General features: G+C 39.2%; 2 protein-coding genes and 1 long non-coding RNA gene across 4 annotated transcripts; all 3 read right to left on the bottom strand.

Moving 5' to 3' along the window:
• Positions 1 to 36,944: 36,944 nt before the first annotated feature.
• LOC111909262 (uncharacterized) lies at positions 36,945 to 38,270 on the bottom strand. Of its 2 annotated transcripts, none has more exons than XR_006188004.2 (2): positions 38,080 to 38,270; positions 36,945 to 37,947 (listed from the first exon to the last, which is right to left on the bottom strand). It is a non-coding gene; the product is annotated as an uncharacterized LOC111909262 (long non-coding RNA). The 2 variants fall into 2 exon arrangements; XR_006188005.1 differs by having other exon boundaries at positions 36,945 to 37,737.
• A 23-nt stretch (positions 38,271 to 38,293) lies between these two features.
• LOC111909261 (uncharacterized) lies at positions 38,294 to 39,323 on the bottom strand. Its single transcript, XM_023905053.3, has 3 exons — positions 38,807 to 39,323; positions 38,492 to 38,531; positions 38,294 to 38,400 (listed from the first exon to the last, which is right to left on the bottom strand). The coding sequence occupies exons 1-3, from the start codon at positions 39,063 to 39,065 to the stop codon at positions 38,397 to 38,399; spliced, it is 303 nt and encodes a 100-aa protein (XP_023760821.1). The 5' UTR covers positions 39,066 to 39,323; the 3' UTR covers positions 38,294 to 38,396.
• Positions 39,324 to 39,983: 660 nt separating this feature from the next.
• Positions 39,984 to 45,419, bottom strand: LOC111909263 (GTPase LSG1-1). The gene is made up of 7 exons (XM_023905054.2): positions 44,994 to 45,419; positions 44,461 to 44,565; positions 44,252 to 44,338; positions 44,041 to 44,134; positions 43,864 to 43,920; positions 41,523 to 41,602; positions 39,984 to 41,289 (listed from the first exon to the last, which is right to left on the bottom strand). Exons 1-7 carry the CDS (start codon positions 45,218 to 45,220, stop codon positions 40,224 to 40,226), a joined length of 1,716 nt encoding a protein of 571 aa, XP_023760822.1. The 5' UTR covers positions 45,221 to 45,419; the 3' UTR covers positions 39,984 to 40,223.
• Between the last annotated feature and the right edge of the window lie 26,670 nt (positions 45,420 to 72,089).

The following is a 72,089-nucleotide window of genomic DNA, read 5'->3' as shown; positions in this document are numbered from 1 at the left end:
TCAGCGATTTTACGTGGCCGTTCCACCAAGTGAGGGCCCTGCTGGAGAGAGTGTAAGCTGCGAATTTGACTTTATCTGTTTCGGGGCATGCACAGATCTCGAAGACGGATTCAGTCTTCTCGAACCACTACATCAAAGCGATGACGCCGCCGCTTCCATTGAAAGAATCGGGTTTGCCATTCGTGAAGTCTTTATAGGAACGTTCTCTCAAACGCCCTTGGCTATCCCCTTGAGTAGAGATGTTAATACTGCTCCCTGTCCTCCTGGCACCGACAGTGCTGATTTGGGACATGGCAGCTGCCACTGCGGCTGTAACCGCAGCCTGAAACATAACAGGATCATACTGGGGAAGCGGCGGGGGTGAATTTGTTTGCGTTCTCTCAGTGCGTCTAGCAGATCTACGAGGTGGCATTTTTCTGTCATAGAATTTTCAAAGATTAATTGGGTATAAGTCTTTTAGTAATGGATATAATTCGAGTGTCGTGAAATTAGTTCATTAGTTTTTTTTTTCTAGTATAGTATTTTCCAACTTCCATATGTTTGCAACAAATTCATAGTAAAAATCTATATGAATAAACTTATGAATTCAGTAGTGAGGTCTAGTGCCAAACATCCAATGAAATAAAATGCATGCCAAGTTCATTGATAAACTTTTAGTACATATTGTTTTGGGGAAAATTTGACCTCATAGGGGTCCATATTACATCAATGTAAAGGATAATTTTTTGGCAGCACAAAAGCCCTTTGACTAATGTAATCACTTAGTCACGGGGCAACCTATCCGCAAGAAAGAGCAGCACCAACGCATACTCGAAATCCTTGTTTTATAACAAAACATGAGCAGTGCAGACATTACTCGCGGCAGGTGGCATCAGATCCATGGTGGCCCTGAGATGAGGTCGAGGCTCCCTGAAGCTTCGTAATCCGGCGTTCGGCCGCGATCATTCTCTCCTCGAGAGTTGTGTGCCTCACCTGGTACTCCCTTACCTCTGCTCGAGCAGCAGCAAGGTCCTCGATAAGTTGGTCCACTAGATAGAAGTCCCTTTCCAACTCCCTGGTGCGTGCATCGGTGGCTTCCATAATAGCTTGAGATTTCGAACTTGATCTTCCATTTCTCTACTCTGGTTCCCCAAATTTGTGATATGCTGGACCATGACGGGGAGGGCTCTGTCAGCCGGTCCCCCGTGGCTGAGGTCGTAGTAACCACGTTGGTCTCCATATGGTGATCGTTGGCGTTGTTGTCGGCTCCACCTCTCGATCATTGTTGCCCAACGGGGCTCAGGCCCGTTGTGGCCGAAACGGTTCGCAGGCACCCTGGCGATGTAAGGAGGGTTGAAGACATCCTCCTCTAGTTCCTTTTCTTCTTCTTCCTCTTCCGATTCTTCTTCTTCATCCTCCATTTCATCTTCCTCCTTAGGTTCTTCGTCTTCGTCAATCTCCTCAGGGTCCTCCTCAGGATCCTCATCGATCATCTCCTCGGGTTCTGCCTCGAGCCATCCGACGTTTCCCTCATTAGGGAAGTAAGTGTCTCCAGGTAGATGAAATCCGACCATGTCGTCTTCGCGAAAATTGGGGTGTAAGAAGCATGTAACGGATAATAATAATAATAATATTGTGCTATAGCAACATACAATACTCCTATAGTACTTTAAATGTTTAGATTTGGTTTTTAGAGTATTCTTTGTAGAGTGAAGTTAGGTCGTTAGATTTGTTGCCCATTACGACTATCCCCCAGTATGTGCAAGTCACTTCTCGGACGGATATAGTTGATCAGGCTATATCCTTCCCAGAACTGATTACACATACCAAGGCATACTCGTAGTGTTCAACTCCTCTTCTTTTACTTTATGTTCTCCCTAGTTACAACACTATGTGAGCATGTATTTACACTTTAAACAAGAAAACTATTTATTTTCTAAAAGTATAACCAATTGAAAAATGTTCAAATCAGAGACTTTTAGTCCCAAATGTGTTTATAGTTTGTATATCTTATGTGGTTTGATATACTTAATTCACTATAAACCGTGCTCTGATACCAATCTGTCACACCACCAAACCAAGGATGGCGGAAACGTTCGGGGGTGGAGGACTTCATGTATAGTATCATAACAACAATTACAATAGTGATTAAAGTAAACACAACCAACATAAATATAATTGAAAAAGTTACACCATAGTATGAGTTTACATCTTTCCAAATCAATTACATTATGTTGACAAAAATGAAATGTGTGACGCCTTACGTCCCATCCTCAAAAGCACTTGGTTACCTATTTATGGATTTCCTGAGAATACAAGTAGTTCTTGTAACGACCCAATTTTTTTTACCAAGATTTTTTTTTCATTTTTAATTAACCGAACAAATCTCATAATCCATAGATTTCCAAACCATTTGTTTTCCAATTCATAATTATTACAATTTCATCATACTTTTGAAAACATCAGAGAGTCCCAACACACAAAAAGAGAGGTAGAGTGCACGCCACGTCATCACGCCTTGCATTTGCCCTTAGGCTCTGAAGTACCTGAAACAATCAACAACCTGTAAGCGAAATGCTTAGTGAGTTTCCCAGAACATACCACACACACAAACCACATATCATATATCCTATTAGCTATAAAAGCTACACATATATCATGTAAGCCATGCATACATGAAACCTGTGAGACTGTCATGGGCTACCCCACATGGTCTTTACCTAGGACTGCCATGGGCTCCCCCACATGGCCTTGCATCCAATGTCATGGGCTACCCCACATGGTCTTCACCTAGGACTGCCATGGGCTACCCCACATGGTCTTACATCCAATGCCACGAGCTTCTCCCAGGGTCTTCATACAAAACATGCAATCGCATAACAAAACACAGAATGTCTAACACATATATCATAATCACATAATGGGCCGACCTTGGTGCCTTAGACCCATAGGTATGGTGAGAAGACTCACCTGTCACGAATGTTGAACTGACACTTTGCGACCAAATATACCCCACGGGCTGCTCCACGCAACTGCCTAAAAAGTGTCATACAATATCCAGTCATTTCCCCAAAGTCCATCCTGGTCAACTACAACCAAGATCAAGTCAACAGTCCATGTTGACCCTAACTCGCCGAGTACAACTAGTGACTCGCCGAGTTTCCCGGGATAACATCTACTCGCCGAGTCATCGAGGTGACTCGTCGAGTTCATACGGTCTTGATTGATAATCTAAGGTCATTCGTCAAGTTTCCTTGCTTGCCACTCGACACGTCTATGAACATCCAACAATTGGGGGAATCTTACTTGACTCGCTGAGTTATTCCTTCAACTCATCGAGTTCTAGGTAATCTTCATCCGGCTTGCCGAGTTGTCCATCCATCTCGTCGAGTTCATATCAATATTCATCGGGCTCGCCGAGTTGTTCATCCAACTCGTCGAGTCCATGCCTGCCTTCAAATGACTCGCCGAGTCACCTCCTACGACTCGCCGAGTCCTATCAGATCTTAAGCCATACAGACTCTTTTGAGCCATGCAATGCTTCCAAATTACAGATCTAAGCTTCTGAGGCATGTTTTCCACATAAAGTTGCAAATTTTACGTGCATGCAAGGCTCTAAGGCCCTAAAATAGAAAATCTAAGCTTGGAAAGGAGTCATACATTAGAGGGGAGGCACAAGCTAGGCACAACTGATAACTTTATGCATAAAGGCCAAAAGGAGTCCAGATCTGAAGTTACAACTTCAGATGTTGGCTTAAACACAAAAGCCCTTTCTTATAATCCATGCACAAGAGGGTTTTGGGTGGAAATGAGCCAAGGAACAGCTTAATACCTTTAGAAAGTGCTCCACAGAAGTAGATCTTGAATCCCCACGAATCCTTTGCTTCCTCTAGCTTGCTTCCTCAAGTGTTTCCTTCACCAAATCCTTCCTTCAAGCATAAAATCACCAAGAAACACACTCACACTCGAATAAGGGTTTTTGGGAGGTAAAGAGAGCTGTAAAGGGGAGGCTAGGGGAGGCTAATGACCCTTTAAATAGGGTGCAAGGCCCCGAAATCTAGGGTTTCATCAGCCAGCATCTACTCGTTGAGTCCCATATTGAACTCAGCGAGTAGGTCATTAAACTTCGCGGACAAACCCGCTACTACTCGACGAGTAGGGAAGCGAACTCGTCAAGTAGGTTCTTAAAAATCCAAACCAAAATATCATTAATAATACCTGAGGATCAGGGTGTTACAACTCTCCCCCACTAGAATTAGGCTTCGTCCTCGAAGCCTGCTGGCCCAAACAACTCCGGATAGAAACCTCACATTTCATCTTCTGATTCCCAGGTCCATTCGGAACCCTTCCGGTGCTGCCATTGCACCTTTACCAACTTCACTTCTTGATTATGGAGCTTCTTCGTCTTCCTGTCTAGGATCGCAACTGGTCTCTCGACATAATTCAGGCTCCCATCCAACTGAATGTCGTCCATGGATATGAATGAAGACTCGTCGGCAACACACTTTCGGAGCTGAGACACATGGAAGATGTTGTGAATCCGACTAAGCTCCTCTAGGAGCTCTAAACGATATGCCAACTTGCCCACCCGGGCTATGATCCTGAACGGACCTATGAACCGAGGCCCCAATTTGCCCCTCTTGCGGAACTGGATAATCCCTTTCCAGGGTGACACCTTCAGTAAGACAAAGTCTCCTTCCTGAAATTCGAGGTCTGATCGTCGTCGGTCCGCATAACTCTTCTGATGACTATGTGTGACTCGCAATTGGTCGCGCACCTGCTGAATCAGTCCGGTGGTCTCGAGTACCACCTCCGTGCTCCCCAAAACTCGATGCCCAACCTCATCCCAACACACTGGGGTCCTGCACCTTCGTCCATATAACATCTCAAATGGTGCTCGGTCAATACTGGCATGATAACTGTTATTGTATGGAAACTCTGCTAGTGGGAGGTATGTATCCCAACTCCCTCCGAAATCTAGCACACATGCGCGCAGCATATCCTCTAGTGTCTGGATTGTCCTCTCACTTTTTCCGTCGGTCTGGGGGTGATATGTCGTACTAAAATGCAGTTGGGTACCCAGTTCCTCGTGGAACTTCTTCCAAAACCTGGATGTAAACCAAACATCCCTATCTGAAACCATTGATACCGGCACTCCGTGCCTAGCCACCACCTCTCGAACATAAATGTCTGCCAACTTCTCTGCATATATACTCTCGGAGATTGGAATGAAGTGAGCACTCTTCGTCAGTCTATCCACGATCACCCATATGGCATCTACTCCCATCGCTGTCCGTGGTAGCTTCGTGACAAAGTCCATAGTGATCTCTTACCACTTCCACATGGGAATGGGTAATGGCTGAACGTTACCATGAGGTCGCTGGTGCTCGGCCTTGACCTTCCTGCAGGTCAGGCATCACTCCACATACCCGGCAATCCCCCGCTTCATGCAGGACCACCAATAGCTCTGCCTCAAATCCCTATACATTTTTGTTGAACCTGGGTGTATAGAGAATTTGGACTTATGCGCCTCCTCTAACAAACTCTGCCTCATTCCTCCTGACATCGGCACCCATACTCGGCCACACTGCGTCAACAAGCCACGGCCATCCTTAACAAACAAAGGATACTGCCCCCGAATTCTTTCTAATTTCCAGTTCTCTTTCTTCACCCCCTCGACCTGAGCCTCTCGAATCATGTCTATCAAGGGTGGACTTACCGTCACCCTCATACAAATACCCCTGATTGGCGACCCAGTCGCCTTGCGACTCAATGCGTCGGCCACCACATTGGCCTTCCCTGGATGGTATAGGATCTCGCAGTCATAGTCCTTTAACACGTCCAACCATCTCCTCTATCGCATATTCAGATTCTGCTGGTCCATCAAATACATCAGACTCTTGTGATCGGTATACACAATAAATTTCACCCCATACAAATAGTGCCTCCAAATCTTGAGAGCGAACACCACTGCCCCCAACTCTAGGTCATGCGTGAGGTAATTTTCCTCTTGAGGCTTCAACTGCCTCGAGGCATATGCGATCATGTGCCCCCTCTGCATCAGTACCGCACCCAACCCTGAGATCGATGCATCACAATATACCACGAAATCGTCCAATCCCTCGGGAAGTACTAGGATTGGAGCCTCACATAACCTCTGCCTCAGGGTCTCAAAAGCCCTCTGCTGATCCTCACCCCATTGAAAAGCCACATTCTTCTTGGTCAAACGGGTCAATGGCACAACAGTCTTGGATGAATCTCCGATAATAACCCGCTAAGCCCAAGAAGCTACGAATCTCCGAGGCAATCCTCGGTGCTTCCCATCGCATCACAGCCTCCACCTTCACCGGGTCAACCGAAATACCCTCTTGATTGATGACATGACCCAAAAACTGCACTTCCCACAACCAAAAGTCACACTTGGAGAACTTCGCATACAGCTTCTCCGTCCTCAAGGTCTCCAACACCTCTCTCAAATGATGCTCATGTTGTTCCCTGGTCTTGGAGTAGACCAGGATATCATCAATAAAAACGATCACCGACTGATCTAACATCGGCCTGCACACCCGGTTCATGAGATCCATGAACACGGCCGGAGCATTGGTGAGCCCGAATGGCATCACCACGAACTCGTAATGCCCATAACGAGTCCTGAAAGTTGTCTTCGGTATATCCTCTTCCCGAATCCTCATATGATGATACCCTGACCGGAGATTAATCTTAGAGAACCACGATGCTCCCTAAAGTTGATCAAACAGGTCGTCAATCCTAGGCAAAGGATAATGGTTCTTCACCGTCAGCTTATTCAGCCCTCTGTAATCGATGCACATCATGTGCGACCCGTCCTTCTTTTTCACGAAAAGGATCAGAGCTCCCCACGGAGAACTACTCGGACGGATGAACCCTCGGTTTAGTAGCTCTTGAAGCTCTGCAGATAATTCCTGCATCTCGGGTGGCGCCAATCGATATGGTGCCTTTGCTATCGGGGCGGCACCTGGTACCAGGTCAATACGAAACTCCACCTGCCTCTCCGGAGGCACTTCGGGTAATTCTTCGGGAAAAACGTCCCGAAAATCCTGCACCACCGGTACATTATCGATATTCGTCACTGCCTCCACTCACGTATCTGAAACATAGGCCAAAAATCCCATGCAGCCCTGTTGCAGAAACCTCCTCGCCCTCGCAGCTGAACAGAGGGTCGGGCCCTACGTGGTTCTCTCTCCGTGGATAACTAGTTCTCCCCCCCCCCCTTGGGGTTCAAACTCGGACTAACTGCCGCTCACAATCGATCATGGCCCCATTGGCCCCCAGCCAGTCCATCCCAATAATCACCTTCAATCCTCGCAATGGTATGGGAACCAAATCAATGTAAAACCTTTCGTCGTGCACATTCAGGACGCAGTCCTGACACACCCTCGCAGCACTCACAGTGCGATCATCTGCAATCTCCACCTCGAGCGGGGTATCCAGAGTCCCCGGTGCGTCTCAAAATTTCTTGCTAAGCGCAAGAGACACAAAAGATCGGGTAGCCCCCGAATCGAATAAGACATGGGCCGTCATACCATTGACCAGAAAGGTCCCTATACAAATCATAATAAGCATACATAAAAGCATTTAACATAAAAGAGACAGAGGATAACGAACACATACCAGCCATGACGTCTGGCGCGGCCCGAGCCTCCTCGGTAGTCAGCTGGAATGCGCGGCTCTTCACCGCTGGAGCTTCCGCCTTAGGGCGGCCATCAGTAATCCTCATAGTGTCGGGTGCGGGCGCTGCCACAGATCCTCCTCCTCCTCCTCCTTGCAACCTCGGACAATCGGCCTTTTTATGGCCTGTCTGGTTGTAGTGAAAGCATATCAAACCCTTCTTCGGGCAATCCTTACTCAAGTGGCCCTGCTGGCCACATGAGTAGCACCCTGACATCCCGGCTATCCGACAAGCCTCACCATGAAATCTCCCACACTTGGCACACCGACCCCGACCCTGTTGGCCCTTACTCGAAGAATCGGAGGTCTTAGGCTTCTTAGCCTGAGCCCCCGCTGCCTGAACCTGCTTAGTCTTCCGCTTTGTGCGGGACTCCAACTCCATCTCCCTCTCATGGGCCTTATCAACCATCTCATTCAGGGTTTTGCACCCTATAAAGCTCACAAATTCCCGAATGTCCTCTCTCAGCATAGAGTGATATCGGGTCCTCCTCATGTCCTCATATGACGCATACTGAGGGATCAACAAAGCTCTCTCTCGAAACTTGGTGGTGATCTCCGCCACAGTCTTAGTAGTCTGCTGTAAATCATGAAACTCCCTCACCATCTATTGCACCTCAATAGGTGGCGCAAACTCCTGATCGAATCGTCGTACAAACTCGGCCCACGACATGTCAGCCACACCGGCTGCTCCCACCTGACTAATAATCTCGCCCCACTAATCTCGGGCCCTGTCCCTCAGCATACAAAAAGCAAATCCAACCTTTGCCTCCTCCGGGCAAGAACTCGTGCGCTGGGCATTCTCAATGTCCGCCACCCAGCGTCTGCTCACAATGGGATCCCTGACCCCAGAAAACTCCGGAGCTCCGCATGCCTTGAACTCCCTAAACGAGGGGGTTCGAGCTCCACCCTGGCCCGCAGAAATATCGGCCCTGAATGCTCTAAGTCTCTCCTCCATGATCTCCATCATACCCTCCTTAACCGTCCCAAAGATGACTGGGGTAGCGTCAAGGATGCCCCTCGTAACCTCAGTCGTAATCAGCTCACGCAGCCTCTCTTTAATACCATCAGTAGGGCCGCCTGACCGAGCCCCGGATCCCGATCCCGATCCCGATCCTGATCCCGGTCCTGATCCCAATCGCGTAACCACCATGCTGGACTACCATTTCACAAAACATAATGATCAGGATACCCATAACGAGGTTACTTCCATACCGTTTTCCTTTGGAATTCCCAGGTAGAACATGGGTTTGGGTACGAGTCCTGTGCTTCCAGTAGTACGGGCCCAATACTACCTTCTGCACCTACTCGCACCTTACCCCGCTGCTTTACCTAGTACCTCCAAATCTATCCACATAAACCATGACTCACAACTCTCGCATGAGTCAAACCCGGACACCCTATGGTTGTCCTACTCATAACAGTCAAACCAATCACTATAGGTTGCTTTTAGGCATGCAAATTATACACAGAAAGGATCAAATAGTCTAAATCAATCATTCTGAGGCTATCAGCTCCTAACCGTATATAATTTTAAAACATACACTTATCAATTCCATATAATCGACAAAGCTCACTATCATGGCTATTCAACTTGGGAAACTACTTACTTGGCTCGGCTGATCACGCGCGTTGCACTCTCCTCTTTTTGGCTTAAAAATCCTTTTTAAGTTTCTTTTAAAAACATTTTACCACTTCCTTAGTTTGATTCCCGACACACCCGAGAATGTGTCCGAATCCCTCAAACCAAGGCTCTGATACCAACTTGTAACGACCCAATTTTTTTTACCAGGAATTTTTTTTTCATTTTTAATTAACCGAACAAATCTCATAATCCATATATTTCTAAACTATTTGTTTTCCAGTTCACAATTATTACAATTTCATTGTACTTTTGAAAACATCAGAGAGTCCCAACACACAAAAAGAGAGGTAGAGTGCACGCCACGTCATCACGCCTTGCCTTTGCCCTTAGGCTCTGAAGTACCTGAAACAATCAAAAACCTGTAAGCGAAATGCTCAGAGCATACCACACACACACAAACCACATATCATATATCATGTTAGCTATAAAAGCTACACACATATCACGTAAGCCATGCATACATGAAACATGTGAGACTGCCATGGGATACCCCACATGGTCTTTACCTAGGACTACCATGGGCTCCCCCACATGGCCTTACATCCAATGCCATGGGCTACCCCACATGGTCTTCACCTAGGACTGCCATGGGCTACCCCACATGGTCTTACATCCAATGCCACGGGCTTCTCCCAGGGTCTTCATACAAAACATGCAATCGCATAACAAAACACCAAATGTCTAACACATATATCATAATCACATAATGGGTCGGCCTTGTTGCCTTAGACCCATAGGTATGGTGAGAAGACTCACCTGTCACGAATGTTGAATTGACACTTTGCGACCAAATATACCCCACGGGCTGCTCCACGCAACTGCCTAAGAAGAGTCATACAATATCCAGTCATTTCCCCAAAGTCCATCCTGGTCAACTACAGCCAAGATCAAGTCAACCGTCCATGTTGACCCTAACTCGCCGAGTACAACTAGTGACTCGCTGAGTTTCCTGGGATAACATCTACTCGCCGAGTCATCAAGGTGACTCGTCGAGTTCATACGGTCTTGATTGATAATCTAAGGTCATTCGTCGAGTTTCCTTGCTTGCCACTCGACACGTCTACGAATATCCGAAAATTAGGAGAATCTTACTTGACTCGCCGAGTTGTTCCTTCAACTCGTCAAGTTCTAGGTAATATTCATCCGGCTCGCTGAGTTGTTCATCCAACTCGTCAAGTTCATAGCAATATTCATCGGGCTCGCCGAGTTTTTCATCCAACTCATCGAGTCCATGCCTGCCTTCAAATGATTCGCCGAGTCACCTCCTGCGACTCACTGAGTCCTATCAGATCTTAAGCCATACATACTATTTTGAGCCATGCAATGCTTCCAAATTACAGATCTAAGCTTCTGAGGCATGCTTTCCATGTAAATTTGCAAACTTTACGTGCATGCAAGGCTCTAAGGCCCTAAAATAGCAAATCTAAGCTTGGAATGGAGTCATATAATAGAGGGGAGGCACAAGCTAGGCACAACTAATAACTTTATGCATATAAAGGCCAAAATGAGTCCAGATCTGAAGTCACAACTTCAAATCTTGGCTTAAACACAAAAGCCCTTTCTTAGAATCCATGCACAAGAGGGTTTTGGGTGGAAATGAGCCAAGGAATAGCTTAATACCTTCAGAAACTGCTCCACAGAAGTAGATCTTGAATCCCCACGAGTCCTTTGCTTCCTCTAGCTTGCTTCCTCAAGTGTTTCCTTCACCAAATCCTTCCTTCAAGCTTAAAATACCAAGAAACACACTCACACTCGAATTAGGGTTTTTGGGAGGTAAAAAGAGTTGTAAAGGGGAGGCTAGGGGAGGCTAATGACCCTTTAAATAGGGTGCAAGGACCCGAAATCTAGGGTTTCATCTGCCAGCATCTACTCGTCGAGTCCAATATCATTAATCTTCGCAGACAAACCCGGTACTACTCGATGAGTAGGGAGGCCAACTCGTCGAGTAGGTTCTTAAAAATCCAAACCAAAATATCAATAATAATACCTAAGGATCAGGGTGTTACAGTTTTGAAAAAGTTTCAACACAAGGTTGGTGAGTTCATAAGCTTTTGAAGGTGATGCTAAAATCCTTTCCTTGTAAAAGTAATGTTTGTTCAAGAAAAATCCCATATTTTCTTATTTAATGCATTGTAATCTTAAAAGTCAAGACAGAAATGTACAAGTATTTTACCATACTTAGGAAATTTGTGCAACTTTAAATCGACATAAACTCGTTAAATTTAGAAGTAAAACCCATAAATATTATGTTTGTTAATACCACATGTGAGTTATTATAGCCATACTATGACTCAGACGGCCTCATAATACGACGTTCTTCAGGCGTCACAAGTTAAATGACACTTGTCACCTCAGACCTTCCGGTCTAGCTGTTGCATGCAGCTCAGATGTGGGTTTGTCGGACCCAATATAGATCTATACACAACTACCACATTCTCCCTACAGGTGACTCTGGTTACAATTTACAGGACTTTTGATTTTGTTACATGGATGTAACACGAAGCGAGTGTCTCACAAATTTATTCATTAACAGATTTACGTGAACTGAGAACCTTTGGTAAAGAGTTTGATATGTAATGAAACATAAACTATACCTATTATATTTTATCATAATCGTTTATAATGTAAAAGCAACATAAACTATCCTTCCATAGTTTATCAAATATTTGCATGCCATGGTTGTAAACTTTGTTTATAACATTAAACTAATTTACCATTCTTGAGAAGGTAAAAATCTATTTGTCTACTGATACATGTCTAATTACCAAGACAAAATGGCATATAATGTAATAATATATGATCACATAATGATATACACCTTGCTCAACAAGTTACAAGGTGGAATGAAATTGATAGCATTTTTCTGTTGTTAACATTTTCTATTGTTGTTCTTAGAAAATTTATAGAAAAATTATCAAAGGTCCAAATAAAAATCCGTAAATTCTTGGAGTTTTGAAAATGAGTCTAGTTTGTTCATAAATTTTATTATGATTTTTAGTGACCTTCAACTTGTGTGAAAAAATCTATAATCACAGACTCGTCCAGATTCGTTCTTGAAATGATAGGCAGTTTTGTAAAAATCACCATAAATTGTAGAAAAATCGTATGGAGATGTGAAAGAAGTCATTTTAAAGATAAGAACTTGAACTATTTGCACCTAGTATAGTTTTGAAAACTAAAATGTTTAAGTTGCTCAAAACAGTCTGTGAATGGAGTCCAACGTTTCTGATGAAAGCTGTTGGAAGAGTTTAGTTGTGTTCTTGTTGTTTTAACTTGTATCCCCCCCCCCTTAAAACTTAAGAAAACATGAAAAGATAGGGGTTTTAACTCACCTTATATGATTTCAGTGGATGGATGGTGAAGAAGAGAAGTGTTCAACTTAAGAACACTTAGAAGATGCCTTGAAGAATCGAAAACCTAACATGAAGGTGACGATGTTTGTGTAAGATTCTTATGATTTTGAGTAGAAGGATGTGTAATAATCATAAGAAGAATGAATTATACTTACCAAGAGTGGAAGAAAGCTTGATGATCAGCCTTGGAAGTCATAAAATTGAGAGAGAATTGTAAGAGAATTCGGAGTGTGATCCTTAGAGGAAAAATGAGAGAATGAAGGAAGTGTGAAGAGAGAGGGGGTTGTCCAGCTCTTAGGACGTGAGTATAAGTGGGAAAAGTACTCTTGAATGACCAGGTATGGTGGGGAGGGGTGTGGGTTAGTCATGGAATGGGTATGGGGTGGTTGCTTGTGTCTAACACTATGACAAAGTCAACACTCCACCACAAGATCTTACTTAATTGATTTTATTCATAAATAAGGATTTCCTTAAAAATATGTTGAATTTATGAATATATGGGACCTTATATGTCAAAATATGAGTTTGGGTGAAAATCCCCCGTTAAAATAATTAAAAACAGGCTTAAAACGGAGTCGTGGTTGAAAACCGGGTAAAAAAGGTGGAAAATCCGAAGTCAGGGCGAGGGTCCGGTCTCAGCAGCCTTAGTACCGGAGTCGCTGAATTAGGTCCAAGGGGGAGGGGGCTACGGTTCGAGCAGATATTGCAGGCGGCTCGTCAGGAGGGACCGAGGCGAAGTTCGGATGTGGCATACTCATCAGGAGTGTGTAAGATCCTTAAACAATGTTGCATACTCATCAGGGTAATTGATATGTGTATTTTTATATGTATTTTTATGCATTATATCTTAATATTTTGGCCTTTATTATTCTCTTTTAGGACTAAAAAGTACTCACAATGCTTTAAATTATGTTTTGCAGCTATTCGTTGACAATAAAGCACAAAAGAAAAGACTGAAGCGGAAATCGGGCTTAGAAGCTAAAGGAAAGGAAAATGTTGGAGGACCATTTACGCCCCGCGTAATTCACTTGTACGCCAAGCGTAATGGCTAAGACAAATTACGACCCGCGTAATTCTTGTGTACGCCCCGCGTAACGACTGGAATCAGATAACTCCAATCGCGTATAAATCTTTAGTACGCCCAGCGTAATCCGACTTACGCCCAGCGTACGTAAGTCGGTTACAAAGGTTATAAAAGTCGATTATCAGCTAACCAGAAGGGGGGATTCGACTTCCAACCTAATTTAGTCAATATTAAACTTCTGTAAAGCCGTTGTGAGGGTCTAGAAGGCGGCCGGAAGGCCGTTAAGCTAACGGGAGCGGAGATCGGAAGGGTTGGAGAGCGGATACATGTCGGTAATCATATGGGTTGTTAACGTGATCATGTTTAGCATTCCATTGTGTTACTATTCTGTATTTAGTTTCTGATTTAGGTGTAAAAACCTTTTACTTTGCGTTTATGATTGAATAAAGCTTTGATTATTAGACTAATTGCTATATTGAATTGTTTGTTTATGTTTAATTTATCTTGCCAAGCTTGTTAAAAGATACTTACGTGTTAATGATAATTATTTGTTGTTAATTATTAAGTAAATTAAGTTGTATGAACATCTGTTTGATTGCTTGTTGCTTATGATTTTAATGACCATCGAGATTATAAGTCTAGGAATAATGAATGTGAAACTACGATTAACTTTGGAATAAGTAAGTTAATGTGTGAGCTTTGTTTGATGACCATCAACAAGAGGTTAATTTGAATTAGTAATTTGATTAACTATATTTACAAGTCTTGCTTGATACGAACTGAACACTAGGAAGCATGTTAGTTTAGTCAACTGATCACTGTTTGAATTGACTTGTTTGCTAAAGGATTAGTTATAGTGAACGCGAATCTAATCATTTTAGGAATCGGTGAACATAAATAAATGAATTTGTGTATGCAATTGTCTATGTTTTTAAGGCGTAATTTATCTAAACCAAAGTACCTGAAGATATTTGTTTTCCTGTTAGTTTATCGAAAGTTGTTAATTGGTTGTTAGTTTGAGATTTATTAAACTATTTCTTTATTCTTTTCGTGTGACCTGTAACCTATAATCAAATATTTTAAATTAATTCACCACCGTTCCCTGTGATCGACACCCGACTTACCTAAGCTATACTGTAATCTGACTAGGTACACTGCCTATAAGTGCATAGTTAGTCTAAGTTTGTTAGGTTATAAATATTAAAATTAGTGGGTACTTTCGTGCACATCAAGTTTTTGGCGCCGTTCCCGGGGAACGGCTTGTCATTAATTTAGTTTATTTGATTATTAGTTATTTGTTTTTAGTTAGTTTTTATTTTTAGAGTTTATTTTCGATGATATCATATCACTTGTCGGGAAGGTTCTTGTTGTTATTTGCAGGAATTTGGGATTGTACACATTGCTTGACTTTACTTTTTGCATGGGTTTCGAGAATGCAAGCGATTAGGGAATTCTTGACCTGGTTAGCCTACTACTTTGTTGATTTGTCCAACTCAATCCATGAGGCGTAGTATAGCAAGTCGTATTGTGGTGGTTAAGTGGAAGACCGAGCTCTTGCTGTTCTTGACTAGTTAGGTCACTTTTTTCCGCTTTTAGTTAAAGGTGCAAAGAAAACAAAGGAAATATTCTAACCGGTCCCGAAAGTGGTTGTTTTCGCAAACCAATTCTTGCGTGCAAAGGTTTTTGATAATCATTGTTGTTTGATCTTGACAAAGATAAGTGATATGACGTCTCATTTTTTTATATCACTCATCAGAAAGTCATCAGTTGCTGAAGAAATTAAAAAGAAAAATAATTAAGTTTTAAGTCCCTTAATTAAATAGTTAAAAGAAAAGAAATTTCAATTAAAGAAAAGGAATACTTCATTACGCCCAGCGTAATACGCCAAGCGTAATAAACCCCGGATCGCAGATGGACTTTTCATGGAGTTGGGGTTACGCCCAGTGTAAATCGGCGACCAGGTTATATCTTTTGACCCTTGACTTTTTTGTTACTTTTTCAAAATCCTTTCCTTCGCACACACGAACTGTGACGGCAAGCTCTCCCAAGGATTTTCAATTTTGCTTCTTTTCTTGTAAAATTCGGCACACAGGTAAGTTTTTCGGTTACTCAGTGTTTTGGATTTGTATTCAAATCGATGGAATAAGCTGCAAAATGCCTTTGTTCGAAGTCTAGGGCTTATAGGGTTCTTGAATTAGGGCCGATTTCACAATTGTATGTTTTGATTAGGACTTAAAAAGACCGATTTCCATCAATGGACTAAACCCTAGTACCTAATTTGGTCTTAATCCTATGATAGACCCATCATTTTGAGCTCGGGGACGGACGCTAAGCATAACCCTGTTGACTTCGATTCTTGACTGTCCCAATGAAGCTTTTCTTTTGTAGTGTTTGCTAATCTTGATAAGATAAGGAACGAACAGGAGAATGGTTCATATTTTTTTAAGGGTGATTCCGTTTTTCTATTGTCTCGGACCACGAAGCTCGATATGCCCCATGTGTTTGCCCTGCTGTGTTTATTGCTTGCAGTTGGTTAATTTGAAAAATTTTGATATGGGTTATGACTTTAGCACAAGCAAAGGAAGCAGAACACAGAATCGTGGAACCTGGATGTACGCCCAGCGTACACTGGATGTACGCCCAGCGTACTGTCCATATCCAACACCATTTTTTGGTTTAAAAACATTGTTAATGCTGTTATATTTTGTTTGGTTTTGTGTTTATTTGTGCAGATTATGGCCCGAAGAACTCAAAGGACCAACCCACCCGAGGATGTGACCGATCACCGTTTCTTACAATTTCTGCAAACTTTGAACGATGCAACCCGGGCACGATATGTCAACAGTTTGAGTTTGCTGCTCACCAAGGAGATCGACATAGCACCATCATTCGACTGGGAATTGGCGACCCGAACTGGACTTGCTGCACTGATCCAGGATTGTTTGCAATACACGCACTCGGACGCGAGTGGAGTGGATTTGTTCGTATGTCAGGGATGGGCACGATTGTTCAGGATCCAGGAGCCTGTTTATCGGGAATTTTTGCTGGAGTTTTACGCTACAGTTTCCTATGACCCTAGGAAGGCACCCGATGACAGGACAACTTTTGCCTTTAGACTGGGGGGTGTGATCCGGGAGTGCAGTGTCATAGGGCTTGCGACTCGAGTGGTTATATACACAGTAGATGAGACGAGGAGTGTCCACTTCCCGGCATTCCTTGCTGATTGTCTCACGGAGCGGCCAGATGACTATAATGAGAACACTTTTTGGGCCGAGATTACAGGGGGAGTTTATACACCATCTACTACACGGGGTAGGATGATTCGGTCTACTACATATAGACTGCTGCACCAGTTGATTTCCATGACTCTCACGCATCATAAGAACAGTGAGAGAGTGCCTTCGACAGACTTGTATTTCCTATGGGCACTTGTTACTCTAGGGAGGCACCTGAACCTTCCAGTTGCTTTAGCTGCATATTTGGGACGGAGGGCCAGGGGACTTCGGGAGGATAGCCCGATTTGCGGAGGGCATTTTATCACGCGATTAGCCCAATCATATCAGTTGTTGACACGAGAGATCACGAGATCGACGGTATTCCATGATATGAGGTCGATGAGCCTTCAGCTGTTGGAGTCGATGTGTGTACTCGAGCGGGGCGGAGATTGTGTCTTGCGAGTACGAGCAGATGATGTGGCGGACGAGGAGGGTGCTGCCGAGCCATAGCCGAGATGGGTCCAGCGGCGTAGACCTGCTCCTCAGGGAGTGCAGCAGGGACCTGAGCCGGAGATTGATATGCGCTACCTAGCTCAGGGCATTGACCGTCTTGACATGAGGGTTCAGAACCTTAGTGAGTATGTTGCACATGTGGACAGGCAACAGTAGTGGTATGGGGATGCGTTGACCGCATTCTTTGCCCACCAGGGGTTTCAGTACTCGGTTCCCTACCCTTCGCCATTCCAGCCACGACATGATGGGGTCGGTACTTCTGGGACACAGCAGCATGATGATGGAGATGATGAGTGATTTAGTTATCCTTTTTATTTTTATGTTATTTTTAGTTTATTTTTGTGTTGCTAGTTTTAGTTTTTATTTGGTATGTAATTAAACTTTAATTTAGGATGTTTTATTTTTGTTTTCCATGTTAATGCTCTTTGGTTGTTTAGATTTCTGCAGAATTTTCGGCCTTAGAAAGCTGGCAGTAAGTTCAGCAGCTAGGTCTGACTGTTGCTAGAGAGAGTCGTGTGAGCGTTTGAAGTTTATAGTCAAGACCCACAATTTGTCATAAGTGTGGGGTGCATATTGATTTCTTGAGCGATTGTTTCGAAGATTGGCATTTTTACGATATATTGATTTCTATGGTATGGATGAGTTGTTCCCACACCATAGAGTTCTATTTCGACGCGAGGAAGAAGTATCATCCTGGCTGCCATGACATGGTTGACACTTTCCTATGTTGTGGGGGATTTTTCATCGCGAGAAGAGGATGTCATTTTTGAAGACATGATGTGGTCGACACTTTCCCACGTCATAGTTACTATACATTGCATTTATTTTCAATATTGTGCACCACATTTTTTGAAGTCGGCAGTCTTGATTTTATTTTTCAGCAAATTCAGAAGCAGCAGTTCCAGTTTTCAGTCTTTCAGCGATTTTCGGAGCAACTTGTAGCAGCCCCATTCGATCTCGCCACAACTACCCAGGGGAGTCTGTTCCTTTTTCTCCCTTTTTATGTTCTTAATTCGTTTTAGCATACAATGAGGGCATTGTATGAAATAAGTGTGGGGTAGGGGGTCGGTAATAGTAAATTATAAAAATAAAATAATAGTTAGGAAATTGCTAGATTTAGGAAATTTAAAAATTTTAAAATTTGAAATAATAGCTTAATTTAGAAAAATCTAGTGATAATTTAAATTTTCCTAATATTGTATGAGATAATCCGATGAGAACTCAAATGTTTAGTTGAGCCAATATACGTTATAGTGCAGTTGTGGCCTCCCTTATTTTAGTGAAATCATGGAACAAAAACATAACCCCGCTTGGTTTGAGGGATGCAGTATGTTTAGCAGCCTAAACCTAAAATGTATCCAGGAAAATTATTATCATTAACCAATAAAGGTTGAGGTTGAGCGCCTCTGCTTAAGCATGTAGGTTTTGAGTGAAAAAAGTGAGGTATATATAAAAAAAAAAAGAATTGCAAGAAAAGTTGAAGAATTTTGGAGCAAATAAAGTGAAGATCAAAAGATCAAAATTCAAAAAGAATTCAAAAAAGTTGAAGATACCCGAAATCAATTCAAATAAGGTGGTGAATTCAAGAAATCAAAGATCAAATTATCAAGGAAGTGAAGGATTCCAAAAGAGCTCCATAATGGTATCATAAATTGTAATTCTAGATTATGTATGCTTAGGTTGCTCAACTAAGAATACCTTGAGGATAAGGAGGTTTTCTGCGGATGAATTCGGAGGGTTGCATAAAATGAGCATTGTTCGGAAAAAGTGGGCAAGTGTTTATGAAGATTGTGAGTATTTAAAATATGGGGGAGTACTTTAGGAAAATTTAGACACAAATGCAAGCGTTGAGGTCTTGGCATAATGGCTGAGCTTTAAATGGATTGTTTAATGTGATATTGGTAAAATAAAATTAAAATTTGCTTGGGGGCAAGCAAAGGCTAAGTGTGGGGTATTTTGATATGTGTATCTTTATATGTATTTTTATGCATTATATCTTAATATTTTGGCCTTTATTATTCTCTTTTAGGACTAAAAAGTACTCACAATGCTTTAAATTATGTTTTGTAGCTATTCGTTGACGATAAAGCACAAAAGAAAAGACTGAAGCGGAAATCGGGCTTAGAAGCTAAAGGAAAGGAAAATGTTGGAGGACCATTTACGCCCCGCGTAATTCACTTGTACGCCAAGCGTAATGGCTAAGACAAATTACGACCCGCGTAATTCTTGTGTACGCCCCGCGTAACGACTAGAATCAGATAACTCCAATCGCGTATAAATCTTTAGTACGCCCAGCGTAATCCGACTTACGCCCAGCGTACGTAAGTTGGTTACAAAGGTTATAAAAGTCGATTATCAGCTAACCAGAAGGGGGGATTCGACTTCCAACCTAATTTAGTCAATATTAAACTTCTGTAAAGTCGTTGTGAGGGTCTAGAAGGTGGCCGGAAGGCAGTTAAGCTAACGGGAGCGGAGATCGGAAGGGTTGGAGAGCGGATACATGTCGGTAATCATATGGGTTGTTAACGTGACCATGTTTAGCATTCCATTGTGTTACTATTCTGTATTTAGTTTCTGATTTAGGTGTAAAAACCTTTTACTTTGCGTTTATGATTGAATGAAGCTTTGATTATTAGACTAATTGCTATATTGAATTGTTTGTTTATGTTTAATTTATCTTGCCAAGCTTGTTAAAAGATCCTTACGTGTTAATGATAATTATTTGCTGTTAATTAATAAGTAAATTAAGTTGTATGAACATCTTCTTGATTGCCTGTTGCTTATGATTTTGATGACCATCGAGATTATAAGTCTAGGAATAACGAATGTGAAACTAGGATTAACTTGGGAATAAGTAAGTTAATGTGTGAGCCTTGTTTGATGACCATCAACAAGAGGTTAATTTGAATTAGTAATTTGATTAACTATATTTACAAGTCTTGCTTGATACGAACTGAACACTAGGAAGCATGTTAGTTTAATCAACTGATCACTGTTTGAATTGACTTGTTTGCTAAAGGATTAGTTATAGTGAACGCGAATCTAATCATTTTAGGAATCGGTGAACATAAATAAATGAATTTGTGTATGCAATTGTCTATGTTTTTAAGGCGTAATTTATCTAAACCAAAGTACCTGAAGAGATTTGTTTTCCTGTTAGTTTATCGAAAGTTGTTAATTGGTTGTTAGTTTGAGATTTATTAAACTATTTCTTTATTCTTTTCGTGTGACCTGTAAACTATAATCAAATATTTTAAATTAATTCACCACCGTTCCATGTGATCGACACTCGACTTACCTCAGCTATACTGTAATCTGACTAGGTACACTGCCTATAAGTGCATAGTTAGTCTAAGTTTGTTAGGTTATAAATATTAAAATTAGTGGGTACTTTCGTGCACATCGGTAATGATGCCCCCGCTTCCGTTGAAGGATTTGGGTTTGCCATTTGTAAAATCTTTGTAGGAACACTCTTTTGAGCGTCCCTGGCTGTCTCCCTGGTTAGAGTTGGTAGCACCATTTCCCGATCCACCAGCACCATTTGTACCAATTTTGACATTACGGCTACCACGACTGCTGTTACAGCAGCTTGGAACATGGCGGGGTCAAATTGCGGTGGTGGCGGAGATGGTGGCGGAGGTGGTGGTGACGCGTTGTTGGAAGGTCTGGGATTTTTCCGCGGTGGCATATTTCTGCCATAAGTTTTTAAAGACGAAAAGATGGTAAGCCTTTAATAGTAGTGACAAGTCGGTTGTTATTGAATGATATTTACTGTATTATGCCTCGACTTTAAAGCTTTTGCAAGCAATTCGTAATGAAAGTCCATACGATTGAACTTATGAATTTTTATAGTAGTGTCTTAATGAAATCTTGTGACTTGATCCATACTAGGTGTTCTCCACTATCGCTTATTGTATGCTAGTTGTTTATAACTAAGATTGAGTAGATCATTGAATCTAATGGGTCTGCCTTAAGCCCACAACCAAACAAGGAACAGAACTTAAAGCGGAACCACCATTTCTAAATCAATGGAATCTTAATTACATACAATGTTACTGCATACACTAAGTAATCGTAGATTCACCATAAGTAACAATATACTCTGTTATGAATTTTAGTGGTAATACTCCCAATGAAATATAATATACATGCCAATTTCATTGATATGATTTAGTACATAGAGTTTGGAAAATTTGACCTTGAAGTAGGTCTACATCACATCAATATACGAAAAAAATTTGATAGCAAAACAATCCTTTGACTAGTGTAATCACTTAATCGCAGGACTGAACCTACACATAGAGAAGATTAGCACCAACGCATACTCGTAAACCTAATCTATAAAGGTTTGTGAGTAGTATGAATCCTACTCAGGACGATCAGTCCCCTGCGGTCCTTGAGACGAAGTCGAGGCGCCCTGTAGTTCTGCTAACCGATGCTCGACTGCGATCATTCTCTCCTCGAGAGTCGTGTGCCTTTCCTGATACTCCCTTACCTCTGCCCAAGTGGCGGTAAGGTCCTCAATGAGTTGGTCCATGGGATAGCAGTCTCTTTCCAAGTCTCGAGTACGTGCGTCGGTTGCTTCCGCAACAACGTTGAGCTCCCAAACTCGATTCGCCATTTCCCTATTCTAATCCCCAAGGTTCGTGATTTGCTGGATCATGACTGGGAGGGTTTTGTCAGCCGGTCCTCCATGGTTGAGGTCATAGTAACCTCGTTGATTGCCAAATGGTGATCGTTGTCGCTAATGATGACTCCACCTCTCGATTTATGATGCCCAACGGGGCACATGTCCGTTGTAGCCAAAACAATTCGCGGGAACCCTGGCTATATAAGGAGGGTTGATGACCTCCGGCTCCTCTTCCGACTCCTTTTCATCTTCATATTCCTCCAGTTCCTCTTCAATTTCATCTTCTTCAGGTTCTTCCTCTTCGACTTCTTCGGGATCCTCATTGGGATCTTCTTCTGGTTCCTCTTCTATCCATCCCCCGTTTCCTTGGTTCAGAAAGTAGGGGTCTCCCGATAAGTGGAATCCTGCCATGACGTTTGTGCGAGAATTAGGGGGGTGTAAGAGGCATATAATGAATCTAAAAATATTGTGCTAAAGCAACATAAAATACTCCTATAGTATTTTAAAGGTTATGTTCGTTCTTAGTGCGTTTCTTGTAAGGTGATGTTAGGTTGTTAGACTTGTTGTCCACTACGACTATCCCCCAGTATATGCGAGTCACTTCTCAGACAAATATAGTTGATCATTCTATATTCACCCCAGACTTGATTACATATCCCAAGGAACACTCGCGGCGTACAACTCATCCTCTTTTACTTTGTATTCTTCCTAGTTACGACACTATACTAGTATGTATGCATGTACTTATACTTTTAATAAAACAAAATATTTTATTTCTAAAAGTATAGTTGTATGAAAAATGTTTAATCAGAGAGTTTTAGTCCCAAAGCGTTTATAGTTCGTATATCTTATGTGGCTCTATATACTTAGTTCACTATAGACAATGCTCCGATACCAATCTGTCACACCCCCAAACCCAGGATGACGGAAACGTCCGGTGCTTGAGGACTTCATGTATAGTATCATAACAAGTATAATAGTGATCAAAGTAAATACAACCATCATAAATATAATCAAAAAAGTTACATGGTTTCATAAGTTACATGTTTCAAAATTGATTAAAATATAATGATAAAATGGTTTGTCTAACGTTGTAGCATTCCATCCTCAAAGCGGGTAGTTATCTGATTTCATTGATTACCTGAGAATACAAGTAATTTTGAAAAAGTGCGAGATTGTCACCCCAGACCTACCGGTCTAGCTGTTGCATGCAGCTAAGGTGCGAGATTGTCAGTCCCAATATAGATCTATATAAAAGTATCACGCTCTCCATACAGGAGACTATGGTTATAATACAAGACTTTAACAAGTATTCTAAAGAATACAATGAAGTAACGTCTCACAAATTTGATTCAACGAGTTTACATGTAGTATAAATGAAAATCCTTTTTGTAGTGTAAGTGGAGCCTTCTTTAGTATGTTTGTAGTGTTAATGTACCATAAACAATACCTATTATAGTTTATCCTAAAGTGTTTGTAGTGAGTGTAAACCCATGTTTGTAGTGTAACGAACCATAAACTATACTTATTATAGTTTATCATATATGCTTGTAATAAATGAAAATCCTTATGATGAATGACTAATTCTGTTTCATGAAGGTAAACTAACATGAAAGTACATTCAAGATATAGAAAAACATTGTTATACACTTTGCTCAACATGTTACAAAGTGTTAATAAATTTATAAACTATTTTACTAGTTTTAAACTTTTCTGTCCATGTTTTTAGAAAGTTCATAGAAAAATCATTGTAATTCGAAAACTGAATCTGTAAACTCTGATAGTTTAGAAAATGTGTCTAGTTTGTTCACAATTTTTGTTATGATTTTTAGAGGTGTCTAACCAGTATGAAAATTTCCATATTCACTGAATGGTCCGAAATCATTTCTGAAATGATAGACAGTTTTGTAAAAATCTCCATAAATTGTAGAAAAATCGTATGAACGTGTGCAAGTAGTCATTAGAAAGGTATAAACCTGAAATAAATGCATATTGAACAGTTTTGAAAAATATTAATTTTAAGATGGTCAAAACAGTTCGAGAATGGAGCATAACTTTTTTGTTGAAAACTGTTGGTTGTGTTAAAATATGTTTTTGGTGTTGTACTTGTATTCTCCCCCTAAAAAATTGAAGAAAATGTGAAACGATAGGGGTATGAACTCACCTTTTGTGATTTCTTTAAGAATAGAAGGTTGAAGATGAAGAGCTTCAAGTCAAGAACACTTGAAAGATGCTTGGTGATTTGAAGATCCTAAGAATAAATATGTGGATATTTGTGTAAATGATCATGATTTGAGTGAAGGAATGTAGAATATTTAAGAGTGAAATGAAGAACTTACCAAGAGTGGCAGAAAGAGCTCGAGACTTCCTGGGGAAAGTTTGAGTTCCAAATAGTGAGAGAGCGAGAGAGAAAGAGAGAAAGAGAGAAACGTTTGATTTTGGAGGAAGTAAATGAGGTTTTATAGGGGAAGAGTAGAGATTCTAGTGATTGGATTTGGTCAAGGGTAAATCTAATAGAATATTGAAGAAAAATATTGATTTGATTAGGTAGGATGTGAATAGTGACATAAAGTTGATCTGGGGATGGCTTGGTGTTATAACTTTATGGGAAAAGTAAACAATCCTTTGTGTGTGATCTTGAACAAAATATATTATTTATAGAAAATAAATCTTCAATATGGGAATAAAATATGAGTTTGGAGGGTTCAAAATGATGAAAAATACAAATTTAGTGAAATTCCCACCTTAAAATCATCAAAAACGGGCTTAAAATGCAAAACTGGTAAAAAACCGGGCTTGAGAAGCGAATCTACGAGGGTGAGAAGGTTGGACGCGAAGGGAAGGTTTGTAGTAGAGGTGTTCGTTTGGATGTATCGGTTTGATCCGATCCAATCAAGTGAATCCAATTTGATTTCAGTTTTCAAAACATGGATCCGAATAGTCCAATCTAAATTCAAATCCGATATAATTACAATTCGGTTGGATCGGTTTTTTATAATTCGGTTTTCAAAAAACAAAACATTTTAAAATAATATATAATTATAATATTACCCAACTTTACACAAGAACCAAAAATAAATTATTTAGTTGTGTTTTGAAATTTTTAAACAACTACTAAGAAGATATATTATAGTTAAATATTTTATAAATAGAAAACTTTTGAGAGAAATACATATTAATGTTTTTTATCGGGTAAAACGTTTTGAACCTATTTGAAAAAATAAATTACCAAATTAATAAATAACTATGGATATATATTATAAATAGATAAATAATAAATGTTTATTCAGTTTTTTTGGATTATTCGGTTCTTATTTTATAAACCAAAACCAATCCGAAATCCAAAATAGTAATTCGGTTTTGTTAAAAACCAATCCAAAAATCCGAATATCCGAACCAAATAGTCCAATCCAAATTGTCGAATTGGATAATTCGGTTTTATCCGAATAGTGAACAGTCCTAGTTTGCAGTGTGAGCTGCTGATGCAAGAGTGGGTTCGTGCGAGAGGTTGGCTTCAAGGCGACGACGAGGCTCGTTTCGTAAGTAGCGAGGTCCGGAGCGAACCTGGGCGGTTATAAGCGAGCATTGTCGACCAGAAGCGAACCTTCTCTGTTCTGCTATGCGAGTGTGCCCGACGCAAGAGTAGGCTTCGGTCTGAAGACTAAGGGGCGAACCTTCCCGAATAGACACAAACTCCTCACTCAAATGCAAACCTAACATAGGAAGGGACGTGAAGGCAAGCGAGGGTTTGCTGGTGAACAGTACCCTGCGAACCTTCAGCCCTCTTTTTGACTTCTTTCTTCCATTTTAAGATGTTTTCAACCAAGGGAAGGTCCGGGATGGCATGGATGTTCATATAAACGTTGGAAAATGGGATTTTCACTACCAAGAGTTTTGAGAGAGATTTTGGGAGAGATAGCGATAGAGTGGGAGAGATTTAAAGAGATTTGGCCGGTGGCCCTTATTAGTGTTTGGCCCCATAATGCAAGGTTCGTAAACCCCATTATGACTTGTTATGAGTTTCTTACACCCCCGAAGGGTACATAATAATGCTTTATAGAGTCATTACATCACTCTCCCTGCTTAAGGTTTAGAATTTTCTGAACATATGAAATTTTCGAGTGATACTTTGTATTATGATATAAAGTTTTACATTAGCAAACTCAACTATGGCCCTTCCGACAACATTTGTGGCCCTTCCGACCCCTAGGTCTGACATCAACGGCCTTGAACCGCTTCGGTGCAGGCTGTGACTGCACCGGGGCTACTCCCTCGTCTGGAGCTCCATCTCAATCCCAGGCCGCCTGGAGGCTTCCTGCAAATCCAACAATGAACCATAACGTTGAGTGGAAACAAACTTCTTGATGTCCATCTTGAGCATGCTCAAGTAACGGGTCATCTGAGCTTGCTCAGAAGCAGCAAACTCAGCACAAGACATGGCTCTCTCCTTGAACATCTTGGTGATCTCCATCACCGACTCCGTCCCCTGTCTCAAGCCAAGTACTCCTGAGCCAACCTCTCACGTTCCACCAGTGGAACATATCTAGAACAAAACATCTCTGAGAACTACTCCCATGTCATTGCGGTCCTCTATTCAGGAGAATACGAGCTGGTAACAAGTCTCCACCAATCCTTCTCTCAGGACCTCAGAAGGTTCAGAGCGCACCTGACCTTCTGGTCAACTCGGCGAGAGCAAGTGAAGAAGCACCCCTCAATTCCAGACAACCACCTCATGGAGATAATTGGATCCCAAACTCTGTTGAAAGTCGGGGGCTTCATATTGTCAAAGTCCCGATACTGGAAGACCCTCCCAGTGCCAACCCCAGCAGCGGCAACGAATGCGGTGGCTACAACAGCAACAACCTCAGAGAGGGCAGTGTATCGCTCATTAAAGTACTCCACATGGTGGTCTTAATAGACCCAAACATCTCTGGAAACTATGCTCAAAAGTGCGCAACAACCTCCTCCTGAAGGATCTCTCTAATCCTATCCTCGGACACAACCGGCCCATTCCGGCCACCTGTCCCTGATCCCGATCCGGATCCTGCCTCAAACTGATGCGTCATCACCATACTGAATATAGACTAGGGAGATATCAGATAAAATGAAAATCATACCAAGGGAACCAACTCCCAACAAAGCCCTAGGTGTTGTGACTTCCCTATTACCCATACGGGTCATGTGCTTCCAGTAGTACGGGACCATACTATCTTCCACATCTACCCGTATTTGTCTCAAGGATCATCACAAAAACCCTAATATTACACACTAGAAAACGTATCCACTCAAACCTCACTCCCTAGAGGAAGGCTAAACATCACGAAATTGGTCGGATGACCCCCACACAACTCATCCATGAAACTTCCACCAACCCTGCAACACTCATGTATGCTAATCATACATAACACGGGACCTTATAAACAGTTGAATTTCTGATCCTACCCTAAGCCCTTCATCAAACAAGAACAGAAAATAAGGCCAAAGCAAACATTATCAGGCTATAGAATATTAGTTATGTATAACTATGATACATACACTAAGCAACTACAGTAATGATGTCAATTTCATATAATGAAGAACCCTAGTCTATCAGACATCATAGAACCAAGCAATTCTATTATGCAATTTCTGAAGATCCCTAGCCTATCACTACCATGCTTTTCTAACATATCACAAGATCAAATAACATTATGGTAATTTGGTGTCTACTTACTGGCTCCGACTGATCGTACACATCGCATCCTTTTCAATTATTTTGAAAACAATTAGAAAATCACTTTTAAAATCTTTTTCCATAGTTTAAGACTGGATTCGCACGAGTGTTCCTCCAATTCACTCAAACCAAGGCTCTGATACCAACTTGTAACATCTATAAAAATCATGATAAATTTAAACTTTTTAAATACAACCCAAAACCATAGAGTATTTATAAAATAGTTTTCAAAACATTTCCAACATCAGAGTTTCCCAAAATCATAGATCATAACAAGATGATGTGTACGGTCACGCATTCGCCTTCCCATGGTCATCCGAAGTTCCTGAAACATAACCTACAACTGTAAGCCAACGCTAAGTGAACTGCTAGCTACAGTTAGGCCGGCAGGCCTGGGGTGACAAATGTCATAACATTCCGACGCCTAAAGAACGTCGTAGAGGTCACTAGTCATTGTAGCATGGTTGTATGAAACTCACAATATTAACAACTAAAACCTTGTTTATGGGATTAACACTACTTCAAGGGTTTTATTTTAATTAATAAAACTACAATACATTATTTTACACTACAGCTGGTGGATTCCAGGCATTCATACAAACACTAATACGACACACTACTTTTCTAGTACAGAGTACACTAGTACAACATACAATTTCAAGAAACATTCATGATATATTTTTATTTACTAATAAGACTACATTTCATTTACTAAAGAAAATATTGGATTTTTTGGAAGAACACTATAACATTTTTCAAAGAACCAATACAAAGCTTTCCATCTCAAAAACATACTTATGAACTCACCAACTTAAATGTTGATACACTTTCAAAATCACTTGTATTCTCAGGGAACCGGTAGACAGGTACACTCACTGGTTTTGAGAAGACGGAGCTTTATAGAGTCTCGTCTTTTATACTTCTGCTATATACTTTTGATGTCACACAAATCATGTACTAAACAGATGTAAACACTATATTTTATCAATGTAATGGTTATGTTTGCTTTGATTACTATTATACAATTGTTGTGATACTGTACATGACGTCCCCTGCCCCCGAATGTTTCCGTCGTTCCGGTTTGGGGGTGTGACAGATTGGTATCAAAGCATTGTTTATAGTGAACTAAGTATATCAAACCTTACAAGATATACAACTATAAACACAATGGGGCCGAAGTGCTCTGACTAAAAGTATACTTTTAAAATCTAAGTATTTTATAAGAAGTATACAAACGATACATACATACCAGAAAACAGTATCACAGTAAGAACTACACAAAAGTATTTAGATGTTGGACACTATAGTTAAACCTAGATAGTTATGTAATCATATCTGAGATAAATATAGCCTAATCAACTATATTTACTTGAGATACGACCAACATGTGTTTAGGAGTGATCGTGGTGTTGTGAAAAGTCTAAAACTTACCTACACTATATACAAGAGAAACACTAGAACCAAACATAAAGAATGAAATACTATAGGAGTATTTTATGATCCTACAACACTAGAACAAGAAACATCTAGGCCTTGATAGTTATACATAATTCGTATACACCAGGTGTTTATAGAGGGACCCAATGTGAGTCACACCATACAAATTCTTTACAAGTGTTGCTATAAATGAAGTTGGAGATTGCATACTTATATTAGTAGACTTCCACTTTAAATCGCTTAATAGAACATTGTAACTGTTGGAATAGTGTCTAAGGCTGCAACTATATTAGGCAAGTATTTGACCCGATTGTGCATGGTCCTTTTGGGTTGCCTTCACCATAGCAACTTGACAGGATGATTTATAATGAGAGAAGAAATATTATTAATATATTATGAGTATAATATAAGGAATAATAATATTGTTATTTGATTAATATAAGTCATAAATTAATTAGAAATTAATTTGGTGACTTAAAGAGATTAATTGAATAAAAGGGCATAAACTGTCAATTGTATGATAGTTGTACTTTGGGCTATAATCCCTTATGGATAAGGGGTGGACGGTTTTGGGGGCTTGGAAGGACCTAGAATTTTTCCAAGGCTTATCATTAGGGAGATTGGATTGCTTAGGGCCTAAGATATCCAATTAGGGTTTAAGGGTGAAACCCTAAGAGCCTCACTAGTATAAATAGACCCTAGGGGTCAAGGGAAATCGGTACTCTTGCTTTTGAAGAAACCCTGGTCGACTTCCTCCCCTCTCCCCTCTCTCTCTAATCATCCTCTTGCTAGTTGGTGTTTGTAAGCCATTAGAGGAGTGACAATTGTGACTCTAAGCTCCAAGGACAAGAAGATTCAAGCTAGCAACTCAAGGTAATCTTCTAGATCTGTTTTCTTATGTTATTATACTAGATCTATTGATCAAAGTCTTGGATACAATGCATGTTCAATTAGAGAAGCCTAGATCCAAGCATTAGGGTTTGTATGTGCACATAGGAATGTTCTTATGGCTCAAACCCATCAGTAACCGTCAGGATAAGATATATCTTGTTCATTAGCACCTGACGCACGACCACTATAGAGGACTTATCATCATTTTATCTTTAATTTTTTTAGAGAAAGATGCATCCAAAGAAGTCCAACAGGAAGAAAAACAAACCGCCAACAAATCCACCACCCCCACCACCTCCTCAGTATGACCCTAGTGTATTCAAAGCACCAGTTACAGCCGCCATGACGCAGATCAATGCAAGCGGCACTAGCTGGGCTGGTAGTGGTGCCAACCCATCTAACCACGGGGATAGTCATGGAACCCAAGAGAGTGTTCATACAAGGACTTCTCAAATTCTAAACCCAAGTCATTCGATGGCACCGTAGGTGTCATTGCTTTAACACGCTGGTTCGAGAAGACCGAATCCATATTTGAAATTTGCCCGTGTCCTAAAGCTAGCAAAGTGAAATTTGCAACATGCACTTTCACAGACAGATCCCTCACTTGGTGGAACAGCCAAGTCAAGTCATTGACTCTCCCAATAGCCAATGCCATGAGTTGGGATGACCTAAAGGAACTTATGCTAGCAGAATACTGCCTGATGTGTGAGATGCAAAAGTTAGTGCAGGAGATCTGGAGTCTGAAGATGAAGGACTCTGATATCGCTGCTTATACTGCTAGATTTAGTGATCTAGCTCTTTTGTGTCCCGGGATGGTCACCCCGGAGAGTAAGAAGGTGGAAAGGTATATATGGGGATTAAATCCCCCGACTCAAGGAAATGTTATAGCTGCCAATCCACTTACTTTCGATAGTGCCAAGCGTTTGGCACAGACATTAGTAGATCATGGAGATCGCCAAGGCTCCGTAACATTTGTTCCTGAACAGCCCAAGGAGAGTGACAGTAAAAAGAAATTCTGGAACAAGCGAAAGGGCCAATCTTCGCAGGAGCCCTCAAAGAAACAGCAAACAGTGGCAGTCTATGCTGCTACCATTCCTGTTGTTGTTCCTACTGCTCCAGCACCTCCCAGTCGATACGTTGGTAACCTACCGAAATGCAACAAATGTAACTTCCACACACGGACCTTGTCGGGAATTTCAATGCACTAACTGCAACAGGAAGGGGCACACCGCCCGTTTCTGTAAGACACTGACACAGCCTAATGCCCAGACCCCCGAAACTAGAGTAAGCCAAACCTGCTATGGGTGTGGTGAAGTAGGGCACTACAATAGGGATTGCCTGAAGGCAAGAAATGCTGGCAACATAGGAAGAGTTCTAGCGATGGGTCAGGAGGAGGCAGTTGCGGACCCCACGGTAGTCATGGGTACGTTCCTTCTCGATAACTCTTTTGCATTCATACTCTTTGATAGTGGTACAGAGAGGAGTTTCGTCAGCCATAAATTTAAACACTTACTCAAACACAAACCACAATCACTAAATGAAACATTCACTGTCGAGATGCTAATGGGAGGAAAGAGAGCACTAATGACATATTCATAGGTTGTACTCTCACTCTAAACAACCATTCTTTCCCAATCGACCTTATGCCAGTCTCCATAAAAAGCTTCGATGTCATTATCAGAATAGATTGGTTAAGTCCTCATCGTGCTGACATTCTATGCTTCGAAAAAGCCATTCGCCTCAATCTACCAAATGACGAAACCCTCGTTATCTACGGTGACAAACCCAGTACAATCCTTCGCATCATCTCTTGCATCAAAGCCTAAAAATACCTACGAAAAGAGTGTCATGCATTCTTAGCTCATGTAGTCAATGAAAAACAAGATGTAAAAGACCTCGAGAGCATTCCCAAATTCTGTAATTTTTCTGACATCTTTCCTGAAGATCTTCCAGGAGTTCCTCCTAAATGCCAAGTCGAGTTCTGAATCGACTTGATTCATGGAGCTACCCCCGTAGCCAAATCCCCGTATCGCCTAGCACCTGCAGAGATTTCGGAATTATCTAGCCAATTAAATGAACTACTCGGTAAGGGATTCATCAGACTGAGCTCTTCACCCTGGGGAGCACCGGTCCTGTTTGTGAAAAAGAAGGATGGATCTTTCCAGATGTACATAGATTATCACGAACTAAACAAGCTTACCATTAAGAACCAATACCCTCTTCCGCGAATAGACGACCTCTTCGATCAACTCCAAGGAGCCAGCTACTTTTCAAAGATTGACCTAAGATCAGGGTATCACCAATTACGAGTCCATGAGAATGATGTTCCCAAGACAGCATTCCGAACTCATTATGGTCACTACGAGTTTGTAGTAATGCCCTTTTGTCTAACAAATGCACCCGCGATATTCATGGATCTAATGAAACGGGTATGTCATCCCGTCTTAGACAAATTCGTGATAGTATTCGTAGATGATATACTCATCTACTCACGAAGTGAGGGAGAACATAGCCAGCACTTGAGACAAGTCTTAGAAACATTAAGGGCGGAAAAGTTTTATGCTAAATTCTCAAAGTGCGATTTTTGGATTAGGAAGGTAAATTTCCTTGGTTATGTGGTTAGCGAAGAAGGAATACACATGGACCCCTCCAAAATAAAGGCAATCGAGAACTGGTCAACACCCAGAACACCAACAGAGATCTGCCAATTTTTAGGACTTGCTGGCTATTATCGCAAATTCATACAAAACTTCTCCAGAATCGCTAAACCTCTTACTGACCTGACTCAGAAGGGTGTAACTTTTAGCTGGGGAGAGAAAAAAGACATTGCGTTCCAAATACCGAAGCAAGCCCTGTGCAGCGCACCTATCTTGTCTCTTCCAGAAGGGACAGAAGACTTCGTAGTATACTGTGATGCATCTAATCAGGGGCTAGGTTGTGTGCTTATGCAGTGAGGAAAGGTTATTGTCTATGCATCGAGACAACTAAAGGCACACGAAGCCAACTACACCGCTCATGATCTTTAGTTGGGAGTTATAGTTTTTGCACTAAAAATATGGAGGCATTACCTTTACAGTACCAAGTGCACCAGCTTCACCGACCACAAAAGTTTTCAACACATCTTTAATCAGAAAGAACTTAAAATGAGACAACGGCGATGGGTAGAACTACTTGATGATTACGAATGCGAAATTCGCTATCATCCCGACAAAGCCAATGTAGTAGCGGATGCTCTTAGTCGAAAGGAGTACTCAGGTTGTAGAGTGAAGGCACTAACCATGAAAATCCATTCACATCTATCCACACAGATCAAGAAGGATCAATTAGAAGCCTTGCAACCGGATAATGTAGCAGATGAAGCCTTAAGAGGAATGGAGAACAACTTAGAAATCAAGGGTGACGGAGTTCGTTACTTCATGAATCGGATCTGGATACCGAAGTTTGGTGGCTACAAAGATGTTTTCATAAATGAAGCCCACAAGACTCGATATTCCGTTCATCCATGTTCAGATAAGATGTATCTGGATCTCAAGAAACTTTATTGGTGGCCAAACATGAAAGCAGAGATTGCTACCTATGTAGGCAAGTGTCTAACTTGCGCCAAAGTCAAGGTAGAATATCAAAAGCCCTCAGGTTTACTTCAACAGCCAGAGATACCTGAGTGGAAGTGGGAGCGGATTACAATGGATTTCATAACCAAGCTGCCTAAGACCCTGGGTGGTCATGACACCATTTGGGTAATCGTCGACGGATTAACCAAATCTACTCACTTCCTACCAATAAAGGAAACAGACAAGATGGAGAAATTGACCAGAACATACATCAGAGAGATAGTATGACTGCATGGTGTGCCCATGTCTATTATATCAGATAGAGACAGTAGATTCACCTCGCGGTTTTAGCAGTCATTACAGAAATCTCTGGGAACTAGTTTGGACATGAGTACAACCTATCTCCCACAAACTGACGAGCGGAGTGAGAGAACCATTCAAACACTAGAAGACATGCTAAGAGCATGTGTGATTGACTTTGGTAAATAATGGAATACCTATTTTCCATTTGTCGAGTTTTCATAGAACAATAGTTACCACTCTAGCATCAAGGATGCCCCATTCGAAGCCCTTTATGGCCGTAAGTGTAGATCCCCTCTTTGTTGGCTGAAGTGGGTGACACGCAGCTAGCTAAAGGGCAAGTACTGGATAGCACTCTCACTGGCCTGAAGATCATTCGAGAAACCACTGAAAAGATTGTTCAAATCCGAGAATGATTGAAAGCCTCTAGAGATAGACAAAAGAGCTACACAGACAAGACACAAAAACCCTTGGAATTCCAGGTTGGTGACCGTGTTGTGTTGAAGGCCTCACCCTGGAAGGGCATGATACGCTTTGGAAAGCATGGAAAACTAAATCCAAGGTACATTGGGTCATTCGAGATTCTCGCTAGAATCGGCCCAGTAGCTTATAAACTCCGTCTACCACAAGAACTTAACAACGTACACTCTGTCTTCCACGTGTCAAATCTAAAGAAGTGTCTATCCAACGAGACTCTTCTGATTCCACTCGATGAAATCAAGATAAACGAGAGTCTTAACTTTGTGGAAGAACCAGTAGAAATCATGGATAGGGAAGTCAAATGAACGAAACAAAGACGCATGCCAATAGTGAAGGTTCGCTGGAATGCCAAGCGAGACCTGGATTCACTTGGGAGCGAGAAGATAAATTGAGAAAAAAAATACATGCATCTTTTCCCTAGTCCATGATGTACTCTCTACAGAAAGAATTTCGGGACGAAATTCCCTCTAACGGGGGGATAATGTAACAACCCGTTATTTTCAAGTCAATAAAAGTCAAACCCTCTAAATAAAATTTGAGTTTTATTTATTTTGTTAAGATCATAAGGGTTAAATATGATTTAAATTATATAAATGTTGTTTTATATAAGTATTTTAAGGGTTGGAATAAAATACACTTAAGAATCTTAACATTTTTCCTTGGAACCGAGAACCTTCGCACCGAAAACCTTTCTCAGCCGAAAACCTTTGGACTGCAAACCCCCATCGAGAACTCCCCTGGAGCGAAAACTCCCTTCTGACCGAGAACCCTCTTGATATATATAACTTCACTCGAAAACATGAGTCATTTCTCACTTTTCCAACCAAAAACACACTCATTTTGCTCTCAAGTATCATCCAAGAACCTTCATATCTTCAAGCAAAATCCTTCAAATCTTCATAATTTTCACAAAGAATACCAAGAACAATGTTCAAATCTTCAGGCTGACCGAAAACCATCAGGACCGAGAACCACTAGACCGAAATTCTTCCTGACCGAGAACACCTTAAGACCATGAACTTGGTTCTCGGTTGAGGTTTTAAGACCGAAATCAAGGGATTTCGGTGAAAGCTAGACCGAACACACCTAACAACACTCCAAAATAATTCTCAGTAATTTTTGTAAGTAACCTTACATAAACTAAGTGTTGTTTAACACCTTAGTTAATTATTTTGCTAATTTAAATACAATTATATGTTTAAATAATATTAGGATACCGTCATTTACACGTACGCTAGCCCGAGGATCATCTCTGCAGTTTCGCTACCTGATCACGAACACGCACTAGAGGTGAGTTCAAACCCCTACGTTTTCACTATTTCTCAATGTTTTTTTTTGGAGGGGGGGGGGGGGGGAATACAAGTTAAACAAAAGGACTCTTGTGTTAATATCCAAATGATTTCAAACCATTTGAAATTGTTTCACATTAATTTATTGCCATTTTTAACAAAATTATATTCACATATATTCATATATATAAAGAAGGTTCAACAGACTTAGAATTGGCAATTCCGCCCTAAATCTTGTTCCTTGTTTGGTTGTGGGTTTAGGATAGAACTACTTATTCGGCTGTCTTTTCACTCTTGATTATATGTTAGGAATATATGTGAGTGTAGAACATATTGTCTACCCTTTGTAACATGCCAAGCAAAAGGGAACTCTATACAAATCTTTTATTACTGCTTTATATACACTGATAAATTGCAAAGGTTTTCAGTTCATTACAGAGTATACATTTAAACTATAATAGGTATAGTTTGTGAATCGCTACACTATTTTGCTAAGTTCAATAAACGATATAAGAACATACACTTAAACTATAATTGGTATAGTTTGAGAACCACTACACTATTTTACAAGCTCAATAACACTATACAGAAACAAGTATATAAACTATAATAGGTATAGTTTATGGAACACTACTCTATTTCACTAATTCAAGGATACACTAATAAAATAATTATTTAAGTATAATTATTTTACATTACAAAGTACACTACTACAAAGTAATACATACAGTTTCAAGTACAAGAGAACACTACTACACTACACATAAACTAGTTATTACGGGAATGTTAGGCACTACTTCATTGTATCCATCAGGGTACAGGTTCAAGTCCTATAAATTATAACCAAAGTCTCCTAGAGGGAGAGCGTGAATTTGTGTATAGATCTATACGGGACTGACAATCCCGCACCTGAACTGCTATCTACAGTTAGGCTGGCAAGCCTGGGGTGACAAATGTCATAACATTCCGACGCCTGAAGAACGTCGTAGAGGTCACTAGTCATTTTAGCATGGTTATATGAAACTCACAATAGTAACAACTAAAACCTTGTTTGCGGAATTAACACTACTTCAAGAGTTTTATTTTAATTAATAAAACTACAGTACACTATTTTACACTACAGCTGGTGGATTCCAGGCATTCATACAAACACTAATACGACACACTACTTTTCTAGTACAGAGTACACTAGTACAACATACAATTTCAAGAAACATTCATGATAAAGTTATATTTATTAATAAGACTACATTTCATTCACTAAAGAAAATATTGGATTTTCTAGGAGAACACTATAACATTTTTCAATGAACCAAGACAAAGCTTTCCATCTCAAAAACATACTTATGAAATCACCAACTTAAATGTTGATACACTTTCAAAATCACTTGTATTCTCAAAGAACCGGTAGACAGGTACACTCACTAGTTTTGAGAAGACGGAGCTTTAGAGAGTCGCATCTTTTATACTTTTGCTATATACTTTTGATGTCATACAAATCATGTACTAAACAGATGTAAACACTATATTTTATCAATTTAATGATTATGTTTGCTTTGATTACTATTATACAATTGTTCTGATACAGTACATGACGTCCTCCGCCCCCAAACGTTTCCGCTGTTTCGGTTTTGGGGTGTGACAACCAATCCGGCTTACGAACAATAATGTTTAAAAGTCGGCTTCAATAAGACAAATTTGGTAGAAAAAATTAACAAACCTCTCCATAGAATATGATTTGGGGTGTTTCTACCTCTACTGATTCTCGTCCCATTTCCATACTTCCTTTTTCCTTCTATTTTATCCTTCACTTGTAAATATATGTTCAGAAGTTTAATTACAGAATTTTCATAGGAAAGAGAAAACCATATAAGGAAGCTTTGGCATTTAAGGAGATATAGCATGAAAACCAAAAACTTGTGGCCACTCATCAAAAGATAGATGTTCAACTTTAAAATAGATTTAACTGAAAATTTGCCCCATCTCAATCAATCAAAATTTGTAGCCTATTGCCTGCAGATCCAATATCTACAATAAGATTTATCCACAGAGAATACCCTTCCAAAAAGAAGAATAAAAATCATAGGCTATTACTATATATATATATATATATATATATATATATATATATATATATATATATATATATATATATATATACACACACACACCTATACAAATATATATACCTACATACAAACACACAAAAACAGATAAAAACACCTGCATACAAACATATGCACATTAGACTCCTACATGAACACACATGTATATACACCTATACTTATACACACACCTATATACATATAAACACACACACAGAGAGATACACATACCTACACACAAAATACATACCTCTATGTGGAATTTCTTTTCCTGCAATCGCCTCCAACCTTTTTCTAACCTTCTATTTTCAAGTTCACATGTTAAACATACATACAAATATGAAATCCAATCCTTCAATTCCTCAAATGATCTTTAAGTTTTATATGTATGTAGCAAAAATTGATGTGTATGCAACAAATCAAAAGAAGAAAATAAAAAAATAAAAAATAAAATAAAAAAAAAAAAAAAAAACGAAATCGTAATGTTTTGGGTCCTTGATGGTAAACCTAGAGAGAGAGAGAGAGAGAGAAGAGAGAGGTTTAGGGCATGGAATCATATCTTATCTTCTATCTGCAAAACATCAAAATCAAAATCAAAAGTGTGGTTTAGGGCTTGAAATCGAGATCAAAAGTGAATTTTAGGGCTTGAAACTGTTGCTTACCTTTGAAATTTAGGCCTTGACATCGTAAGCTGTCTCTTATCTGCAAAATATCAAGATCGAGAGTAAGTTTCAAGGATTGAAATCGAGATAGAGAATGAGGTTTGGAGCATGATATCGTCACACACGCACACATAGATATTTTTATTTTGTGCTGGTCTTCCCAATTTTATCCTACAAAAAAAAATTCTAATAATGAAAAGGTAACAAAAAATTCACTTTCTCGTGATCTTGAATGGAGCGAGATAATAGAAACAAAGAGAAGCCTTTTGGGTCTCTAATAGAAAAGTGTTTCCAAATATGAAGATAAGGGGGTACCTTGGTGAATCCGTATCAGGCGGTCGCTTATTAAAGGGTAACAATCTGGCAATCCAACTCGTCGTGAAAGATAAAGGACAAATGAGAGAGGAGGAGAATGCAGGAGTAGGCTCGTGTTGAAGAAGTGAGGTTGGAGAAGTGAAGCGGTGTTGCTAGTGATGCGGAGACGGTGGAAGTGACCGGTGAGTAAGAGAGAGGGACTTAGAGAAAATGTGAACGAAGTTGTATGAAGCAAGATGTATAGATCCACAGGAACCATAAGGATTTCGTGGAAATTTCAATTTGTTGAGTTGTTTAAGCGGGTTTTCATCTCCACCGGCCGCAAATTAAGGGATGATGATGATAACATGTTGTGATTGACGGATTCAAAATCTTATATTTGACTTTTCAACTGTTGACGGACTGCAATATATAAATTGATTGTATATGATGTATTAAGGGTTGTAGCTCTTAAAATTCATAAATGCTTATTAAAGTATTAAGATATATTATTAATTATACACAAAATTACTGTTTTAAGTCATGCCTTACAAACGACAAGGCTCGCTACAACTCGAAAAAAAACTTGAGGCTTGACTTTGCCGCCAAGTCACGTCTAACATTATTTAGAACCTTGATATTGTGTATTGTGTATGCGTACTAAGCATTCTTGCTTACTTGTGGTTTATTAATATTTTCCAGGGAAAGGACACAACTGGATTGCTATGAGCTTTCGCATGCACATTTAAAGATTCTTAAAGTTTCTCAATTAATTTCATTTATGACATTATAAATATGTAAATTGGGTTTTTGACTTCTGCAGTTTTGTTTATGAAATGTTTTTAGTAAACTCTAAGAGTTTTTTTAACGGAATAATATTTTAATTTGTACTTTAAACAAAAACTAGGATGTTACATTTTTTGGTTCTTGCGTAATGGTGTTTAGTGCTGGAATTGTCTGCTGCTTTTAGATTCTCGAACACTTTCGCCCTTCGCTTCTCATTTGGGGTTGGTATTTTTTCCATTGCTTTTGCCTTATGCTTGGAGGACGGTGGCTTCCTATGTTTTTTACCTTTTAGTAATACTATGTTGTGTGCGGTTTGCTGCTTGTTGTTTTAGTGGTAGTTTGGTTCCTTTTTGCTTTGGTTTTTTTATCATAACTCTTGCTAACTTTCCGTTGGAAAAAAATAACAAGAAACTAATCAAACTACAATCATTCTTCTACCATGTTTCGCAAATGAAAATACATATTTGCTTGCCTATTGTATTATAAACTAAAGAAGTATATATCTAATTGACCCAAATAAAAACATGCAAGATCCATGATAGAATAGTCGTCGATCTTTTTGTAAAAATCATAGATAGAGATAGAGACTAGGAAACACAAGAAACATTATCCAACTGAGGATATAAATAAAGGCTAGACTCAAGTTAGTTTATTAAGTAGTCACGACAGGTCCAGGTCCAGGTCCAGCGTTGACAGGTTTCTGATACACCCTGACAACCGGCGTCCCATCAGTCCCATCATCCTTAACTCTCCACCCTCTATCCTTCTTTCTCTGAGGCTTTTTATGATGCTGATGTTTATGAGAGGCAGAGGCAGAGGCAGAGGCGGCAGGAGGCAGCAGCTTCCTCCTTTCACCAGGTACTACCCCTTTACTCGATCCCAACAACCCATTAGTCATATCAAAGTTCTCAAGATCATCCATAACCTCTTCCAGCCTCCCTTCACCACCACCACTTTCCGATCTCTCATCCACCTTCTCTACATTCTCCTCCTCCTCCTCCTTCTCCCCTGGCGGCAGTTGATAATGGGGTAGTTTTCCGTCAATATAATCCTTCAAAATCTGGCGAGCAGCTTTCGTTTCATCGGGTAAACCACTGGAAGCGACATAGCCACGAGAGGCACAGTATGACCTCAAAAGCTCAGCGGCCAATGGTGGGCGGTTTTCGGGCTCGTAGGGCTTAGGTTTGGGGAGGGTAATATTATACACAGCCTGGATGACATGTCTGGGAACTCGATCAGCCACCACCTGTACCGCTTCCCGGTGCTCCGTCATCCGGTGAATGGGTAAAACTCCGGATGCAATCATCTCGTATCTCGAGCTTGTAAACGACGGGAACACTAACCCGGGGCAATCACATAACGTAAGTTTTTCAGTGATTATTAAGGTTTGAAAATGCTTGGTTTTCCCGGGGGTAGAAGTTACACCGGTCCGTTTTGCCCCTACCAAAGCGTTGATTGTTGAGCTTTTACCTACATTCGGGTAACCTACAAATCCCACTGTTACATGTTCCGTGGTCCCCGTCCTCATTTCCACTATTTCCTCTGCCTCTGACTGTAAACGGGACAATAACTCATCCCTCGAGTATAGTTTTGTATCTGTATCTGAAGAAGAAACAGGAACAGGTGCTTTTTTCCCTTCTAACTCCGCAGTTGCAACTTTGGCTGACCAAAACACGTACAGAATGTCATGGAGCTTCATGTATTCAGCCCATTTTTGTCTGCAAAAAAATCAACACAGGAACAACTAAAATATAGAGCTCCCATTCTTCTATTTTTGTGATTAAGACCAAAATACCACCATCAACATACATTTATTGAAATAAAAATATGATAATTAAACAAAAATATTTGGATATAAATAAGAGTTTTGAAAATTATGTTGGTTTTTATAATTGAATCCCTTCCTTTGACAAAATATTCTGTTTTCAAAAAAACCGGTGTTACTACTAACCTCACGGGATTTGGTAAAAGATCGGCCTTGTTGATGAGAAGTAGCGTCCTTTTATGCTCATCTATTTCTCTTGCATATGCCTGCATGCATTTTGACACAATTAGATGATCAAAAAAAGTTACGCCTATTCCTTGTTAACTGTAAGAAAAATACATATACATAACTTTTGTCCCTGTTTTCAGAAAAAAATGATAAAAATGTATATATTTGCATAATAATAGAGTTAAAGAAGTCTAAAGCTTTATCTGACAACAGAAGAACATAGATAATAATGAGGAAAAGTGGAGAAATGTTTGTTACGGGAAAAGAATACAAATTTTATTTTAAAGAAAATTTGAAACCAAGAAAACAAGTAGCTACCATATGCTTATATCATGCTTACAAAGGCGTTTACAACTATCACAACACAAGCAACAAGTGATCTAAGCATAATACTACAAAGAGTAGTGACCATGTGGACATATGAAGGCTAGAAACATGAGGTGGAAGCTAATAAAGAGTTGGGAAGGAACAAGTACTTGAGATGTAAGCTTCTAAAGTGATTAAGCTAAGCTAGAAGATGACATGGAAGAGCTAGAGGCTTGAATTGAAGTGTAAGCTCCTGAGGGGATGAGATACAACAAGTCCACTAGGTGTAATCTTCTTCTCATTAGAGTACCACTTTCTAATCCTAAAAGACAAGCATGTTAATGCACATACTTCTCCTATAAATAGCAAGCAACGTTAAGCATTATTCTTGATTCCAAAACAAGTAACACTCTCGAATGCTTAGTAGTAACTTGGAGATTTTAGAAGTATAGAGGTTCTATCTGGCAAGCTAAAACAAAATGAGTACTTATGTGATTTAATGGGATGCATACATACTATAACATATTGTATAATACTTTGCCATGTTTAATTGCTTAATGTTTTAAAAGCATATGTTTTAGTATGTTATCAAGATAGCATGAAAGTTTTATACATGTTAAGTATGGCCATCGTATAGGGTAAGGTATGAAGGGTCGTCTTTCAAACGTACTTTATAGGACAGCCTTATATAGACCCCAAGGTTATCTAACCTCTTCGCCGTTTGGCCTACTTACTTGTAGCTATGAAAGAATGCATTGATTGTTATTTTTGCATTAAATGTTTATGCTAAATAATCAGAACCTAACTACTCACTAAGCTTAAAGCTTACATATTCATATATGTATCTTAGGAGGAAAAGAGTAAGGACCAAAAGAAGTAGTTACTATTTTAACAGAAGTTTTAGAAGTATTATAAGTTGTCAAAATAGATTTTTTTATACACTTCTGCTTATGTATTTTTGTTAAACCATAATGAAATAAAAAAGTAATGTCCTAGTTAAATTGTACCAAGAATAAATGACGGTACCCGCAGGATCGGGGCGTCGCAACAACCGTATCTAAAACTTAAAAAATCTATAAAAAATAGACTACGGCTTTGACAACATTATCAATGGAAGAAGAAGAAGAAGATCAAGGTTCCTTTTCACAATAACAAATATTTGTCATCCTTTAACAATATACTTCCTCAACTAATAAACCGATTACGTTTATACCAACAATTCCACCTTTACAAGTAAATCCTAATTTAATTTAAATAATATTATCCAGGATATATCCCAAGTTGTGGATATTACTATGTATCTATCAACTCACCAAATCATAATTGATTTATATATTGGTCAAATCAAAAAACTGAAGTGGAAGGTCTTATTACGAACTAAAATAGTATATACAAGTAAATGAAGTTTTTTAAAGCTCAAGGACCATAAAATAATTTCATATCATATATGGCTTTCATAAGTGGTTACCAATTATAACACAGAACACCTGCTCTGCCCAAATTATTATATTAAATTGATATGAGATCCAACTGACAAAGTTCATTCATATATGTATGTAAAATCAAATAACCTTCAGGAAAATATCAAATAACTCTATGAGAAGTGAACATGTATAATTCAGAACCCTTTCTGTAAGAAATGCAACTTTTGCTGGTTATAATTCAAATAAGTACGAACAGAGTGTACATACACATGCCCTCACATACACAACCCCGATGACATTATGGTTCACTTATTTTGATTTTTTCATGTTATTTTAGAAAACAAGGCATCAACATTCAAGTTCAACAAGAAAAGATCACAAATTGAACTGAAATTAAACAATGAATCCTAACCCGTTTGATCTAACAAGCAAAAAAAGCAAAAAGAATAAAGCTACACACCCATAAACAATCCAGATTTTGCAAAGATATCAACCAAATTTCAGATTATAGAAGTAGCTACAAGAACCTTGAAAAGAAGAAATAAATTTCCAAATTACAATAAATATACCTCTAGGTCAGGACAACGATAGAACAGTGGATCTCGCGCATCAACAACCATGACAAGCTGGAGAATTGTTGCCAGATTAGTTATTTTTTTAACAAAACAAATATTAAAAGTATATGCATGCAACATAAGAATTGAGTTTTCAAATACTAGAAAGCCACAATATGTGAAGAAACATACCAGATCACTACGTTCAACAACCCTCCAAAGTTGTCTCCATATATCAAGATTCTTCTCAAATGGTGTAAGAACAAGACTATCATTTTCCTCAAGCCTACAACATAAGAGTTGAGTTTTCAAATCCATAAGATTTCTTACACACAACACAACACAACATAACAAGCAAAGCAATTGTTCAAAAAGTTATTTAACTTGGGATAAATATACAAACCTTGCAAGGCTACGCCGCCAAACTAAAAAGGCACGCCTTTCATTGGCATCAAGCTCTTCGACAGACATTTTGGCATTCCATGCTGGCCTGAGAGAGAGAGAGAGAGAGAGAGAGAGAGAGAGAGAGAGAGAGGGTTTGGACTTAGAAATTGGAATAAATCTTTAAAATGAAAATACAACATTTACAATAAATAACTATTTAATAAATACCTCCGTGGAACGCTAAGACTGCTCGCATGCAATGCCTCCTCTTTTAATTGAAGCTCTCTCCTTTGCTCGGTAGTCAATATCTCACTGGTGCTAGAACTTGACTCTCTATGTGGTACACACACAGCCATCAATTAATTGAGCATCCACATCGTATATACATAAATAGAAGAACATCATCATGAAAACAAATAAACAAAAGGGAACCCGAAATTTAAGAAACTATACTTGAAAGCACAGCACCCCTCTCACAAAAATATCCATATATTTGATTTAGTGTGGAAAATAAACTAAGTAGGTGTTCAGGTATGATACCAAATCACGAAAACCATAAGCTTGCACAGGTCTAAATACTACCACAACCATAAAAAAAATGAAATTAAACACAGCAAAATCTAAAGTAAAAGACCAAACTACTTGCACGTATGCCCTTTCTAGAGATCATCTGGAACTAAAACAGATAGATAAGGGCTTCTTGAATGAGAAACGAACAATAAAAAAATGAAATAAGATGGTTAAAGGAGCTAACGACATACAAATCAATAAGGGTATTCACGGCGGTGGGGTTGTCGGCGGAGAAGAGACGCACGGCTTCATCGGCTTGTTGGATTACAGCGTCGATATCGTTGACGTCGGTGATGGATTCAAGAACCTTCTTGTGTTGTTTGTAATAAACCTGACCCTTTTCCTTGGATTCTTGGATCATATGGTTGTGATGCTTGACTAGGGCTCTTCCCAAAGCCGATTTATCGCTTTTCCCCATTGAAGCCCGATGATGGTGGTCCTCAAGTTCCTTCACTAGGTTTTATCTGTATGGGTATGTATGTGCCCCAATTGTCGGCTACGTGAATATGCAGAATAGCAAAGCAACAGAGAGAGGTCGAGAAGTAGGAATTGGCAGCCCAAGAAGCAGCCAGACCTAAAATGTTGACAGAAAATCGATGAACCGACTGTTTTTAAAAGTATATTGTTATGTTTACACGTTTTAAAAAGGAATGCGAGACCGTATATTCCATGTATAGTTACGGTATGTTTTACAGGTTGATAAAAAAAAACTAAATATAAACAAAAATTTATTTAAATTTAAAATTTAAATTTAAAATAAAACATATTAAATAATATATGAGTTGTAATATTATAATTTAATGGTTATTTTCAATTAAAACAATTATTAATTGATGTGTAAATATGACGTGTTAATTAAGAAAAGATAAAAAATAATGTGTTAATTAAAAAAAGATAAAAAATGACAAAATGAAAAATAGAAAAAACATTTATTTAAAAATATTAAAAAATGACATGTGTCCAAGTTAATGAGAAAGTAACATGTGTCAAAATTATTTTTATTTATTAAGGACGATTTATATATATATATATATATATATATATATATATATATATATATATATATATATATATATATATATAGGAATGAGTTCTATGGAAAACAAATAACTATGGCAACATATGCTGGAACCAATGATCAAGTGACACGTGTCCATTTTTTTATTCATAAGCAATCTACTATGGAAGTTATTTATGTAGTTATTCCAAAGTGATGTGTTGTCATGCTTTCATTGGTTCCAACATGTGTTGCCCTAATTGTTTATTTTCCATATAACTCTTCCCTATATATATATATATATATATATATATATATATATATATATATATATATATATATATATATATATGTGTGTGTGTGTGTGGAGGGTTATATTGAAAATAATAAAAAAAAAACCCTAAAAATCATAAAAATGCATAAAAAATAATTAGAGATCACAAATATTTTTTTGACATTTTTTACCTAAAAATCGCAGGTTTATTTACAAAATCGCTGAAAAAAAAAACGATTTTTTTTTGGTTTTTTTCAAAAAAAAATTCAGCGAAAATAAAGAAAAAGCTGCGAAAATTCATAATATAAAATCAAAAAAAATATTTGTGATGTCTAAGTATCTTTTTTATGCATTTTTATGATTTTTACGGTTTCTTGTTTTCCATAGAACCTAAACTTATATATATATATATATATATATATATATATATATATATATATATATATATATATATATATATATATTCATATCTAATAATTTAAAATTTTTAAATTTATAGGAAAAAATAAAATATTAATTATTAAATTTGAAGTGTTTATTTATCTTTCACATTTAAACTGCTAATTTAAATAAACAACTAAAATAATTGGATTCAATTTATAAATTTAGAAATTATAAGGAAAGTTGCATTAATAAATTAGAAATATATTTATTATTACATTTAAATATTATATGAAATTTAATAAAAAAGAAAAAATTACAAAATGGTACATGGATATAATTTAATCTAAATTTACCACAAAACGACATATGACATAATGTATAAGAAGATGACAAATGGCAAAATTATTTTCATTTATTACAGAGGATATTTTTTTTGATTTGTATATACATTTGATCATCGAGTTTTTTGTCCGCATTTGACTATTTAACTTGTTTTTTTTCCACCTTCAGTCTTTATAACCAGATACTCTAGGTTAAGCTGAAAAAAATGACTTAATAGGATAATATAACTTTCAGTTTGTACACATTTAATTCTTAATGTTTTGTACACATTTAGTCCTTATGATCGATTTCTTTAGATTTTGTTCATAACATCCTACATGGGACAATCCTTAATGAGGTGTTCTCATACGTGGCTCGTCCTTCACTTATATCAGTAACATAATTCACAAATCGATCAAATAATGTTGGTGCCCTAGTTTTCTCCAAGCAGAATATGTCTTCGGTTTCGGTTTCATCTATCTTCATAGCAGACAACATGATTCTTTGTGATTACTTCCTCCCAACTTGAATTTTCACTTCCAAGACAAACGAATTGAGAAAGATGCTAAAAGAATTTGCACTTCCAAGACAAAAAGAACACCATGACAAAAAGTTTCATTTATCTCCATGCTAAACGACGAATCTCGTATGATGTCGTGAACAAAAAGAACACCATGACAAAAAGTTTCCTCCCAACTCAATTTTGCACTTCCATGACAAAGAATTTCGTTATCTGCTATAAAGATAGATGAAACCAAAGTCGAAGACATCTTTTGCTTGGAGAAAACTAGGGCACCAACTTTATTTCATCGATTCGTGACTTAGGTCACTGATATAAGTAAAAGACAAGCCATGTATAAGAACAATTCATTAATGCCCACGTGTCATGAGCAAAATCTGAAGAAACTGGTCGTTGGGAGTAAATATGTACAAAAACATTAAGGACTAAATGTGTACAAACTTAAAAATATATTACCCTATTAAGTCATTTTTTGGCTTAACCTAAAGTAGTCAGTTATAAGGATTGAATGTGGACAAAAAAAGGTTAAATCGTCAAATGTTGACAAAAAACTCAAAGATCAAATATATACAATTCAAAAAATATATTATCCTTTTAAGTCGTTATCCCTTTCAATATTTAAAATAGAGAAAAATACAAATCTAGTCTTTTTTGTTAATGACTTTTTAGTTTTTGTCCAAAAATTAAAACTTAACCCATAATAACCACTGAAACTGTAGTTATTTAGGGAAACATACGGTCAAAGGCCATTGACTAAAGTCAACGCTAAAAAAAGCTTACGATTAACTACTCTTTTGTAGCAATGGGCTGCTGTTTCGAAGGTTATTTACTTTTTCAGGGTCCGACCCCGTCATCCGAGAATATATAAAGTTGTAAATGTCATTTATGTCATTTTTTGTGTTTTTGAAGTTAGGAAAAACTGTCACACCCCAAAACCGGAATGGCGGAAACGTTTGGGGGTGGAGAACGTCATGTTTAGTATTACAAGGCATACATCTTAGTAATCAAAGTAATGAACAACCATTTTATTAGAAAAAAGTGTTTACAAAGTATGTGTTCACAAAACATAGAATATATATGTAAATAACAAAACAAAACTTGAAGTTATTATGCTCCATCTTCTGAATTCCCAGCGCGAGTACCTGTCTACTAGTCTCCTGAGAATACAAGTTATTTTGAAAGAGTTGATCAGCAATTAAGCTGGTGAGTTCATAAGATTTTAGTGATGTAAGTATGTTGTAGAAAGTTGTAGTAAGATGTAGTAAACTGTAAGTTCTGTTTAGAAAAGTCCGCCTGTTCCTTCAGAAAATCCTATATTTCCTACTTTGATGAAAGATAAGTAAAAATGACTCTACAATCCTTTCTATGAGTACTAAATGGATACAAGTTATATAAAACTCAGAGTAAACAAACAATCGATAGTATGTATCTGCCCTAAGCCCACAACCAAACAAGGAACAAGAAGTAAGGTGGAAAACACACATCCCATTGTTTTTTAGATCATTGTTGTATATAACCCTGACGTGTTCACTTGTTACTCATGGAGTTAATTATGATAGTTCCTTTATATTTGATAAAAAGATTCTTTAAGAAAACCCTTATTTCTTATAATAAAATAGTGACCACAGTTGTTCCTTCTATAATCACTTAGTTTATACTGGCTATATATAATCTAATATCGAATAGATAATTAATTGTGTGAATCTGCCCTAAGCCCACAACCAAACAAGGAACAGGAAATGAGGCGGAAAGAACACATCCAACTCCCTATCTGGTATTAATTATATATAACCATAATGTATAAAATAAGGTATTATAGAGTTAAACACCTAAGGCCCTTTAAGTTTATACTGGTTTAATAAAATGGATTAAACCCTTTTACTAGTAAGTGTCTAGTTTTGTATACCAAAAGTTCTGATTTAAAAAGTATGTTTTGTACTAGAAAACTGTGCATTGAATTAGTGTCCTATGACTTGACTCATACCTGGTACCCCTTATGATGACTTAATGTATACGAAACATATATATCACTAAGATCGAATGGATAATAGGCTAAGTGAATCCGTTCCAAGCCCACAACCAAACAAGGAACAGGAAATGAAGCGGAAAGCACACATCCTATTATCTGTTGGATCCTATTGTTATATATCCTTTGATGTATACATTAAGGAATCATAAGGTTAGCATTATGGTCCCTTTCTACTGAATGTACTAGACTCGACTATTCTCTTTATCGTTTGTAAAATGTAAGTTTTCCCTAGTTTATAACTATCTTGACTCGAAAATAGTTTGCATTTGACTTTTCAAGTGGTACTGTCACAATATGAAAGTAATGGGAAAAAATGTAAGTACTATAGTATTGTATATAGTAACTACTGTTGTACTAGCTACCTTCAACCAGTTATTAATTAAGGTAAAAATGTGATATGGTTGTACCATACTATTGACTAAAACGCGACGATGAAAGACGTCGAAAGAAATGACATTTGGCACCCGTAGACGTGCAAGTCCCACTGTAGCAAACAGCAAGGTGTATGATAGTCAATTCAGTATAGATCTATACAAAAATTCACGCTCTCCCTCCAGGAGACTCTGGATACAAAACGAGCCATGTCAGTTGATGCCATGCCCCGAAATAGTGGCTCACATTTATGTTATAGTATTCTTGTATATGTATTGTATGTGCTAGTGTAATGTATGTTCTCTCTGTCTAGTATGTAGTGTGTTCTCTTTGTTTCTCATCATAGTGTGTTCTCTTGTCTAGTATGAACTGAATCTCTAAACTATACCCCTTATAGTTTACTATTGTTTCACTTGAACTGTTATTGAAAAAGACTCATTTATCTACTAAGTTATGATCGTACTTTAAAAACGGAGTTTTGTTATAATATGAAGTAACATAATTTTAAAAGAGTTTTGAAATGTTTTGATCACTTATAGAAGACATAAGCAATCATTTGAAAGATGTTTATAACAAAAATTTACACAATTATTATTGTGTTCAACTTGTATCCCCCCTAAAAGCATTAAAAACTGTTAAAAGATTCATTATAGGGATATGAACTCACATGATGTGGGTGATTCAAACGAATGTGTGTGTAAGGATGAGAAGCTCCACGAATGAAGTCCCGAGACTTAACGAGTCCTAAATGACATATAATGGCATATACTGACTTAAATATAGCGTTTAGAGGCAACCAAGTGCAAGGAAACACCTCACGAGACTAGGAAACACTTGGAATGAAGTGTTGAATCACATGTGATTGACCAAAAAGTGAGTTTACAGCCATTGAGTTCACGGTCATAGAGTTTACGGTTTAATGACCTTACACTCCAATGGGTTCACGGTCCCATGTGTTTATGGTCCTATGACCTTACGGTCATAAGATTTACGGTCTAGTGAGTTTACCACCGTAAACTCACATCCTTTTGTGCATAGGATGATTTCCAAGCATTTCGAAGGGTTCTAAGTTCCATTCTAGGCTTTAGGAGGGTTTAAGGTCTCTAGTGCACCTTTCATTAGGGTTTACGGTCTAAGGAGATACACTTAGACTGTAAACACCTTTGTTCTTGGATTCTTGATGTTTTTCAAGGCTCTAATCAGGTGTTTCAACTAGATAACAAGCTAAGGAGAGAGTACTTACGATATGGAGGCTTGAAATGGTGATTAAGGTCCAAGAACACTAGTGTGTGTTCTTGGTGTTTCTTGAAGATCTAAGAAAAGATGATTTCCATGGATGAAATCATGAGATGATACTAGATTAAGAGATGTATCAATAAATCAAAGGAAGAACACTTACGTTTTTTATGATCTAGGGTGATGAACTTGATGATACTTGAGAGGATTTGGAAGTTCTTGAGTTTGAAAGGGAAGAAATGATCAAAATGATCATAAAGTATATATATAGGAGGGAGTTTACGGTCACCCTGACCGTAAACTCATGGGTCCTGACCGTAAACTCCTCATGAAGAGGTTTACAGTTTACTGGATGGCTTAGAACTTCCGCTGATACTTCCACACACTTATTCCTTAAGTGTACTAGGCTAAAACTCCTTTAGAATGACCTTAACAAGGCTAGAACTCATTAGAAGTGAGTCTGACAATCAGTTGAGTTGACTGACTGAGCTTTCAAAGCAAAAAATTTCGGGTTGTCACAAAAACTCTATCAATGGAGACTCCAAACAACAACCAAGTATGTCTCTGATTCTTTGAGTCATTTTTTATTTTTATTGTTTAAGAGGAGATATAATACCTTTGGTTTGATTTTTCTTGGAAAAAAAACAAAAAAAAAAAGGAAACCGTAGGCTTCATAAGAAACCTACAGTGTACAAGCAGGTAATGCACGTTTTGTGCATCGACTGCTTGTACACTTTAGGTTTCTTAAGAAGTCTACAATTTTTGCACTTTTTTTGCTTGTTGCTTTTACACTATGAAAGATAAGAGCATTGTGTTGATTTTTGTTCCAAAAAAATCCCCCCAAAAAAAGGGGGGGACCGTAGGTTTCATATGAACCTACGGTGTGACAACCCGATATTTTCGAACCAGTGTAATGACCTAAAAAGTCATGAATTGTAATCTCTTTTAATGTAATGAAATTTGCATCAAAATTTGAATGTTCAAAAGTCTCTTTTGGGTACATAAAATGATAAACGTTGTATCAAGGGTTTCAGAAATATAAAGAACACTAAAATCCGAATTATAACGAAGAAGTTATGACCAATCTAAGAGTCATAGTAAAAACCGACAATACTGATAAACGTAAAATGCGAAGTTTCAATACAATTATATTTAGCCTTAAGTATTTAAATGAAAGTTGTAGATATCATTAAACCGTATGCGTATATAAAAAGGACGTCCAAATCTGACTTCGTATGAGAAAGTTATGATTTTTCCAAGTTCCGGTCTTCTGGATATAGCAGCAGACAGCTAAAATACTCGAAATAGAGATCAAGAGATTTTTAGCCGATACAACCTAAATGAGAATCGAAGATCTCAACAATAGCAGCACAACGGTATAAAGTCTGACTAGGACGGACATCACATATAGAAGTTATGGATTTTTAACGGACTTTTCGTGTCCCGGCCTGTTAAAAATAAATAATAAAAATTAAATTCAAAATTTGCCGACAGAGTCTAAACGAGAGTTGTAGAGCATAATCTCACCTACGCGTGGATATAAAGAACGTTAATAACGGAGCTCGTATGCGGAAGTTACGAATTTTACAAGTTTGCGACACAAAATCTGAGGCTGTCAGGCCTACCATGACGTGGTGAAGAAGCCCACGACGTGGTATTGTGACTGATGGGTGTCAGGTTCATCAGCAAACATCTCGTCAATGGAAGAGGATAGATTCCCTCACCACGACGTGGTGAGGTGTACCACGACGTGGCGCCCAATTTAGGGCTATAAATAGCAGCTGAAGGTGTTGGGTTTCATTGCTCATTTCTTCTCTCTCTCTCTCTCTCTCTCTCTCTCTCTCGTGCCGAAGCTCTGCGTTTAAACCCCCCCGAAGCCCCGGTCTTCATACCCAAGTTGCAAAGGAAGGTTTTTCACTCCCGAGACTCCCGGGATTCCCGAGAATCCCAAGAAATTCAACTTTCCCTAGTCGAAGTTCTGCTCAGTTATCGTTTCACCTTCTTCTATCTATCAAGTGAGTTCATACCCCTACAACTACGTTTTCAAATACTTTATAAATGCTTTTATGCGCTTTCAATGGGGGGGGGATACAAGTAAACACACGGTTACTCTCGTGTAGAAAACAATAAGCTTTAATTTACTACACTTATCTTTATATACAAATCATATGTGATTCTTAACTATCATATGAAAACGTTCGCATGCAACCCCTATTCAATAACATTTTGTCCTTTAAGAGTACAAACATGTTGTTATACAAATATCGAACACTTTATTTATATTTTGGTGTATAAATGTTTTTAATAGTGTTATTACAAATGTTATACTTACATACCAAGCTGATACTACACTTGGGTTTATCATACAACGAATCATACATTTGAGAAAAACTATAATATGTATAGTTTACTAGATATTCAAGAGGTTTTACATACTATAAGTACTATATCAAATAAATACTTTCATATATAAGAACAAATGAGCTTTTCATACGTAAATCTATTTGATACTAAGTTTTGTGAGACGTTCAGCTTCACGTACTTTCGAGTATGCAGTTAAAGTCTTGTATTATATACCATAATCTCTTGTAGGGAGAGCGTGATACTTATGTATAGATCTATACGGCATTGACAATCCCGCACCTAATGTCACACCCCCGAACCAGACGGCGGAAACGCCCGAGGGCTATTGTGACTCAATTGAATACCATCACAATGAATATACATGAAACATAACATGATTCATCACCATGCATTGAAATATTACAACCGGTATTGTTTACATTTAGTACATTGTTTCAAAACATTACATTTCCAAAACGCAAATTGTTCGATGCTAATTAAACAAACAACATGACATCACTGGGTACATTTTTCCTTCGATTTACCGGTTACCTGAGAATACAAGTATTTTGGAAAAACGTAAACATATGAAATGTTGGTGAGTTCATAAGTAAGGTTTGAAAAGAAATGATTTGTATAATGTTGAAAACCACAGAAAATCCGATATTTTCTAAAAAGAAATGTTGTATATAAGAAAAAGTGTGAAGATCCGTAAGTATGCTTGTTGATTATTATGAATGTGAATAATTGTTAAACTTTGTATATATCACATAGTTAAGAGCGATGAATTTCCTAGGAAAACCCGATGTTTTCCAATACATTAAATTACGTGGCTGAGTTAGTATTATTCCGATACGACGTTGTTTTTGATAATTCCAGGTGACATTGGATTAATTACGGGTTGTGAGTCGTTATAATCACGCATTAATGAAAATGACTAGTTACAACTATACAAACGATCTCATAGGCGTCGTCCATACTACTCACTTAATCCAACCACCCTGACTTCTCATAGCCCTACAACCGAGGAGAAAAGAGGGTGCGAAGCCCCCGTTATTTCCATAAGTCGTTCAAGGCTATCATGAATGCGAAAGGCCCTTGGCCCGACTCGCACTTGACTTCTTGACTTTGCTAGCAGTACCGAAGGACCCTTGGGGCCCAACAGCACAATAAAGCTATTGAAAGTCCTTTTACACGGAACTAAGTCATATAAGGCCCAATAACATGTAAGCGCGTTCCCTTCGGGCCTAAAGATCATGTCATTGGGCTAGCTAGGCCCAACAAGCACGATTTGAAATTTTTGAGCCCAAAGATGGTGTATTGACTTCTCGTGAATTTTCCGCGTGTGTATTGAAGTACCATTGTTTATTGATTTTTGATTCGTTATTGATTTGAGACCGAATCAATTCGTTTGATAACGATTTTGGTGTTGAAGGTGTATTTGTTATTACGTTTCGCCAGTAGATGTAGTACTCGTATTTTAATCGTAAGGGGGTTTGTTGTTTTAAGAGTTAGAGTTTATTTTTTTTTTAAGTCCTTTCTTGGATAAAATTTACACTTTTAACCTTTTCTGCATAAAAGAATTTCCATTTTAGTCCTTAAACTATTTTTCTTGACACTTTAGTATCAAAACTTATTGGAAAGACATTTTTAGCACAAATTTACTTGATAAACAGCTTAAGTCCTTCAAAAAGGAAATTTTCTCGGTTGAAACCTCCATTTTCGCAACTTTTACAATTTTGGCCCAAAATGGAAATTTTTTGCATCTTTGGTCCCTTTTTAATTTGAAAAGCATTTTTTGACCCTTGAAATGGACTTGGTACACTAGTAATCCCCTGTTTTACAGAAATGTGCAGTTTCAGCCCCTCTAATTCAAAATTTTCACAATTTGGGGCTTTATTGGGCCGAAAAGCCCATTTTGGCCCGTTATGTTTAAAATTCACATTTTTAACCCTTCAAAAGTGTTGATATTTAGAAATACATATTAGAAACTGTTTAGGCTCATCTCAACCTTCAGAATCTATGTTTTGTCGTTTTGGGCCCCTTAGTTTTGTATTTTTAGCATTTTGAGCCCAAAAATGGGTTTTAAGTCCAAAAATGTTCATATTAACCAACTAGATTATTTTTCTAGACTTGATTAGTGTGAAATGGTATAAGTTATACTTATTTCATTCTTCATATTGTAGATCTCGATTTTTAGGTTCTTTTTGGCTAGTATAAACATCACAATCACATAAGATCATACATATAAGCATAAAAATCACACAAGGCATACATTTACTCATAGATCTACACATTTGCTTGTATTATCCCCCAAAAAACTTATAAAAACCGAAAAAGAGGGGGTATGAAGCTCACCTTGGGTATGGTTTCGGTTTTGGAAGGGAAAATGAGACGAAAATTCGGCCTTAGCAACCCTCCTTGGAAGATCTCGAACTTAGATGCTTCTAAGGTGCTAAATCATAAGTTTGAATGGGTTAAGAGGTGATTCTTGAATGGAATGAAATAACTAGTTTGTGGATCTAAGCAACATCTTACCTTAGATGATGATTTTTATGTAAGAATCCCCTTGAACACTTCTTAGATCTCGAAAATATGAGAGAGTTTTCTTGAGAGATTTGTGAGAGAATTGTGTGTGTGTGTGCTTGGAATCGGCCGAGAGCAAGAGAGAGGGAAAGAGAGAGATCTTGAAGTGATGTATGCATGGAAACACGGGATAAGATGCATGGAAGACCATAATGTAAAAATGAGGTGGCCAAGAGAAGTCAACTCTCCCTTTTTACTTGGGCTTGGGCCGAGAATTAGAGAGGGAGAGAAAAGAATTTGGGCCTTGTATGCTTATGTCTTTTTCGTGGTTATGTTAAGTGATGTTTGGTCCAATTAACCATAAATATGATTCTTATGACCTATTAGGGCTACATTAGGTTAGTTATGGCCCAAAATGGTTCATATAATTAATTTATTTCATTCTAGGCCCAATATGGCCCAAAATATTGAAATAAATGGAAGTGGGTCCAATTAGAGCCCATTTAAGAGTTCTAAGCCCAAGATGGTCAAATTGGAAGCTTATTGGTCCATTGGGCCCAATAAGAAATTACTAGTCCAAAATGGACTTAAACAAGAACTCCTAGGGTTTCCAATTGCTTATTGACTACTTGAAATGCTTGCATGGGGTGTTTGTTTGAGATTTTGTTGTCATAGAGTATGCATCATACATGCTCTTATGTCTTTGATTCACAATTTGACTTAGTTGTTGTAGTTTACAAGGCACAAAAATTTCTAGTTGTGACATCATCCCCCCATTAGAGGGAATTTCGTCCCGAAATTCTTTTTGAAAGCTAGATTTGAGAATGCTAGAACAGATGAGGGTACTTTTGCTTCATTTAGTCTTCGTGTTCCCACGTGAGTTCTGGCCCACGCTTCGCGTTCCACCGTACTTTCACGATCGGGATGCGACTTTGCTTAGTACGCTTCACCTCCCTGTCCATGATTTCGACTGGTTCTTCAACGAACAGGAGATTCTCGTTGATTTCAATCTCGTCAAGGGGAATGACGAGTGTTTCATCTGATAGGCACTTCTTTAGATTGGAGACATGGAACACGGGGTGTACACTGTTTAGCTCCGCAGGTAGCTGCAGTTTGTACGCCACTGGACCTATTCGGGCAACGATCTCAAAAGGTCCAATGTATCGTGGGTTCAGTTTTCCCTGTTTTCCGAAACGAATGACTCCCTTCCAAGGTGAGACTTTTAACAGCACTCGATTCCCGACCTGAAACTCTAAGGGCTTTCGCCGTTTATCGGCGTAGCTCTTCTGTCGGTCGCGCGATGCTTGTAATCGAGCTCTGATTTGAACTATCTTTTCCATGGTTTCACGAATGATCTCCGGTCCCGTTAGCGCCTTGTCCGATGCTAGTGTCTTTGCTAACTGGGTGTCACCCACCTCAGCCCAACACAACGGTGATCTACACTTACGTCCATATAGTGCTTCGAAAGGTTCGACCTTGATGCTCGAATGGTAACTGTTGTTATAAGAGAATTCAACTAAGGGTAAGTGGATGTCCCAAGACTTCCCAAAGTCTATCACACATGCGCGAAGCATGTCTTCGAGCGTCTGAATGGTTCGTTCACTTTGACATTCCGTTTGTGGGTGATAAGCGGTGCTCATGTCGAGATGGGTTCCGAGTGCTTTCTGAAGTGATTGCCAAAAACATGAAGTGAACCTACTGTCTCTATCTGAGATGATAGACACTGGTATTCCATGAAGTCTCACGATTTCTCGAATGTATAAACGCGTCAGTCTCTCCATCTTGTAGGATTCTTTTATTGGCAGGAAATGAGCGGATTTCGCCAGTGTCACACCCCAAAACCAAGAACGGAGGAAACGTTCCGGGGCGGAGGACGTCATGTACAGTATCACAACACAGTAAATGTAAATAAGCAAACAACATCATCCATTGCATTAAATATATAATTTCAATACAAGTGTGTTCTGTACAGTTATAGACACCAAAAATAATGAAACACAAAATAATATGAGATGAGTCTTGAATGCACTCCATCTTCTCAAAAGCTGGCCTCGGTACCTGTCTACTGATGACCTGAGAATACAAGTTATTTTGAAAGAGTTTATCAGCATTAAGCTGGTGAGTTCATAAGTATTTTAGTGTCAATGTTTCTTGTAAAAACGTTTGAACCTGTCTCAATGTATAAGTTGGTGAAAATGTAAGTAAATGTTTGAAAGTGTTTGTAAAAGTTTGAATCTCTCAGAAAATCCTATATTTTCTATAAAAGTAACCTTCTACCAAGGCTAGGCTGTTTTGTAAACTTTTCTGTTGTACGTGTGTGTGATTACCCAAGTATAACTATCATTTGTTAAAAATATAGTTTGTACACTAATGCTTAAGTGAGATTATCACAAAAATATGTAATGGGTAAATCATTGTAGTACTGTAGCTTTGTATAATAAGACTACTGCTGTACTAAATACTACTACCTTAAACCGGATTTATATTAAGGTATATTGTGATTAATTGCACCATGCTATCAACTGATAATCAACGACATAATGAACGGTCGTAATAAGAAATGACGTTTGGCACCCGCAGACCTGCAGGTCCGGCTGTAGCTAGCAGCAAGGTGTAGGATAGTCAATCCAGTATAGATCTATACGCAAACTCACGCTCTCCCTCCAAGAGAATTCTGGCTACAACTCGGGCCATGACATTTAAGGCATGCCTGATACAGTGGATCACAATTATTACGTATTTATGTATATGTATTGTTTCTTGTATATATGTATATGTATTGTTTCTCGTATCTCTGTATATGTATTGTTTCTAGTATATCTGTATATGTATTGTTTCTAGTATATATGTATATGTATTGTTTCTAGTATATCTGTATATGTATTGTTTCTCGTATCTCTGTATATGTATTGTTTCTAGTATATCTGTATATGTATTGTTTCTAGTATATATGTATATGTATTGTTTCTAGTATATCTGTATATGTATTGTTTCTAGTATATCTGTATATGTATTGTTTCTAGTATATCTGTATATGTATTGTTTCTAGTATATCTGCATATGTATTGTTCCTGCGTTACCCCGATGGTAACCAGCTAATGATGTACTGAAGAGTATGAATATGGAAGTACTTTTATGTCTATATATGTATATATGATATATAAGTAATATTGAAACGACCTTCGGATGGTCACCCGAAATCCCACCAGACCACATCTCAAGGCGCGAAAAGGAAATAGGGCGGATGGCCTTCCTAAGTCCTTTAAACATTATTTATATATCTATACATATATGGGCATGCAATTGTATATATAAAGCATAAATAAGTTTTCATAAAACATTTTGAAGCATAAATATAATTTCAAGAGAAGATTGACTTGATGTCGATCTATAAATCATTTTGAAAGCATAAGTTGATAAAACAGTTTAAATATAAGAAGCATTTGATTGAATCACAGTCTATAAGTAAGTTTGGATAGTAAAACAGTTTGTAAAACATTTCAATAGTAAAGCAGTTGAAAACAGTTTGAACAGTGGTAAAAATCGTTGTTTTCCTAGTTATTAATCACATGTGATTAAATGCAATCACATGTGATTGAAGCAATAACTATAAGTATTTGACTTGTATTCCCCCCCATAAAGTATTTAAAACACTTAAAATCATTTCAAAGGTTGATTCAAGGGGTATGAACTCACTTTTGGTGAGTCGTTTGAATTGCAGTGTCGGCTACCGTGCTAGGTGACAAACGGAGACTGGCTTACACGCACGAGCCTAGTTATCATATAATAAACATATATATAACTAATTAGACATATAATAACTTAAATAAATAAGTTAAGACACTTAGAAAACATTTAAACACTTTTATGAGTGTTTAAGGTTCAAATGGTTGCATCTAAGTTGCTACGGGACAAGGCAAAAGGGTTTGAAACATCAAAGGGCCTTGTATAGGAGTTCACCATCCAACAAACCCCACACCTTGGAGTTTACGGCCATAAACTCATAGGTTTATGGCCGTGAACTCCTCAAATGGTGTTTTTGGGTGTTTTGTGGTGTTATCTTGCATCTAGAACACTCCTATCTTTATTGGAATAATACATGAAGTAGTTTTAAGGCTTTAGAACACTCCATAAGGGAGTTTACGGCCTAAGGTCCTTCACCTTAGAGTTTATGGCCGTAAACTCTAGGAAATAAATTGATTTGAGGCACTTAAACATCAAGAATGGCATCCATGATTTTATCTAAGGCTAATGGGGGCAAGAGGCACACTTTGGTGCCTTCACTTGGAGTTTACGGCCCAAGTCATGTTCCTTGGCCGTAAACTCCTTTCAAGGAGTGATTTCTATTTGTTCTACTCTCCATTCTAGTCCCAAAGGTGCAAGGTAAATTGTCTAAAGGCTTAAGGGTAGCTTAGAATGATTTTTGTCCCACAAAATGGGGTTTACGGCCCAAGAGGGTTCTTGGCCGTAAACTCCTAAAAACTTATGGTTTTTATGGGCTTTTGATGTTCTAAACAAGCACAAGCACTAGTAGTTAAAGTCCTTAAGCATTTGGGGAAAGTTTTAGGGCATTTAAGCCCTTGAAAAGGGGTTTACGGCCCAAGGGAGTTCCTTGGCCGTAAACTCCTAGAAACTTATGTATTTGATGTCTTTTGATGCCTAAAATAAGCACAAGCAATTTGGGGTAAAGGTCTTTAAGCATAAGGGGGAGTTTAGGGCACTAATTGCCCTTAAAAAGGGGTTTACGGCCCAAGGGAGTTCCTTGGCCGTAAACTCCTAGAACTTATGTTTCTTGGATGATTTCTAGGCTATAAAGATCATACACAATGTCCTTGATAAGTCCCCTAACATGCGGATGGGTCTAGAAAGCATTAAAGTTCCATTTTGGAGTTTACTCCCCAAGAACGATCTTGGGCGGTAAACTCCCGGATCTTGACATCTAGACATGTAATTTGTGTTAACAAGCATTAAACAAGTATTGAAACACATATAGAAAAGTAGACTCACAATCTGGGATGAAAACCCGAAGATCTGTCAGAGAGAATATGGCTTTTCTCTATTTGGAATTGTGAATAATGAATTAATTTAATTCAGAAAACTATTTATAGTCCTGGAATATTTTGGCAGAAAATATTTTCATTCCTGATGTTGGACTGTAACAGTATGAAACTTGAAATGCCCAAGTTTCACAAAACCAGGAGTATCCACTCTCCTGATATCATCTAAAACATAACCCTAATGTACACAAACTTGTTCGGAAAAGCTTGAAATTCACTGAAACTGAACTAGCTTCTAATGAGTAGATGAGGTTTATACGGTTGGAAATTTCAGGTTGTCACATCATCCCCCCGTTAGAGGGAATTTTGTCCCGAAATTAGAATTTAAGCAAATAAAAGTTACAAACAATTTAAGCGAAAAGATGAGGGTATTTCAACTTCATCTGATCCTCGCGTTCCCAAGTGAATTCCGGTCCTCGCTTGGCGTTCCAGCGAACCTTCACGATAGGGATACGGCTTTGTTTCGTCTGCTTGACCTCACGGTCCATGATCTCTACAGGTTCTTCCACGAATTTGAGGCTCTCGTTGATCTCGATCTAGTCGAGTGGGATTACGAGAGTCTCGTCGGACAGACACTTTTTCAAGTTAGATACGTGGAATGTAGAATGTACGTTGCGAAGTGTGTCGGGTAGATCAAGTTTGTAAGCTACGGGGCCGACTCTGGCAAGAATCTCGAAAGGCCCTATGTACCTCGGATTAAGCTTCCCACGCTTGCCGAAGCGTATCAAGCCCTTCCAGGGTGAGACTTTGAGAAGGACTCGGTCTCCCACCTGAAATTCCAAAGGTTTTCTTCGTTTATCGGCGTAGCTCTTCTGTCGGTCTCTAGAGGCTTTCAATCGTTCACGGATTTGAACGATTTTCTCTGTCGTTTCCCGAATGATTTCTGGACCAGTGAGAGTACTGTCGGAAGCTTGCCCTCTCGCTAATTGGGTATCACCAACCTCAGCCCAGCACAGAGGGGATCTGCACTTGCGGCCGTAGAGAGCTTCGAATGGAGCAGCCTTGATGCTCGTGTGATAACTGTTATTATAGGAAAATTCGACAAGGGGTAAATGAGTATCCCATGTCTTCCCAAAATCAATCACACAGGCTCGCAACATATCTTCCAATGTTTGAATGGTCCTCTCACTCTGTCCGTCGGTCTGTGGATGGTAGGTTGTGCTCATGTCCAGCCTTGTTCCTAGGGAATGTTGTAGGGATTGCCAAAATCTTGAAGTGAACCTACTATCTCTATCGGAGATAATGGAAATAGGTACACCATGCAACCATACAATTTCCCTAATGTATGTTCTCGTAAGTTTGTCCATCTTGTCGGTTTCTTTGATAGGCAGGAAGTGTGCAGACTTGGTCAATCTATCAACGATGACCCATATGGTGTCAAGTCCACCCGTTGTCTTGGGTAACTTGGTTATGAAATCCATAGTGATCCGCTCCCACTTCCATTCTGGAATCTCTGGTTGTTGCAGTAAACCAGAGGGATTCTGGTACTCGACCTTAACCTTCGCGCAAGTAAGGCATTTACTCACGAAGGTAGCAATCTCTGCTTTCATATTAGGCCACCAGTATAGCTTTTTCAGATCCAGATACATCTTATCTGAACCTGGGTGGACGGAATACCGAGTGTTGTGAGCCTCGGTCATGATCACGTCTCGGAAACCACCGTGTTTCGGTGTCCAGATCCGGTTCATGAAATATAAAGCTCCGTCACCCTTGGCTTCGAAGTTCTTGTCCATTCCCCTAAGGGATTCACTCGACACATTTTCAGGTTTCATGGCCTCTAGTTGAGCTGCCTGAATTTGCTCAGTCAAGTGTGAATGGATGGTTATTGATAATGACTTGACCTTGCGACCAGAATATTCCTTCCGACTTAGGGCGTCTGCTACTACGTTGGCTTTACCCGGATGATAACGAATATCGCATTCGTAATCACTGAGTAGCTCAACCCACCATCGTTGTCTCATGTTGAGCTCCTTCTGATCGAAAATGTGTTGTAAACTCTTGTGGTCGGTAAAGATAGTGCTCTTCGTTCCATACAAGTAATGTCTCCAGATCTTCAGAGCAAACACTACTGCTCCTAGTTCAAGATCATGGGTCGTGTAGTTAACCTCATGTGTCTTCAACTGTCTCGAGGCGTAGGCGATGACCTTACCTCGCTGCATCAGAACACATCCGAGTCCTTGATTGGATGCATCGCAATAGACTACGAAGTCTTCTATTCCTTCTGGAAGGGATAGTATCGGTGCGGTGCACAAGGCTCGTTTGAGCGTTTGGAACGCTCTTTCTTGCTTCTCTTCCCAGTCAAAGGCCACGCCTTTCTGGGTCAGGGTTGTAAGAGGCTTCGCTATTCGCGAGAAGTTCTGAATGAACCTGCGATAGTAGCCAGCGAGACCTAGAAATTGACGAATTTCTGTAGGCGTCTTTGGTGCTGACCAGTTCTCAATGGCTTTTATTTTGGATGGGTCCACGTGGATTCCCTCTTCGCTTACCACATGTCCTAAGAATTCGACTCTTCGGATCCAAAATTCACACTTCGAGAACTTCGCATAAAGTTTCTCTTTTCGTAATGTCTCTAGAACTTGTCGCAGATGATCACCATGCTCTTTCTTACTTCGGGAGTAGATCAGGATGTCGTCAATGAAAACGATGACGAACTGATCTAAGTAAGGTCGGCATACTCTATTCATCAGATCCATGAAGACTGCGGGCGCATTGGTCAATCCGAATGGCATCACCACGAACTCATAGTGTCCGTAACGAGTTCGGAAGGCTGTCTTTGGCACATCCTCCTCGAGCACTCGTAACTGGTGATATCCGGATCTCAGATCAATCTTGGAAAAATAGCTCGCCCCTTGCAGTTGGTCGAATAGATCATCTATGCGCGGCAGAGGGTAACGATTTTTGATCGTCAATTTGTTGAGTTCTCTGTAGTCAATACACATACGGAATGATCCGTCTTTCTTCTTAACGAACAAGACCGGTGCTCCCCAAGGTGAGAAACTTGGTCTTATAAAGCCCTTGCTGAGCAGTTCGTTAAGTTGACCAGAGAGTTCTTGCATCTCGGCTGGTGCTAAACGGTAGGGCGACTTGGCTACTGGGGTAGCTCTAGGGACCAAGTCGATTCTGAACTCGACTTGTCGTTGCGGAGGTAACCCGGGTAGTTCTTCTGGGAAAATGTCGGGAAAGTCGCTCACTACTGGGAGTTTCTTCAGTTCTTTCGTTTCTAGGTTCGTGTCGACGACGTGAGCAAGAAATGCGTGGTATTCTTTGCGCAGATATTTCCGTGCTTGAATACTAGATATAATGCGAAGACTCGCACCAGGTTTGTCGCCGTAGACTATAAGCGTTTCGTTAGACGGGAGGTTTAGTTGGACTGCTTTCTCGTAGCACATGATGTCGGCGCGATGAAGACTTAACTAATCCATGCCGATAATAACGTCGAAACTTTTTATTGAGACCGGCATAAGGTCGATCGGGAATGAATGGTTATCTAAGGTTAGAAGACAACCTAAGTATATGCTATTAGTACTTTCAGTTTTCCCATTGGCCATTTCTACTGTGAATTGTTCATTAAGTGCGTGTGGTTGTTGCTTAAGCATGCGAGCAAATTTGTGGTTTACGAAGCTTCGCTCCGCTCCACTATCGAACAGAATGCATGCATAGGAGTTATCAAGGAGGAACGTACCGGTCACCACTGTTGGGTCAGCAACTGCTTCCCCGTGGCCTATTGCTAGTACCCTCCCTGCTCCTCCAGTATTCCTCGCCTTAGGGCAGTCCCTTTTAAAGTGGCCTGTTTCGCCACATCCATAGCAAGTTGGGCTCGCGCCAGAGCCAGGAACTTGGGAGATCGGTTGCGCCGGGAACCTACAGAATCGGACGGTGTGTCCTTTCCTGTGGCAGTTAGTACACTGCATTTCACGGCAGGCGCCGTTGTGGTGGAAGCTGCATTTATTGCACTTCGGCAAACTTCCCGAGTACTGCTTCCCCGGAGCAGTAACAGGAGTAGGGGCTACCGCAGCATGTACTGCTACGATTTGCCGTTTCTTTGAAGCATGCTGCTTCTTCTTCTCATCCCAGGACTTCCGCTTGTTGCCAGCGGGTTTAGAGGGTTCTGGGATGGCTAGAGTGGTTGTAGCTACAGGGGTCTTGACTCCATGGTCAATAAGTCTTTGTGCCAATCGCTTGGCACTGTCGAAGGTAGCAGGGTTGGATGCTAAGACGTTCCCCTGGTACGGGGGCTAGTAATACATATCGCTCAATCTTTTTCCCCTCAGTGGGAACCATATTGGGGCATAGGGCCACCAGTTCGCTAAAGCGGGCAGTGTAAGCGATCACGTTGGTGCCCTTCATTGTTAGATTCCAGAGTTCATGTTCCAACTTCTGGACTTCGCCCCTAGGGCAGTACTCCTCAGTCATGAGGTCCTTCATTGTTGCCCAACCCATGTCGTTAGCCACGACGAGAGTTAGGGCTTTGACGTGGCCGTTCCACCACGTTAGGGCTTTATCCTCGAAGGTGCATGCGGCATATTTCACTTTGAATGCTGCAGGGCACGAACAGATTTCGAAGACTGATTCCGTCTTCTCGAACCATTGCGAGAGAGCAATGACTCCGTCGGTGCCATAGAAAGGCTTCGGCTTACAGTTTGTAAAATCCTTGTAAGAGCACTCCCTCGAGCGCACAGGGATTTCAACTGGGATAGATTCAACAGGGGTTCCACCTCTTCTAGCATCCGATGAGTGATACTGAGCCATGGCAGTAGCCACTGCTGCAGCTACGGCAGCATTCAGGGCTGCAGTATCGATGACTGCAGGTGGTGGGGGCGGTGGAGGTACAGGATTATTCCTATTCCGAGGAGATTTGCAAGGAGGCATCCTTCAGCTATAAGTTTATAAAAACAAGAAGGATGATAAGAATCAATTTGTAAGCAAAGTGAGAGTGACCCATGGACTAACTAACCATAGCCCAACAGTTTGAATGAGTGTTTGAAATCACAATAAGAAATATTAGTAGGAACACACAAGTGTACAAATTTTTCCCACAATTTAGATAGATTTCAATAGTACGGGTATTACTGATGTAATAAGTTCAAGGAAAAATCGACCTAACCGCAGGTCTTACATCATACCATAAGGACAATACTGACAGTCCTAGATTCCTAATTAGAGTACCAAAAGTTAGGAATATTTACAGACAAGTGCTACTTAGAGCACATAAGTTCAAGGCTATCCCTAAATCAAAAGACAGAGATGTACTAGACATCATCTAATGGCGATGGGAATTCCTCGGGCGATCCCTGAGGTCGGACACTTGGCGAAACACCTCTTGAAGGTGTCGGTCCTGAGCTCTCAGACGAGCTCGAAGTTCTAAGACTTCAGCACGGGAGGCAACCAGCTGTTGCTGCAGAGTTTCGTTGGTTCTCCGGGTCCGTTCCATGTCTTCTTCAAGACGGCGAATGCAGACTGTATTGACACCTGAATTGGCATCAATCTCCATGACTCGGTCGATGGCTGCTCGACCTTGCTCGACATTACGAGCTATTCTGCGGATGATCACCGGCAGAGCTCTGTCAGCAGAGCCACCATCGCTGATGTTGTAGAAGGTTCGGTCCCCAAAGTATGGCAAGGGCTGACCCTGCTCATCACTCCAGCGATTCAGATTGTTTGCCCACATGGGAGTAGGACCTGGAAACGTTGGTCGAGGGTTGTTGTTCAGGGCTTGACCTACAAGCGGTAGGTTGTTGACTTCAGGCTCGGAGTCGGATCCATCCGAAAAGCCTTCTGCGAGGTGATCATCCAAAGGGATTGGATGGTCATCTTCGGGCTCTTCATCGATCCACCCGACATTGCCTTCAATGGGGAAGTACGGGTCGCCATGATGGAATCCAGCCATTTAGATCTACGCGAGAAGAGAGGTATAAGAATATAGTATACGTGTAACTAATAGCACAAAATACTCCTATAGTATTTTAAGGTTAAGTTGTACTGATCTTCTTGTGGTATTGTTGGTAAGTTTTTAGACTTGTTACCATATCACAACCATTCTAGGGCATATGCTAATCACTCCTAGGACCAGCATAGTTGATCAGGCTATGCTATTCCCAGGACTGACCATACATCCCCGAGCTCACTTGTGATATTCAACCATCGTAATACTTTTGTTCTTGTCATTGTGACACTGATTTTAGTATAATGTAGACTAGTATACTTAATTAAATATTTTATTATTTAAAGTATAGACTCTTGGTCAGAGTGTTTTAGTCCCTTTTGGGTTTATAGATTAGTATATCTTTTATGGGTTGATATACTTGATTCACTATAAACAATGCTCTGATACCAATCTGTCACACCCCAAAACCAAGAACGGCGGAAACGTTCCGGGGCGGAGGACGTCATGTACAGTATCACAACACAGTAAATGTAAATAAGCAAACAACATCATCCATTGCATTAAATATATAATTTCAATACAAGTGTGTTCTGTACAGTTATAGACACCAAAAATAATGAAACACAAAATAATATGAGATGAGTCTTGAATGCACTCCATCTTCTCAAAAGCTGGCCTCGGTACCTGTCTACTGATGACCTGAGAATACAAGTTATTTTGAAAGAGTTTATCAGCATTAAGCTGGTGAGTTCATAAGTATTTTAGTGTCAATGTTTCTTGTAAAAACGTTTGAACCTGTCTCAATGTATAAGTTGGTGAAAATGTAAGTAAATGTTTGAAAGTGTTTGTAAAAGTTTGAATCTCTCAGAAAATCCTATATTTTCTATAAAAGTAACCTTCTACCAAGGCTAGGCTGTTTTGTAAACTTTTCTGTTGTACGTGTGTGTGATTACCCAAGTATAACTATCATTTGTTAAAAATATAGTTTGTACACTAATGCTTAAGTGAGATTATCACTAAAATATGTAATGGGTAAATCATTGTAGTACTGTAGCTTTGTATAATAAGACTACTGCTGTACTAAATACTACTACCTTAAACCGGATTTATATTAAGGTATATTGTGATTAATTGCACCATGCTATCGACTGATAATCAACGACATAATGAACGGTCGTAATAAGAAATGACGTTTGGCACCCGCAGACCTGCAGGTCCGGCTGTAGCTAGCAGCAAGGTGTAGGATAGTCAATCCAGTATAGATCTATACGCAAACTCACGCTCTCCCTCCAAGAGAATTCTGGCTACAACTCGGGCCATGACATTTAAGGCATGCCCGATACAGTGGATCACAATTATTACGTATTTATGTATATGTATTGTTTCTCGTATATCTGTATATGTATTATTTCTCGTATCTCTGTATATGTATTGTTTCTAGTATATCTGTATATGTATTGTTTCTAGTATATCTGTATATGTATTGTTTCTAGTATATCTGTATATGTATTGTTTCTAGTATATCTGTATATGTATTGTTTCTAGTATATCTGTATATGTATTGTTTCTAGTATATCTGCATATGTATTGTTCCTGCGTTACCCCGATGGTAACCAGCTAATGATGTACTGAAGAGTATGAATATGGAAGTACTTTTATGTCTATATATGTATATATGATATATAAGTAATATTGAAACGACCTTCGGATGGTCACCCGAAATCCCACCAGACCACATCTCAAGGCGCGAAAAGGAAATAGGGCGGATGGCCTTCCTAAGTCCTTTAAACATTATTTATATATCTATACATATATGGGCATGCAATTGTATATATAAAGCATAAATAAGTTTTCATAAAACATTTTGAAGCATAAATATAATTTCAAGAGAAGATTGACTTGATGTCGATCTATAAATCATTTTGAAAGCATAAGTTGATAAAACAGTTTAAATATAAGAAGCATTTGATTGAATCACAGTCTATAAGTAAGTTTGGATAGTAAAACAGTTTGTAAAACATTTCAATAGTAAAGCAGTTGAAAACAGTTTGAACAGTGGTAAAAATCGTTGTTTTCCTAGTTATTAATCACATGTGATTAAATGCAATCACATGTGATTGAAGCAATAACTATAAGTATTTGACTTGTATTCCCCCCCATAAAGTATTTAAAACACTTAAAATCATTTCAAAGGTTGATTCAAGGGGTATGAACTCACTTTTGGTGAGTCGTTTGAATTGCAGTGTCGGCTACCGTGCTAGGTGACAAACGGAGACTGGCTTACACGCACGAGCCTAGTTATCATATAATAAACATATATATAACTAATTAGACATATAATAACTTAAATAAATAAGTTAAGACACTTAGAAAACATTTAAACACTTTTATGAGTGTTTAAGGTTCAAATGGTTGCATCTAAGTTGCTACGGGACAAGGCAAAAGGGTTTGAAACATCAAAGGGCCTTGTATAGGAGTTCACCATCCAACAAACCCCACACCTTGGAGTTTACGGCCGTAAACTCATAGGTTTATGGCCGTGAACTCCTCAAATGGTGTTTTTGGGTGTTTTGTGGTGTTATCTTGCATCTAGAACACTCCTATCTTTATTGGAATAATACATGAAGTAGTTTTAAGGCTCTAGAACACTCCATAAGGGAGTTTACGGCCTAAGGTCCTTCACCTTAGAGTTTACGGCCGTAAACTCTAGGAAATAAATTGATTTGAGGCACTTAAACATCAAGAATGGCATCCATGATTTTATCTAAGGCTAATGGGGGCAAGAGGCACACTTTGGTGCCTTCACTTGGAGTTTACGGCCCAAGTCATGTTCCTTGGCCGTAAACTCCTTTCAAGGAGTGATTTCTATTTGTTCTACTCTCCATTCTAGTCCCAAAGGTGCAAGGTAAATTGTCTAAAGGCTTAAGGGTAGCTTGGAATGATTTTTGTCCCACAAAATTAGGTTTACGGCCCAAGAGGGTTCTTGGCCGTAAACTCCTAAAAACTTATGGTTTTTATGGGCTTTTGATGTTCTAAACAAGCACAAGCACTAGTAGTTAAAGTCCTTAAGCATTTGGGGAAAGTTTTAGGGCATTTAAGCCCTTGAAAAGGGGTTTACGGCCCAAGGGAGTTCCTTGGCCGTAAACTCCTAGAAACTTATGTATTTGATGTCTTTTGATGCCTAAAATAAGCACAAGCAATTTGGGGTAAAGGTCTTTAAGCATAAGGGGGAGTTTAGGGCACTAATTGCCCTTAAAAAGGGGTTTACGGCCCAAGGGAGTTCCTTGGCCGTAAACTCCTAGAACTTATGTTTCTTGGATGATTTCTAGGCTATAAAGATCATACACAATGTCCTTGATAAGTCCCCTAACATGCAGATGGGTCTAGAAAGCATTAAAGTTCCATTTTGGAGTTTACTCCCCAAGAACGATCTTGGGCGGTAAACTCCCGGATCTTGACATCTAGACATGTAATTTGTGTTAACAAGCATTAAACAAGTATTGAAACACATATAGAAAAGTAGACTCACAATCTGGGATGAAAACCCGAAGATCTGTCAGAGAGAATATGGCTTTTCTCTATTTGGAATTGTGAATAATGAATTAATTTAATTCAGAAAACTATTTATAGTCCTGGAATATTTTGGCAGAAAATATTTTCATTCCTGATGTTGGACTGTAACAGTATGAAACTTGAAATGCCCAAGTTTCACAAAACCAGGAGTATCCACTCTCCTGATATCATCTAAAACATAACCCTAATGTACACAAACTTGTTCGGAAAAGCTTGAAATTCACTGAAACTGAACTAGCTTCTAATAAGTAGATGAGGTTTATACGGTTGGAAATTTCAGGTTGTCACAGCCAGTCAGTCAACTATTACCCATATGGTGTCTAATCCATCTGACGTCTTGGGTAGCTTGGTCACAAAATCCATGGAAATCCCTTCCCATTTCCACTCAGGGATCACCGGTTGTTGTAATAACCCAGAGGGCTTTTGGTACTCCACCTTTACTTTGGCACAAGTAAGGCATTTACTGACATAGGTGGCAATTTCTGCCTTCATGTTAGGCCACCAATAATGTTGTTTAATATCCAAATACATCTTGTCCGAACCGGGATGGATGGAGTATCGCGTCTTGTGAGCTTCATTCATGACTACCTCCCTAAATCCTCCGAGTTTGGGGACCCAAATACGGTTCATGAAATAGTATACTCCGTTCTCCTTTACCTCTAGATTCTTCTCCATCCCGCATAATGCTTCGCTTGCTCTATTTTCCGTCTTCATGGCCTCTGACTGGGCTACCCCGATCTAAGTGGTTAGGTGAGATTGGATGGTTATTGAGAGAGTTTTTGCACGACGATTAGAGTACTCCTTCCGGCTCAAGGCATCAGTCACCACGTTGGCCTTGCCTGGGTGGTACTTGATTTCACACTCGTAATCATTTAATAGTTCAACCCATCTTCGTTGTCTCATATTCAGCTCTTTCTGATTCAAGATGTGATGGAGACTTTTGTGGTCCGTGAAGATGGTGCACTTCGTACCATAAAGGTAATGCCTCCAAATTTTCAGAGCAAAGACCACCGCTCCCAATTCCAGATCATGGGTTGTATAATTCACTTCGTGTGTCTTCAGTTGGTGGGATGCGTAAGCTATCACTCTTCCACGCTGCATGAGAACGCAACCTAAACCCTGATTTGACACGTCATAGTAGACCACGAAATCTTCTGTTCCCTCTGGTAGAGATAGTACCGGGGCACTGCAGAGCATTTGCTTCAGGGTTCGGAATGCAACTTCTTGTTTGTCCGTCCATTTGAATGGTACGCCCTTTTGTGTAAGCGAGGTAAGTAGCTTGGCGATCTTAGAGAAGTTTTGAATGAACCTCCTATAGTAGCCTGTTAGGCCTAAGAATTGACGAATTTATGTGGGTGTTGTCGGGACTGCCCATCCTTCGACGGCTTTGACCTTGGAAGGATCCACATGAATTCCTTCTTGACTAACAACATGACCTAGGAAGTTCACGCTACGGAGCCAGAACTCACACTTGGAGAGTTTTGCGTATAGCTTTTCCGTTCGCAGGGTTTCTAGGATTTGTCGGAGATGTTGGCCATGCTCTTCTTCGCTTCGGGAATAGACTAGGATGTCGTCAATGAAGACGATAACAAAGTTGTCGAGGAATGGCCGACATATTCGGTTCATCAGGTCCATAAATGCGGCAGGGGCATTCGTTAGACCGAAGGGCATTACGACAAATTCATAATGTCCGTAACGAGTTCGGAAAGCGGTTTTAGGAATATCCTCTTCCCGGACCTTGAGTTGATGGTACCCGGACCGTAGATCTATC

This window comes from Lactuca sativa, chromosome 2, assembly GCF_002870075.4.
Source record: "Lactuca sativa cultivar Salinas chromosome 2, Lsat_Salinas_v11, whole genome shotgun sequence".
NCBI lineage: Eukaryota > Viridiplantae > Streptophyta > Magnoliopsida > Asterales > Asteraceae > Lactuca > Lactuca sativa.
Note: the sequence above shows the minus strand (reverse complement) of the source record. Positions and strands in the feature narration are given on the sequence as shown.

Bases quoted from the DNA above. Each gene is read 5' to 3' on its own strand.
- LOC111909261 (XM_023905053.3), bottom strand. From the start codon at position 39,065: ATGGTTCCTGTGGATCTATACATCTTGCTTCATACAACTTCGTTCACA. The intron at 38,532-38,806 runs GTACCCCCTTAT...GATATTTTGCAG, and splicing joins CCTGATACGGATTCACCAAG to ATAAGAGACAGCTTACGATG.
- LOC111909263 (XM_023905054.2), bottom strand. From the start codon at position 45,220: ATGGGGAAAAGCGATAAATCGGCTTTGGGAAGAGCCCTAGTCAAGCAT. The intron at 44,135-44,251 runs GTTTGTATATTT...CTTATGTTGTAG, and splicing joins TGGCGGCGTAGCCTTGCAAG to GCTTGAGGAAAATGATAGTC. The intron at 43,921-44,040 runs GTATGTTTCTTC...ACAATTCTCCAG, and splicing joins TTGTTGAACGTAGTGATCTG to CTTGTCATGGTTGTTGATGC.